Raw genomic sequence first — 71,716 nt, 5'->3', positions numbered from 1 at the left:
TAGTTCGTAGAGGTGCACGACACCTTCGCTGGCAGTGTCGGATGGAGTCCAGGTCAGTTCCGCTGCGACGAGTGGCGCAGCTATCTTGAAACACACATGCTTCAGGATGACACGGGGGGTTGTCCAGGAGGAAATGAAGTGCAGCTCTCTCTGTCCTCATGGTTTCCTTTGAAGTCAAGGTTGCTTTTGCACCCAACCATGCAGAGCAAGTAAAGTGTATTTTTTGTTTCTTTTTAATCCTTAGACGCAGCGATATTGCCCCAGAAATGACAATTCATTAAAACATTACGTCAAAAGAACATATTTCCAAAAAAGGCAGAAACACTAGCATGTGTAAGTTGCGAGGACATTCACTGACTTAACTAAGCGGCTTAATTAAGACAGGTGATTGCCCAGTATGAGAAGTATTGGAAGTCCACTTGTACCTCGAAAAGGTGCAGACTGATTTCCGCATCTAGACTGCAAAGTTACCAATGCTCATTGGTGCCATACCAACAGAAAATATTGAGCGCCAAATGGCCTTCTGGAGCTGGGAGACAGGGGGCATCCCCAGGCTCAATTTTGTTAATGCTTTCAGTTGAATTTCTCATCTTAACAATGACTTTGCCTTTTCCAGGGAGAATAATGCACTACGTGAACACCCTTGGGTACATTCTCAATTCTTCTTTTAAAGCACCTGGCCTTTCTAAAAGTGCCCTCCTTCTCATTTTTTTTTCTGGTCAGCACGTCATGATCTAACTTGCCATTCCACTCAACAACAGGCATTCTGTGCCTTTCGGCGTTTTGAAATTGTGAGGTGGATAGGACTGAATCGAGGAGCGAGAAAGGCACAGGAGATAAATGAACAAGACAACTGCCGGAGAGATACTGCCAGCAATGCCCGCTTGGGAAAGGAGACTTAACTGCATGTAAAGAAAAAGAGGCGTGGCAGTGCGGCTGCTGACTGGTGTCGTCTAACATGCTTTTGTGCAGGGGTTTCTGATGGGTATCGGATTAATGCTGGTGTTTTCAGGGCGCACCAGCGTGCACAGGCCCAGTTCAAAATTAATTTGGCATGGAGTCTGGCATAAACTAAGGCCTGTGTTTTCAAGAACTCCAAACAGAACAATTAGTTTACGAGAAGGTCGCATTCTCCAGTCAGTGTCTCAGCAGTACCAATACTCGATTTTACACAATAATTCATTTTGCTCCCCACCACTTCCTTTCTCTTACTGCCCAGCTGCACCCTCTGAGCACTGCACTCTGTGCGGACCACACCTCACGCACCCCTTTCATGAGCCACGTCCTTTAGTATATCATATAATTGATGTTATGACGGATCTTAAATATTTCCTTCAAAGTTGTTCTGTTCATGCTAGCTGTTCTCTCACTGCTAAATTTTCTTTTACTGTAGCTAAAGAAAAACATTTTTTTGTACTAGAATGTGCTGTGCTGTTGTTGCACATTTAAAAAACCTTTTTATGGGTAGAACATTTGTGTATGTAAAACACTAATTGTTGTTTTTGTTTCAATAACAGTGAACCACTGTGAGTGCCAAGGCCTCTTTGGGTGATGCTGCAGTCTCACAACAGGCAGGAAAGCAGTCAAAAGGTGTGTTTCTTCTCATTATACCGAAAAAAATATTGGAGGTTTTATGGTATTCTTAGATGGTCTTCAGCACTTTTGCACCAGTATTTATTCCTTGGGAGTGAAAAATAAACATAACTATGAGTGTAACTTAATGAGTTTGAGAATTTATTACAAATGCAGTCTTCCTGATTCATTGAGTTTTGGCAGCCCACTGACCACAAGTCACTCCTGCTGAGAGGTAGTATGATGGTGATGTGGGCAGCCTTTCGAGCTCCACATTCTGTCTTCAAGGCTAGCTCTCTGGGCAGTCAATGTAGTGTCTACTACACTGTGCAGCTGTCTCATTGATATTTATTTTACATATTTATTTTCATTTGACAAGATTGTCAATCATATACATGCACCTTCATCATCATTATCATCAGCCTGACTACACTCACCGCAGGGCGAAGGCCTGTCCCATATTCCTCCATTTAACCCGGTCCTGTGCTAGCTGCATCCACTTGACCCCTACGAACTTCTTAACCTCATCCACCCACCTAATTTTCTGCTGCCCCTGCTAACCTTTCCTTCCCCTGGAATCCAGTTTGTTATGCTAAGCGTCCATTGGTTATCCTCTCCTCACACTACATGTCCTGCCCATGCTCATTTCTTCTGGGCACTTTGCTATTTGCTCAATGACTAATTTCTTATTTTCGCCTCTATCATCTGGCACATATACATCAGCATGCAGTACTAAGCTACTGCATTGTGTGAAAGCACAAGACACAGATGTAAAGCCCTTTTTTAAATTACTCGGCTTAGGGATGGCAGCTCTGATGCCGCTCTGTTCCAAGGGTCAACTTGATGGGTTGATTGCGATCTCACCCTCCCATTCCAGATGAGCTACTCTAGGTTGCAGAAGTGCTTGGCTGCTATAATTTGTTCAAAAGTAGCAGTTTATGATTCTCATCATTTGTTGACTTAGTTTTGCTGTTAAACATTTCTCATATTTCTCAAGTAAGAAGCCAGCAACAGGAACACTAGCTACTGAAATGCAGTCAGCAAAGTATGTGCCTGTAGGCAGGAAAAAACTCCCAAAACCTCTCGTCTATCCTTTGCACCACTGAGTTGCGGAGCATTGCACCGCTCAAAGCTAGGTTTTATGAATGCCAATGTTGTATTGACTGGTGTGGAACTAAATGTCTCTATTGAACACCATTGAGTTTTATACACTTTTGATAGAAACATGCAGAGTCCAAGTTGACTGAATTTCTGAGTTAACATGATGAGTATAAATGTGAGCTCACTACCTTACCTTAAGGAAGTGTGGTGCAACAAACACAAACACTATGAATGAAACACAACACAGGCATACACTACCAACTGTAATACAAAACAGAATGCAAACTTCGTCTTTAACGCCAAAGCACAACTTCCTTCTCTACACACAAGTCCTTCACATTCGCACACCTAAGCAGATATGTCTGGCCAACAGTAAATGTTTGCAACCCTCACATCCCAGGTATCGTCCAAGCAGCGATTACAAGACCAAATCCATCACTCACATCATCCAAACAGAACGCATAACTTCCACCACTGAGACACAAACTAAAAAAAAACAACACACATCTGGAGCTGCCACAAATTGCGTTCACTCACAATGCATCTAAAAGGCAAATCCAGTTTGAGTCTTAACAGGGAAAAAATGCATCAAGGCAACCCTTGCAATCACTGATCACCTTGGCCGATCTGGTCAGCTGCAGTTCATTACATACTGCGATGGCTTTTGATCTACTAGCTTTGTTCTATACAAGTATACAATTCTTAATTGCCTGGGTCACCTTCTGTTAGTATTGGCTAGCCGGAACAACTGCAAAGCCCCCAGGGTTGTGTGGTGCATGAGGGGAATATTGGATGGGCTGGATTGTACCCCAAGGACTTCTCGGAAGATGGATCTAGTACTGCAAGAACATACTCTAAATAAAGTTTTTAGATAACCTTCGTCTCCTTCAAACAGAAAAAGGGGGCTTCAAAGTGGTTCTGGCTGGCCTATATGAAGAGAAGGCGACCGTGAAGAATTTTAGGAAGAATTAAGAATTTTCTGCTTGTGCAGAAGAAAGCTAGTAGAGCAAATGTCATCATGTTATGTAAAGAACTGCAGCTGAGCAGATTGGCCAAAGCGATCAGCGACTGCAAGAAGGGTTGCCTTGATGTGTTTTTTTCTTTTAAGACTCGTGAACTGAACTCTCCTTTTAGATGTATTGTGAGTGAACGTGATTCATGGCAGTTGCAGATGTGTGGTGATCTTTTAGTGTGTGTCTAAGTGGCATAAATTGTAACTGTCGTGCGCAGACAATGTGAGGGGTGAACTTTTTTTTTATTTCGCAAACTTTTATTTCAAAAATTATGTAAAGCATTTTCTATAGTATGCCTTATGGCACGTTTGGGAAATAAAAAAAAGTCCACCCCTCACCTTGGATGGGAGGGTTACTAACATCTATTGTTGGCCAGATATATCTGCGTAATTACGAAAGAAGAGTTGTTTTAGTGTGATGCACTTGGGTGTGAAAGTGAAAGCTGGTGTTTCGTTTTGTGTTATAATTGGTAGTGTGTGCTTGTGTAGTGTTTCTCTTTTCGTGTTTGTCGTCATTGCACTGCTGTTCTGGGTATCATGCACCATTTCGTCCCACATGCTGTTCAAGGAAGTGCATTTTGCTTATAACAAATGGTGCAGTTTTCTTCCTAAGTGAACATTAGAGTAGTACAGCGCATGCGAAATGTGTTCTATCTTGTAAACAGATGGCTCTCTAATTCTACAGGGGTCTGCAGAGCTAGATGCCATTTTGCTCACACTTTTGGTACTATATAGCCAAGCGTCAGCCAGTGACATTAGTGGAGCTGCGGTGGCACTGGTGACAGCAGTGACTTTTAGGGGGTAGGCAAAAACCCTAGCCGTCTGTTTTGTTTTCAAGCATAGTTCTGGATATTCCTGCAAGCTGTGGGGCGGTCAGTTACACCACGAGGCACAAGAAAGAAAATGGCACCTGTTTTCACATGTTTCTTACTGTCTGATAAAGATGAGTGCAAAGGGCAGCGTGAGCACTACAAGTAGACCCTTCAGCGACAAATTGCCTTTGCAGCTAACGTGCATTGCACATCTGCACTGCAACTTGATCAGGTAGTTCACTACCCTTAATTGTCGCACCTACTTTTTGGCCGCACAGCGAAGAGCGCAGTAGCAAACAGCTGCAGTTTGTGGACGTTTTATTTTATATACTGTCCATTCATAAGAAGTTTAATCAAAACTCCTTGACAACCCATTCACCTGCAGTGCCCATGTGTTCGTACAGAAAAGGACACAAAAGCTGCTGCGAAGGTAACTGTAGTTATCTTAAGCGGTCACTCCAGGCCGATATTGCCAAAACAGGAGCTGTCTTCAGATGTAGCTTTTCTGTTTTCACGTTCACGAGTTTCAATGAGTGACTTCATAACCAGTTCTATAAAGCGAGTGAACATCATTAGTATCCCGGCAAAGTTATGCAGTGTTATTTCTCAGATCTGTAAATTTTCTTTTCAAAGTCATCAGGAACCTGCAGAACGAATTAAATATTCACGTAAAACCTAGCTCTGATCGAACAGTATATTTAAGTATGGTACATATGGTATATGGAGTTTAATGCCCCAAAGTGGATTCGGCTATGAGGGATGCAAAATAAGCAGTTATAAGATGACTTAAATTTTAATAAAAATGTTCCAAGTATAATAAAAAAATAGCAGATTGCTCAAATTTTGCTAAACGCTCATAGAGAACATTGCAGTTGTGCTCATGCACCTCTCCTATACAGCGAAAAGAACAAAATAAGAGCACTCCTAAAAGCCTTCATGTGCATATTAACCTGTGAATGACATTGATGCATCTATACGAGGAAACAGGCGTGACACTTTTTTTATCGACCAAGATGAAAGCTTGGCAGCGCACTATAAGAGAATGTTACAAAGAACTATACGATGAATTTCTGTCTCTTAAGTTCAGGTACATAGGGCTAGAAATATGATTCCTAGTTCCCTATAGTTGCCGGTAATAATTGTTCTTTAGAGTGAATTGGTGCTTGGAGCAGCGTAAAGTCTATAAAAAAGAGTCGTCATATGAAAAGCACACTTCAAGTCATTCATATCATTGTCCTCCTTTCATGCACTAGCAATTGACCCAGAAGTTTAACAGTGTTGCCCTTTTCTTATACATTAGGCTTTTTCGTATTCATTTTACTTAATCAGTTACTACAGCCACCCATGTACTGTAGCCACGCACTGTTGAAGTCATGGCGAAGATGCCAATGCAGCTCTTTGCCGGGTAATTCCAGCAGTAATCGGCTTCAGAAGTGCTGAACTAACACCAATGGCAAAGTACTACAATTCCAGTTCCCGGCAAATTCCCACACTGCGTAGAACCCACTTGTGACACCACTGTCTGGCATCTAATATGGACATGCCCAGGAACTTCGCATATACGCAAGATCATTTTACAAAAAGCTGGACTTTCACCGACTAATGACTCTCATTTCCACTTATGGATAACAAACAACATTTATGCCTGCAGTTTATGTGACTTCTTGAACATGGCCGCACTACACACATTCCTGTGACTCTACCACCACCTTTTATGCCGTGTGGCAAACTCAGCGCCATAAATAAAATAAAATAAAAAGTGCTGAACTACTTTTTAGGCATAATCCAAACAATTTCTAAGCACAAGCGGCGGTCGGCGCTTTGGTACTGAGCGACGCTTTTCTAATTGGTCTACTCATGAAACTACCTTTGTGAATCCTAATCTGCCATAGTAAAATAATGATATGGTTAACTTTTGCGAAGCAAAAATCGCAGAGCTAGTACAAGCAGGGCGGTTGAGCCCAATTTGCACCGGCGGCAGCTGGCTTGGCTTGAGTTGAAACTTGCTTGTCGCGGTTATCGCTCTTAGCAGCAATTTGCCACTGGTCAGCGATTCTCAAGAGTGATTCAATTTTGGTAATCGAACCAGTATTCCAGACACCAGCAAATTTTTCTCGCTTCATTTCTGACATTGGCACTAGCGATACGCTGTTTTGTTCGCGTACGGTTTACGGGAGGAGGCTCAACCGCAATGATGTTTAAGGTGGTCGAGGAGGTGCTGCCCTTGTGTGGTGCTTGACCACGCTGTTGGCGCCTCGTCGGTACGACACTCCGGGAACCATTTATAAATAGGATATTTGTAAATGCAGCTTCAATCTGCCAATCACTGCTCGCTTCAGCTATTTTACTTAATGAACAATAGCTGCTGTAACCGAGAACGGCAGTGAGCTGTGTAACAGCAGCGAACTGCGATTGGCGGTTAACCATGGTTAAGTTCGGTAACCGTGATTAAGCTAGCCGAGTAACTAGGGTATAAGAGAAAGTTATGGTGAGCAGCTTCAGAGAGTAGGAAATGGTAAGCTGTGAATAGAAAAGAATTTGGTTGGGAGATACGGTTAGTATGCTTGAAGCAGGGCAGATGGCTGCAGGTAAAGCAGGGGGAGGCAGAAAGTTAGGTGGGCGGATGAGATTAAGAAGTTCGCAGGGGTCAAGTGGATGCAGCTAGCACAGAACCGGGTTAAGTGGAGAAATATGGGAGAGGCCTTCGCCCTGCAGTGGGTATAATCAGGCTGATGATGATGATGATGATGATGATGATGATGATGATGAAAGCAAAACAGTGATAATTGAAAATCAGTGGGGCAGTACTTAGTCCTACAGTGGAAGTAACTAGCCTTATGATGTCGATAATTGATGCAGACTTGCCTTGGAATCCATATTGCACTAGTTTCTGTAGTATATAGTACAAACAGTGCCACAATTTCTAATTGCATTAAATTCTTTGTTGTCCAAATGGTTACAATTCCCCATCCCCTTACAGTAATTGTGTAAATAGTCGAGTTGTATCGGTCATTGATGCTGCATGCATTGTTCTTGCTTTCACTTCGTTCCTATACTACTTTGCAGGTTGTATCTGCACTGTAGTATTATTGATGAGTATTTGTAGCTTTGTGCCAAGTCAGATTGTAATTTCGATATTTAACCACACTGATATTACTTATTACCTAATTTTGCAGATTCCTTGTGGCACTACCTCAAGGTGAAGGCCTGGCCAGCCGATGAGCTGCAGAAGCGCCACAAAACAATGGCAAGGTACCTGGCGAGAAGTGCTGTGACCTGCGGCGGTAAATATCTTCTCATGGTCATGTTTGATTCTTCTGTCCAGTTTAGGCAGAATTAAGTGGTTATAATTTGTTCAGCATCACAGTAGCAGGTAATGATCGTCCTCATGGGTGTGGCGATTGTCTTCCCCGTCGAGCTCTTCTGATATGTTGCCAGTGAGAGGAGAGCAAAACGAACATCACCTGTTGCAATGCAGTCAGCAAACAAGCCAGCAGGCAGGAAAAAACTAACGCCTCTCATCCATCTCGTGCACCACTGATCTGCCGAGCATTGCATAGCTTAAATCTAGGAGTTACGAAAGCCTGAGATTTGTAATAATTGGTGCACAAATAAGTGTCTCCAAATAAAAAGCATTGGACATCATTGGAGCTGTGCACTTTTGCTAGCACTAAAATGACTAAATTGCCAAGTTAACAAGATCAGGATAGGTGAGAGTTGCCTATTTGTTATCAAGGAAGCATATTGTGCTTATAAAAATGGGGTGCTTTTCTTCATAATTGGTCATTCGAGCTATGCAGTGCATGCGAAATGTGTTGTCGCAGTCAACAGATGTCTCCCGAATTCTGAAGTGGTCTGCACAGCTAGGTGACATTTTGTTGACACGTTGCATACTTATGAGCTCTGCAATGCTTACGTATATTTCTTATGGGCATGCAGTCTCACAGTCTTTCTCTTCTTCAGCTAGGGCATGCTGAACTCGCACAAGCAGAAGAAAAAGGAACGTCATCAGCCGGGAGTATTGTGCTAATAAATTGTTTTGCCCCAAGTAAGGTGTTTTTGATGTGCATGGCCATACTTAAGAATGCATGGAATGCAGAGCTAGACTGGTGCTCCGCAGCTGCATGTTAATTTATCAATAGCAAATACTTGACGAGGCAGACTACAGAAATGCACCTCACTACACAAATACTACACACCAGGAGACAGACTACAGAAGGACAACACTACAAAAGACCAGCTACAGACATGCGACACACTACAAAAACAGACTACAGACATGCGACGCACTACATAAGACAGACTACAGAATTGCAACGCACTACACAATGCAGACTACAGAAATACTACACAAGACAAACAACACAATTACGACATGCCGAAAATACGACAAACTACAGACTACAGGAATTTTTTCTGTAGTATTTCTGTAGTACGTTTTGACTGGGATTGTTCTGTCCGAAAAAATATTTCGGCCAATAAGTTATTTAGATAATTAATTACAGGCAAACACGCAAAATCGTGTCTGCAGTGTCTGCAGCAGCTGTAAGTAATTGTGAAGTGGTAGAAATTAATGAATGGTTTCAATCGATAGACGGGGAAATAGGTTATTTAGATAATTAATTACAAAAAAAATTTAAACGTTCACTGCAGCATGCAGAAGAAGTGGCAGAAGTTATAGAGGGGTGTCAATCAATAAAGGGTGACATAATGTTGCGTCCGAAAATGATATAGGCCAATAAGTTATTAGGTAAATAATTAAAATGAAAAATGTAAAAATAAAGGCGAAAAATGGTCTCATTAGGCAATGGCGCGGTGCCACATTTGGATGTATCAAATACTAAAATCGGTACATCAGTAAATTAGGGTGACGTCAAGAATGCGACGTCACGTACCCAGATGTAGAGCCGGAAAAGGGCATTGGAAGGGATTGGCGCGCAGTGATGTGCTTTGCGCACTTCCCAGTCTAGAAGAGGCCAAGACACCCTTAGAGTCACTAAAACGTGGGTCAGCGCCTCGGCTTGATGGCCTGCCTGTAGAATTTTATTTGTTTCTGGGGATTTGTCGGCCCAGTACTGACCAATGTTCGTTGTTGTTTTGAAAATTCAGATTTTCCTGCCAGTTTTCGGAGAGGGCGAATAATTTTGATCCCAAAACGGGATCCTGGGTCATCTCGCCCAGAAGAGTGGAGGCCGATCACGCTTCTTAACGTGAACTACAGCTCTCGCAGCCATTAAGGTTCGACACTTGAGGGATGTGATGGCCTTCCGCATTGGCTGCCATCAGGTGTGCTCTGTTCCTGGCAGGGAAATACATATATGCTGTGGTATACAACTCGCGACATTATTGATTACTTAGCAAATCGTATCCTTGTTTTTTTTAGCTTAATTAACGGCATCTATGATGGAATTCACAGTACACTGGGCGATGGATGGGTAGGAAAGTAGCCCTCTCACTGTGACGCGCGATGTCCAAGGTTGTCCCCTTTCGCCTCTTTTGTTTGCTATCTGCTTAGAGCCTTATTTGAGGGCTATCATTACAGACCAGAGTATCCGGGATCTCCCTCTCCCAGGTTGTCACACCCTGCGAGTAGTAACTACTTACGCGGTTGACATTACGTTGTATCTGTGTGATGAACCGAGCCTTCAGCACTGCTTTCTTTTTAACGGATACGGGGCAAGGAGTCTGGGGCCGCTCTAAATTTTGGCAATAGTAAATATAATAATTGGCAGGCCAGAAGCATGCCTCAATAGTGCCCTAAAAATTACACGCAGTGACGTAATCCGCATTTTTGGTATTGATTATTAGGCAGATGAAATAGCATCTTCGGTATGAAGTTTTGTCTTAACCAAGGAGCGCAGCAAGGTGGCTAAGGCTAGTGCTTTCGAATTGCGCTACCTTGTCCACACTGTTCTATGCGGCCGAATATGGCACCTCGCACAAGCAACGTATCCTCCTCTCAAAGTTTTATGCTCCCTTCTTTCTCTTGTGAGCTGCTGATATTTTTGGGCAGGTTGCACGGAACTGGTATGACGTGCGGCACTCGGCCAGCCGCGTTCGAAGGGTAGGGTTTGCCTTCCCTTTTTAGGCTGTCTGCAGCCAGCTGCTGCTCTGCACTACATTTTTCGTTTGCTGCAAGGAGATGAGTGCCCAGCGCAGGTGCTCGCCTACTATATTACAGGCACAAGTGTTCGGGAGCTTGTCCCTGATATACCTTTTAACAGGGGTCCACAGGCTTTCCGGATGCCGGTTTTTTATTCGTGTATTGTGCCATTGCAGCGCCACGCCCGCCATGTCTGCCCGGATTTAGACATCTCAGCGAATAGAGTCTACCAATAACCCTGTAACATTCGTCTACCAGTCTCACCATTCGTCTTCATTCAAGTCTACCAATCACCGTGTAACATTCGTCCATTATGCAATACTGAAAATGATCGAAGTGAATGCAAAGTATCGTCTTTTAGCAAAAGGCCTTTACGCTAATATCGACTTAAGGAGTGATTCGCATTGGGTCCCGCTCGAAACCAGCGCGCTTTAGCTGCTTGACGTTTCTGTCATTATGTATCCATGTGGCCTAAAGCCTAGCCACACTAGTCCTGGTATAGCAACACTATGGTTATAATGGTCGAGGCTGTGGCCCAAAGCAACGGGCGTGTGAAGATTTCAAACTCCGCATTCTCATGGCTCCATTATAACTTCAGAGGCTCCCACACTTGTCATCATTCGCATAATGAGCGCCATGATCACTACCAATATCATCATCGTAGTTATCACGGCTAGTTCACTTGTCTGAAGTCAGAGAACTTGTCTGTTATTTCTCAACGATGCGCGGTTGTACAATAAGGATCATAGTTCTGCTTGACTTTAATCACTCATGTTCGCAGAGGTTCAAACAAAACCCTTATGGAGCTTCATGTGCTCATCGAGCCGATATCAAATGTAAGGAGGGAGGTACAAGGGGGAGTCATAAAAGCAAAGATTCACAGCGCTAACTAAGAGACACTCACGAATAAGCACGCAAGACAAGCGCTATTTCCTGTGTGCCTATTGTGAGTGTCTATTTGTTAGCGCCGTGAATCTTTCCTTTTCTGAGAAAGGCATCAACTAGCCCAGCAATTAGTTTTACAAGGTGGAGTGCTCATGGTCGAATAACGGATGACCGAACCTGGTTAGGATCGAGATTTGTGCCCCCAGCAGGCAGCTGCTACCGTCCCGTTGCATTTCCGAACCAGAAGGCGTGCGTAGCGTACGTTGTTAGGGGAAGGCTTGCAGGGCCCGGGAGCAGTAGATTGGCAATTCTGGTAGGTCTCGAACGTGCGCTGTACGTGACAGCTGCAAATAACTAAGTCGTTCACTACTTACGGAGGCCAGACGTATGCAGTCGACTAGCGGGAAGCGTACGAGGACATGAGCCTTCTTTTGCAGTATCTCGGTGGTGGCAAGAGGCGTACGCTCAATCGTTTTTCTGGTTTGCCCTTGATTCACGGCTGCGGTATTGGCTGAAAAAACGCGCCCGCGACACGGTTCAACGAAGATGACCTCGTTGGAGACACCATTGAGGATAGCTGTGAATAAAGGCGCAGCAGCTTCTCAGAATAATTTGTTCTATAATGATAGCTCAGGCGAGCGCGAGAGTATTTTTGTCTCGTGGCAATGGTCGCATTGCTTCGAGCAGAGCTAATCGATGCTGGTTGATAAGGGCGACAATTTTCTTGCGCAGCGAAGGCAGTAATGAGTGGATGAGTTCTTTGCACGAGCATCGCGTGCACTATTCTTTTTTGGGGGGTAATGGTTTCAAGGTCTTCCCGGAACCGATCATTGCTAGGTTGCATCTTTACATGTGATGGCTTCCTCGGTGAGCGAATCCAGGCTCGGCACCCAGCTAACTTCAAGGCACAGCCATATATGGTAGAAATAAAGTTCGTTGTGTTCAGTGCTCACTGATAAAAGAAAATGCGCTGGTGCTTTTGAAGGCCGCCAGATGCAATGGCAGGATAAAATCATGAAAAGTCAATTCAACACTGACAAGTGGTCAATACTGCGCCTTACCTTTCCTGTGAAACATTTAATAATAATATCAATAGTGTTATTTAAATGTACGCTGCTAGGATATGATACCACTATACGTTGGTTGTCCAACCTGGAAACTCTGTGTTTTATAGGAAATGGCTTTGAATGTATTTATTAGGAAGCTGATTTTATTGAAAACAAAACAGCGCGAATTGCGAGAGTCTAGTGTTTTTAGGCAGGTATTCGTCTTCCCTGCGTTTTGTCTCGTGTTTAGTGCTGTTTCTTTTTTAACATAACGAGCAAGTTGTTCCTTCCGGCATTCGGCACACATTCGCCAGTACTTAGTCGCGGAGGTTCCAGCCCCCGTTTCTCAGGCCTGCGTGCCAGGAGCGGGGAGTAAGGGACTTCCTAAATCGGTGGAAAATAAAGTTTCAATCAATCAATCAATCAATAAATCAATCATTCAATCATTCAATCAATCAATCAGCTCCTGCACATGCCCTTCAAACTGGTACCTAGGAGGCCAACTCTTCGATCAGGATTGAGATGTTGCCTATCTAAGGTCGTCAGTAGGATTACGCTAAATCTTATTGCAACGGTACATTTTGCGTTATCCAGGGTCGTCAACCTGGATTTGAATGGCTTTTCTATGAGAGTTGTACGAACTTCGTTGTGCAGGAAGTACATTCAGCGGTAGAGACGTGAACAACTACTATCTTCTTTAGAACACAGCGCCACCTATACAGATAGCATAGAGGCGAGCTGGTACTGCATTTTGATAAGAGGTAACTACGCACTTACACAGCGAGATAGAAAAAAATAGCGTTGATTATGGCTATTAGCGTGCAACTTGAATATTAAACAGTAAACTGTGGTTTGGAAACGATCAACGTTTCGGATAAAGGTGATATATTCGAGTGTTTTGTTTTTAATTACATCCCACTAAACGTCACGCTATAGAATGATGGCGTCATCAAGTAAAGCGGAGAAAAGCATAGAATGCAGCATTAAGCCAGATTTAATAGGAAGCCATGCTTCAGACAAGTGCTTTACTGTCGAAGAATGTTGGCTAAGGTGGTCCTGCGGTTATGGACGAGACGAAATTGTCACTTAGACTCGTTCATAAGCGATCACATGATATTATTATATCCGAATGGACAAGTTACTACTGAAAGAGAGAGGTTACTAACGACCACAGTACTCAAAAATATCAGTAGCAGGATTCAGCAAAACAAACGAATAAACAAACAAACAAATATGCACACAAACAGCGCTTTTGAAGCCTGACTAAATAAAAGAATTGCCTTCAGCGCCCTTAAGATATAGATCGTGAAAAATGCTATAACTTGCTGTATTACATCCCTATTAAAGCTACATGCGCTGTGCAAATAAACTACTGATACGGACATAATCTGCGCAGCGTATTCTGTTTTTATTTTTGGGCAGGGAATTAGGAGCGGACTGACGGGGTCAGCACTGGTGATGGCGATAGCGCCGCTACGTAGCAATTCACCATGTTCCTAAATTACATGTCCACCGGATAATGCATCAGGTGCTATTTAAAGAAGAAATAATTATTTAAAAATTGCAGCGCACGTAAGCAAGCGGGTTGCGCGTAGAGCTCATCCTGGGTTCACTTTAAGTATGCTATTCGAAAAAGGTGACCATACATGGTTTCAAGGCAGAGTTTATGACTCAGAACAAATTGTTTTGGGAATTGCAATGCATAGATTGACATAGCCATCGATAATCACATTACAAATGTGGCCACTGACTTTGATTTCTTCACTATTCGTTCATCGATAGCCAGTGTCATGGTGGTGGGAACTAACTTTTGCCATCGCTGTAGGTGGGCTTCTACTAAGAGAGATAAAGCAGCTGCGACGCTAAGAATAAATGTAAATTTAGAAAGTGAGCGATTATCTGCTATCGCTTATTACGGGTGCAGAAAGGAAAACAGAACCACCAAAGAAATGGTAGCGATAAAGCGCGTGTGTAGGGTTAATGCGCGTCCTGGAGTCTTCGCGGCGTTATAGATGGATGCAGCAGCGAGCACTCTTTCATTTCCGGTTTTCGCGGGGAAAGGGTAAAATGGAGCTGCAAGAATTAGCGTTTGTAAAAGTGGAAAACCCGAGACAAATGCATAATATTTAAAATATCTTGGGTAAATCTTACCGGTAGATTGTTGTCCCCCCTCGAGTGAGAGCAGAATTCGATCGAGGTGAAGAGATAAAGGCAGGATCTAGACGGACACTTCGGTTGTCCATCTGCATAGCTGCACCCTCAGCTTCCCGAAAGGAGAAAGGAAGTCTCCGTGCTGGGAGCTAGTTGCAGCTTGGTCCACTGTGAGGGTAACCTGCTGTGGAGAGCACAAAGAAAAGAGCCAATTAAGACAAGCGGATGCGGCAGGAAGTCTGAAGGTACAGCGTTTGTCATAAGTCCAGGATGTCTAGTTCTGAGCCGTGTAGTTGCGCTGGTTTAGCATTAGTGGGTGTCAATCTCATTGGAGAGGGCAGGACAAAGAGTCTTCTAGTTTTCTTTCCACCAAGAGGTTCGGTATACTGGAAATACATTACAAGCCGCACGAGGTAGCCCAGAAGCTGACTCCCTGGGCTTTACACTATGCACAAAAACTACACACGGGAAATGGCTCAGGCATATGGGGCTGAAATACTTTGCCGAGAAACCGATCGCCCACGAAAGTTGTTCTTTATCATATCCTCTTCCTTGTCATATTCCTCTTTTAATCGAAGTTCGTCTGGAAACGAAGTGTCTAATAACTAAATTATTTTCAAACTAAAGAGGCAGCGTCGAAAATCTTTGTTGCTGCTTTCACCCTAAGGAACCTCATCGCCCATTGCTGCTTGCTATCGCCTTAAATAAAAGTTAAAAATTCTCGTCCAATCCACGACTTTGTGATTTTTCACAAATAGGTTTTAACTTTTCAATGTGAAAGATTACTCAGCTCAGAGGGGATCGGGCTGAGTGTCATCTCTTCTCGCAACAAAGTAAACGACACAGCAGAATATGCACGGAACCAATTGCAGACGTGGCGTAAAAGCAAAACATTCTAAATGCAGATGTCGGCTGTAAGGCCAAAAATTTTGGTAACGCTCTTAGAAAGGCCTACCCTTCTCTTAGAAATTAGGCATATGACGATAGGCAATACTTGGCCATAGCCTGCATTTAGGTTGGTTTTCAGTGTACTCCCTTTTCCGCTAATACCCCCAATTCCCAACCCCTTGAGCGATGGGAGACCTTGTTATCCATCCTCGCCCTATCGATTCAGCTCGCACTGATGGACAGGGGCCAGAAGCTGCTGGGAACATATGGATCCCGCAACTAGGGAACCACCCCGTCTGGTGCCTGCATGCACCACCGAATTATTTCGGGCCTAATAAATGCTAATTTCTCCACCTCCTCAGTGTGCTGGGTCAAACACCAGCGCGTGCCATAAGATAGATCCTGGCTGTTAACATGAACTCATGCAGCAGTGAGTACTGGTGCAAACAAAGAACACGACAGCCATTCAACGCTGAACCTCGAGCAGGATGGGTCAAGCGTGCTTCTGAAGAGCACGCATTTGTTAGGCCGCCGAAAATCTCTCGCCTTGAGGGACAAATTAGGGCAAATATTGATGTTATATGCGGTGTGTTTCATTGGCTTTAACGTGCCAAAGAGATTTCGATCGTGAACGGGCTCTAGAACTTTCGACCGGCTGTGGCTCTTGAACGTGCACGGTAGAACGAGAGAGAGAAAATGGCTACACGGTATGAAAGAGGCACTGAACAAGTGTAGAGGGGGATCCTCAGCTCGCAAGTCGAGCCAACGTTTCGACAAGTGGGCTTGTCTTCATTTGGGCAGTGCGGTCATCACTAACAGGGGTTTAAATACACTTTTGCTTTCTAAGAAGAAAAGCTAGGGAGGGGGGAGGGAGGAGGGTTGGGGAGAAGAAAGTAGGTCAAGGAGTTTAAAAAATTGTTTCTTCGGTATGTATTTCGCAGCCTGGAAAAAGTGATCCGTGGCCTGAAAAAAGAAAATAAAAAACGGCAGCCTCAGGAAAAAACTACAGTGCGGGGGGAACTAACCCTTTGCGTTGACCTGCAAAACGAGGGCGCGGCTGTCGGGATCGAATCGAAATACCTCGGCTCGAGCGAGAGGAGACGCGCTCAGCGTGAAAGCGGACGCGTTTTTCATGGGCTCCGCAAACATACAAACATTGTCCTTTATGACCGGATCCATTCATCTCAATCATCGCAAACTAGTATCGTAACTCCCCGCTTCTAGTCACTAACTCGATGATAAGCTGCCTGAGATAATAAATCACAGTACTAAACAAAGCTTTAACTAATTTTTTAAGAGCGTCGGCCTAGCATACGCGGCCCAACTTCCCTCATCACAGAGTGCTGTACCCATTGCGATTCACCTTCAAATACTTCTGCAGCGTTTGGAATTGAAGCACCGGAAATTACATGCATTATTCTCAACTTGTGAAGGAACAAATTGGTTGAACTTTCCGAAAGGTATATACATCCATAAATGAGAAAAATATTGATATCTTGGTACCTCCTATATGCAGACTTTTTAAATCATTGCACGCATTGCATTACTTAGCCTTCCGCATTGAACAGTGCTGATGTTGTCTCGGTGCATAAAGATGGAGCTTGATCAGAACAACTCAGCTACTGGCGCTTTTCTGTCCTGAACGTTATAACAAGATCTATGTGAAAACAATTGGTCTAATTACATTTGGAAATACTTAGACAGACGTTAGACAGACGTATTCAGTCTAAAGCGACCATAGATTTAGGCAACACTATTCAACATAACCTGCAGTGCTGACTGCCCCAGTTATCCAATGCCCGTAAATAAACTGGCTCTGTCGTATTTGTTACAATAAATAGAGCATTTGGGACTGTAGATCACGCTATTCTGCTAAACACAATGGACTTCTAGGCGAAGTATAAACTTACTTTCAAGTTATAACAATACATTTCTTTACAACATACACAGAGCGGTGTTCCAGAAGGATCCCATTTTATTTTTACTGCACCTAAAGGACTAGCCACTGGTACTAACCAACTCTGAAATCTTATTTGTTCTGATGACGCAGTACTCCTAGTTAAAAAGGCGAACCATAAGAATTTAGCAAACAAATGGTGAATAAAATGCTATTTGGTTTCTTGCCATAAGGTAACCATTCATTCTTGCAAAACCAAGTACACAGTGTTTTTAACTGAGAACATCCTAGTTAACATTAACGCAAACGTGTTGGAAAGAACAAATCTGTTCAGAGATTTTTGGCGCCGCACTCGATGAAATCCTGTACTGGAATCATGAAATTAGCGATGTGTTTCCAATGATGGCTTCAGGTTGGTATTCTTTATTGCAAGCACGCGTTTGTTTTCATGGACACTTACTGCGCACCCTTTAGCTTCCCTTATTAACAGTAAGTTAGCTAAGTGCGTGGAATCATCAGGTTTGATATCGAACCCTTATGTATGTGTGTATCTCTAAGAATGAATAGAAATAAATAATTGAGTAATTGAAGGAACATCTTAACTCTCTTCGACTGGCACAAGAACAGGCTACACGAATACTGACACAACGTTGTATAATGAACCACGTAGGCCATTCTTTCAGCTGTTACATGTTCCGCTGTTTGACTTCTTTTGCACAATAAGATAACGGTATGTGTTTAACAATGTTTTAAAATATAACCATCATCTTTGTTTCGTCCTCGTTCTTGACCCACAAGGAACCTCGCCTACGGCAATTTTAATTTGCTTCGAGTTATAACGTCTACATGGCAGGTTTCAACTACTTTACCTACAGAGATAAAACAATCACATCACACTCGTAAAACATTGATCTTAGTTCATGAAAATAATTTGACCGACGTGCAGGTAATTTTGGTTTTCTGTGTTCTGTGTTGCTTGGGGTGTATTTGTTGTGTGCTAACTAACAGTAACCGACACCCTAAAGTATTTCATGTTTACACGGTGTTGTGTTCTCTTTCAGCGCTATTACTGTACTTTAAGTTTCAGCAAAAACTATGTTTTTGCCTATATGCTTTTTTGAATTTTAACCCCCACAGTCGCCTCCGGTAAAGGGTTCAAACCGTATTTGAGCATTTGTACGGTAGAGGTGAAAATATTGCCTCGAGAGGAGTTGGTGGCACATCGTTTGAATAGAGCACTCAGTTTGCTTTGCTCAAGGGGATTGAGCAGTATGCTGAGACTAGCGCTAAATATGGTAATCCCTTTGTAACAGGCTATCAACGAAAGGAATCTGTGCCTGGAACCTAGTCCATCGTCTCATATGCGCATCCAAGGCCTTCCCACAGGAGACACGGAAGGGGCTTAGTGATTTAGTGTACTGTTCGAGAAGCTTCATGATTTCGTCACTTCTGCATAACGAACTCTTCGGGTTCGTTTCTGGACACTGCGTCGAAAAATAGCCAGCCTTCTGGCACGTTCAGCAGACGCGAGATTGCCTGGCCTCGAACCTCTTTTTGCGTTCGGCTACCACAATTTCTTTATGTTCGGCCGGACTGCTTTCACTCGCATCCTTACCACGTTTAGTCTCTTTGGCTCTAACGGGGGTGAACTTGGGCCTCTCAAATTTCGAGCCGAATTCCCCCTTTTGACCGTCCTAAGCTCCACGCGCCCGACGCGTCACAAACTCTTCAGTTATAACTCGGCGGCTCTATCCACGCCATTTCTCTTTCACCTCTAGACGACCCCCGTAGACGACTCCAAGCTGGTAGGAGCTGCCAACTTGGGTCTCTCCTTTCACATGGGACGCTTATGTTAGAATCAGCCTGCCATGACCTTGGCATTTTGTTACCTCTCTAGGCCACTAAGGCAGAATCATACGGCTTGGCTAAAGCAGGGCTTTATGCGTGGGCTTGGGAAGAAGAAGAAGAATTAGAAGAATGCTCGGTCTCCCGCAGCTATTGCTTTCGCTCAATATTCGGTTCAGCAGCGTTGAACTTTTGTAATTTTTCGTCTTTGAGCCACTCATACATGTTTGACATAAAGTTGTAGGGAAACTCTGTATACGACTCACTTTTGCTTTTCTTATACCCCCGAAACTTCCGACGGAATGCATCTGCTGACAGCCCGTACGTTTTTAGCAGACTCGATTTCACTTTGTCGTAATCCTCTGCTTCCTCTATTGTCAAGCGAGAGATTACGTCTGCCGCCTCACCGGGTAACAAAGTGAGCAAGCGCTGTGGCCACGTTTCCCGTGATAACCCTTGCTTCTCGCACGTTCGCTCGAAGTTAACCAGGAACAAGAAATGTCCTCTCCAAGTTTAAACAGCCGCATCAGGTCACTCATTTTGAACGATTCCTGTTCTCCTGTACCATGAGCCCGACTTTCAATACGAGCGCTTTCAGACGTTTCGCTTCCAAAGCTAATTGACGATCCTCTGTCTCTTTTCGTTCCTTACGTTCAAGTTCTCTCTCTCTTGAAATTGCCGTTCCTCTATGATCTCAAGGCATTATAAAAGCTCGTGATCTTTAGCCTCCAATGCAAGAATGGCCTTTAGCACTTCTGGTTTTCTGAATTCGGCTGACAAATTCACACCCAACTCCTTCGCAAGCTCCAGCAATTTCGGTTTGCGCAACGACTTCAAATCCAAACCCATGGCTGTTCCGATTGCTGCCTTCTCTACTACCTACTATTGCCTTGCTGCAATTAACCCATTAACAATGACAATACAATTACAAGCTCCGCTTTCTACCTAACAAAAGCCTGGCAAAACTCAGTAGAAGAAAGTCTCGCACTCACTAAACCTCGCAGCCAAGAATACAGTGCAGTCGTTCCGTCGCAGGCAACCAACCACACACGGGCTCGTTGCACTGCTCCCGGCTTTCCGCTGAGCTGCTTCTTGCACGGGTTACACCGGGGGCATCTCAGCTCTTCCCACCAGATATTGCACCTAGGTCAGGGCTGTTTCATCTCACCGACCACGGTCACAGCTTGGTCGTCCCACCACTGATCACCAGTTCTTGGACAATGGTCTGGCTTGACTCGTCCCACCGTTTCCTACCAATTGTTAGATGCGGGGCTCGTGTGGCTCATCCCACCGCTGACGCCTATTGTTACGCGCGGGTCGCGGCCCCTCGGCAGCGTTGGCCTGGCGGCTTCGTGGCTCGGTGGACGGCAACAGTAGTCCCAGCAAAGACGAGGCGTCTAAGAAAACAAACGTTTAGTACAACGTCATGAAGGAACGGGTAGAGAAGCTTGCCCTGAGGAAAAACTGACACTCTCATACAGCTGGTGTCTGGCGTCTCTGCGGCGTCTCAAGTAGTCTCTCTGTTGTTGTTGTGTCTGTAGGATGAAAGAAAAAAAAATGCATGGGCCTGCTACTGGCTCTGTCGCTGAGCCACCTCCGCTGCCTCATGCGGACAGAAGAAAAAAGAAGAGGGAGAGAAAGACGCGCGCCGCAACAACAGCCGTCGTCCACCACCGAAGCAGTGGCGGGTGCAATGACAGCCTACAACAGATAAACTTCGGGGCCTGACTAGCCCGCGCCGCAAGCGGCGTTGATCTACCGTCCCCAGCTCCGTAGGGCCAGCAACTTCCACCCTGCCCTCTCTCTCAACGGAGTCTGCCGCTGCTTTAATACGTTTGTCACCCGCCGGGGTGGTGCAGTGGCAAGACGCTCGACCACTCTGCCGGAGTACCCGCGTTCGAACCCGACCTCGGCGTCTGCGTTTCGATGGAGGTGAAATGAAGAGGCGTCTGTGTGCTGTGTGATGTGAGCGCTCGTTAAAGAACTCCAGGTGGTCTAAACTACTCCGTAGTCCTCCACTACGGCTCCTCTTTCTCTCTTTCCACTTTCACTCCCATCTTCCTCCCTTCCCTTACGGCGCGGTTGAGGTGTCCACAGAAAACAAGTGGCACAGTTACCGCGCCTTTCCCTTGCTATAAAATTTCAATTGAGAGGGAAAGGGAGAAACCCCGTGCCTGGACAAAACGAGAAGACTAAATCGTCGGTGGCCCGACAGAAATCTCCTCCACATCCAGCAGACGGGCGAGGGCGACGCACTCTCTCTCGAGCGCCCGGCTTGGCTAGCGTTTGCACACACACGCACGCACACACAGTAGGCATGTGTGACTTCGGCGTGCCGAGACATGCCCGCGGGAGGAAGCGTTGGCAGCCGACCGGACGGCGCCGAAATGGCCGAAACTCTCGCTGGTTTGCCTGATGCTGCGCTGCGGCCGCGTCGGTTGTCGCATATGGCGGTGGCGAATCGTAACAGACGCCTCCGTGTACCCGCAATCCAGACACGCGGTGGCTATCATCACCACCGCCACGCACCAGAAACGTAACAGCATCAGTATCCAGAATATCAACCCGGTAATCGCAGAGGCGGCGGCAATCGCCTTGGCCATCGCTCACGCGGACTCTGCACTCCGGAGCACTACAATTCTTACCGACTCACAAGAAGCCTGCCGCCTTTTCCTCGCTGAACGCATTTTGTCCCGCTTTACACACATTCTACCATAAGCAATAACAACAAGTAATCCTCCTAAGCACTGAATCATCTAGGCTCCGGAGCACGCAGGGTTTGAGAGAAACGAAGCAGAAAGGTTAGCTTGAGGACACAACCCAGAGACCGGGTCCCTCTCATGCTCGCCCCTAACTCCCACGTATGACGAAAGGCTCACTATATTGCGATTGCAGCGCAGAAAGTTTATCCCAACACACCGCCTACTTAACGTCGAGGAGGCTAGAGACTGGCGTCGCCTCCAGACCAACACGTACACTATCCTACAACGCCTACACCTCACGTTCCCGACCGAGTATTTAGAATCGTGTCCGTGGTGTGACGTCACCCCTGCTGCTTACCACGTCACCGCAGGATGTAAGGGATACATACCCCCGCACATCACAACACACATCTCTGAGGACCAGTGGGAGAACTATCTGCTCAACTCCGACCTAGCGGTTCAGCGAGGACTGATTCGCTAGGCCGGCGCCACGGCAACTTTCTTTGGCATCCTGTACAGAGGAAGCTTGACAAAACTTGAAGTTGGGCTAGATGGTGCATTGTAATTTGACTGAAGATAAAGCGGACGGGAAGACACACACAAGAGAAGTCTTCTTCTGTGTCTTCGGTGTCTTCTGTGTCTTCTTCTCTTGTGTGTGTCTTCCCGTGCGCTTTATCTTCAGTCAGATTTACAGAGGAAGCCACCCATGATAAAACTGCCCATTGCCTTTTCTGCACCCCAATAAAATTTTTTCAATCAATCAACCAATGTTTCTTAAGAGCAGAATAACGAAAGCCTACCTTTTCATCTTCTATCATTTGCCTCTTATCAGCGTTCGTTGCAGTGCTACATATAATTACAAGTGGTTTACAGAAAAGGGAAGGCGCAGTATCTGTCACACTTCCTCCGGCAAGTATGGGTTTCGACGGCCCAGCATCGCTCCTGTCGCGTGACGTTCCTTGGCGCGCGTTCGAGTGGGATTCCAGATGGCAGGAATGCTAGACAAGAACACATCTCGCCGAATATGCCAGGTCCTGCGCACGGGATGTCTCTCCATGAACCTAGAAAAAAATTTGGAGGACGCTTAAGCTTCGCCTTCAAGAGTGGAACGCGATAGCGTTATTGCACCTCGTCGAGAAAACTTACTAAACGCAAGGGTATTGGGGCATCCTCGCACCGGTACCCGCGCGGCCCGAAGGGGAGAAGCGGGTGAGCAAAGATAGTGATCTAAAGAAAGGAAAGACGCTTGATTCTACAACCTGTGAGGGTGCACGGCGAAACGTCAGGGGCGAGTGGCGCGCCACGTGTCGGGGCAGCGCCGCACATTGCGAGGAGGGGTTCTTCTGTGTTTGCCGCAAGATGGCTCTGCATGTGCGCAGAGCGCAGAAGAAATGTAGCGGAAACGTACTTCGCTACTCGTGTAACTGCGACTTCTGTAAGTAACATGCTCATAATTACCGATATACACTGCAGTATAACGTTCTACGGCATGTTTCTAAGGCAACACCGCATTCACTAGAAGCCCTTTTGTACCGCTTTCAAGCATCGATCTCGTGGCTGAGTGGTAGCGTCTCCGTCTCACACTCCGGAGACCCTGGTTCGATTCCCACCCAGCCCATCTTGGAACATGCTCTTTATTTATGAAGTGCATGTTTATTTATGAAGTGCATGCCGGGATTTATCGCTCTCTGGACGCCGACGACAACGGCTTTTCTGCGACACGAGCTCCTTAACGCTGCCGCGTTAAAATTAGAGGGTCTCTTAGATGCCTCTTAAAAGGCCAATAGCGAAAGCCTACCCTTTCTCTTCTATCATTTGCCTCTCATCGTTTGTCTCTTACGGGCGTTCGTTGTAGTGCTACATATAATGATAGTTAGTTTACAGGGAAGGAAAGGTGCTGTATCTGTCAAACCTGTCTCCGAAAAGTGTGGGTTTTGACGGTACAGCATCGCTCCTATCGCGTGGCGTTCCTTGAAGCGCTTTGAAGTGTGATATTGCTGGTAGTAGTACCACATGGCAGGAACACCAGACACAAACACATCTCCGGATTATGACAGGTCTCGCGCATAGTATTTCGTTCCACGAGCCTTGAAAAAATAAGAGGGCCTCTGAGATGTGTCAATAACAGAATGGCGAAAGCATTGCTACAGTTTACAGGAAAGGGAAGGCGCAGTATCTGCCACACTTTCTCCTGGCTTCTGTAGCGTGGCGTTCCATGGCGCGCGTTAAACTGCGAGATTGCAAATGGCAGGAGCGCTAGACAAGAACCCATCTCGCGGAGTATGACAGGTCTCGAGCACCAGATTTTGTTCCTGCATCTTAGAAAGGCTTTCGTTTAAAAAAAAGGCTATAAACATCTATCAATATAACAAAAATTTGGAGGACGTTTAAGCTTCGCCTTCAAGAATGGTGCCGACGACGACACCGACTTTAATGCGACACGGGGTCCTTAACGCTACCGCGTTCATTAAGGGAGCCGTTGAGGCCACCAAGCCTTGTCAGATGAAAGGAGGGATGCGCTAGGTGCGATCCTCCTGTGAGGGTACAGACCTCAGCCTGTGACAATCATCCTCCTACTGCTACAGTGGTGCCCCAGACAAGGCCTCCCGCACCATATTGTTTGGTTTCTTTTTATGCGAAGCACATTAACGTAGGTTTCGGGCCTTCACGCGACGCCCGGCGGTGGCCACCATTGACCCTGAAGTGGGGTCACGTGACATGACATCACGTGATGACGTCACACCGGCTGCAGATGGGGCCTCATATCGCGCCGTCGGTTGCCTTCCGGCGGTGGCCACCATTGACCTTGAAGTGAGATCACATGATGTGACGTCACGTGATGACGTCACACCGGCTGCAGATGGGGCCTCATATCGCGCCGTGGAGCGTCGCCCGGCGGAGGCCTCCACGCTTCGGTTCGCGCCATCGCTCGCGACGCGGCGGCGGCGCCACCATCGCTGCATCACGTGATATGTGACGTCACGCCAGGGATGAAGCGGCGCGCGCCCGCGGTCGCGTCAGTCTCTGTGCCCGCAACCGCGCCAGCGTCTTTGCGCCGGGCGTGTATGCGTAAGTTACGTGCAAACCAAGAGTCTGCAAAGAATAAAGTACGACGATTAACCTAAAACCACGTCTCCGTTACTTAGCCCCATCCACACTGAGGCAGCTGCTTAACATGCTTCGCATCCACTGGGCGTAACCTTGATAAGCCTCAAATTTTTTTTTTTTCGGGAAGCGGGGTTTTTGCCATTAGCCCCTTAGCTGGCAAAACGCCCATTGAGGCCACTTGTAATATGGCCCCAGTAATAGAGTTAGAAGATAGAGGTGCGATGCTCTCGTACTCACTTTCTTTTATACACATATTATGCCGAAAAGCATGCGCAAAAATAGAAATCAATAAAAAAATGTTTACTGAATTTCAACGCTGCGTTTTGAACTGTGAAGTACTTTTTACTTTTTCTTATAGTGTTGTTACCAATGCACTTAATTTCTTTCTTAATACTACGATTTACACAAAATTCTTTGTTTAGGGCGTTCTATATTTATATTAACCCCTGTGCGTACGTTCCGTCTTTCTGTACGTAGCGAATATTCTGTTATGCATGACGTAATATTTATTTTGGCATCACGGAACTCAACGTAGTGTTTCTCTGCGCGACTGCAGCACACTCTCCTTCTCTTGCGGCGCATGTCGGGCGCGGTGCCGACGTGGGCGGCTTGACTGACTTCGCAATACGGGCTGCGCGTGCTTTTTCTCCACACGCTGCTCGCACTCGCCCAACGCAACCTAGACTGGCTCACGGCCGGGGGGCTGCCTGCGTGACGTAGGCCGGACGGGGCCGCCGTCCGGCGCATGTGACGGGAGCGCTTCAGTATAGCTTCAGCACAATCCGTATGAGAGCGCTCAGCTGACTTGTTTTTCTTCGGCTACGCGCACAGTATTATGTCTAAATCCAGGTATTAAAACATAGCAGAGAGCCACGTGTTTTCTACACGCATCGGCGTTTTACTCATTCATTTGCCAAAGTTTGCAACTTCCGCTTCTTACTCTTGTTGTCCGGGTCAGACACCTTGTCATTCAAGCGTCGACAGAAATTTTTGAGAATGTTTGTGCTGCACCACAAAACATATTTCAGCACTATCTCACTCGTGTGTCCCTGCTCACAGACGTTGAAGTCTGAAGGCTCCTCATCGCTGAGCAGTTGGAGTGTGAGTTCTGTAGCCACTTGGCGCTGGTTTTGGATCTTTAGAAATTCTGCTCGCTTGGACAACTCTTCCACCACAACGTAATTGTGAGCCACAGCATTCACAGCTGGCATTGCTGGGTAAACCAGCCCTACCCTGTCAATTTCTTTGACAAGACTGTAGTACATGTGATTGTCAGGCGAAACTGCGACAGTCTTGTCAATTGTCAAGAGCTCTTTGCATTTGTCGCATTTCAACCTCTTCAGAGCGATGTGCACCGAGCCACATATGCAATGACTGGTATGGCATCCTTGAGTTTTGACAGCGCCTGTTCGGTCACAACAATGTTGAATTTTCCGCTTGGCACGGCTGCTTGCATTTGAAGCGCTTCCATATTTTGATTTTTGTCGTTGTCGATTGCAGATACCGCGCTCATTTGTGGAAGGGTGCTCTGCAGTCGCAACTTGCACTCACATCCATAGATTTGTCTTACAGACAAATGATATTGCGAACCAGCCAGTCGTCGGTAACATCCAAAGCGGTCTTCTAGAAGGTCGGTCTGGAACTTTCCAAGAAACACGAAGGACATCTTGAGCTCCTGAAAGCACTATCTTGCAATCTCAACAAATGCCTGAGTCGTCTGGATCAAAGCATCATGAGTTTTATCCGACAACGTACAGGCGTCCGCCCTTCTTTCCTTCCATTATTCCAAGAAATCGCACAAAAAGGAAAACCTCGAGTCGAATGGAGAAGGGTAGACGGGTTTTTGATATTCATCCCTTAGTCTCAGTCCTTTGAAAGGCGTTTTGACAACTTTCCACCATTTTACTATTATATCTATGAAACTGGCGGTTTCTTCGTGGTGTTTTAGGTTGTGCTTGGCTCCAGTCACTCGAAGTGCGTTCGGTCGGGAAATACCTGCAAAGCAAGTTAAGCATTTCGCTTCTCAATATCTGTTGGAGAAACAGCTTTCCTGGACAGAGTGTAGCCGTACCGGAGTAACTGCTCACTCTCTAAATTATATGCGTCTTTGATAGTCTTGAAAAACGCATAATGCATGCGCCGCTCCCCCGTTGTGCTTGGTTCAAACTCAGGGAACCAGAAACACTGGTCGTTTTATTGGCGCACGCACTTCAGTAAGTGCACCGGGTCAATGACAAAAAACAATGACAGCTGGGGATCTGATGGGTGTGGACACACGAAATCATTCGCCAGTGATTTTTTTGGTGCGGCTTGGGGGGGTCTTTGCTCCAGACTACTTAAAAGCCATCATCGCGCTTCGATTTACAGCGTTGTGCTCAGTTACAACGCACATGACTTTGTAACCAATTTTTTCCAAGCCGCCAATGATGTCTCCGAAAACCTTGTGCAGAAATTCCCACTAGCCTTGTGCACGGGTACAATGTGTGCTACCTCCTTAAACCTGCACATGAGGCTGTGCACCATAAATACCAATGCACTGTTAGCGGCTTCTGCGTTGTTCAACGCTATGCCAGCGATGTTGCCTCCTTCGTAGCCAAAAAAAAAAGGCTTTAGGTGAATTTCATCCACCATTAAAGTCACATAGAGTTCCTGCTCTTTCAACTCGGATATCTTCTTGGCTATGTAGCGGAGGAATGTGCCGTCTTGCTGCTCTAATTAGAGGTTCACCCGCAGTGATGAACATATTGATGGAATGGTCCTTGGGTGCGGCATGATGATGCTGCCGTGACTTCGCATGTACTTGTATGCATGAGGCGATATTGTAAAAAGTATGCAGCAGTACACCATGGAGTCTGCAGAGTAGCGCCGTCGTTCTTTTTTTGTTGACATTAGCTGCACTTGCTCGGTAAGCAGTTGAATGGTCGGAGAGTTGTTTCCTTGCGCTGCGGATATTTCGCTCAGAAGAGAAGTGACAGTCTCGAAGATGTCCATGTCTGAGCTTTTAGAACTTGAACTCACGGCACTGTCAAAATTCTCGACTCCTTCAAGCAAATCCAGCAGCCGTCAGTTGCTGTTGACCGCCGAAGGAACTAAAACTTTGGATCCGAGCCGCTTCACTGGTGCTTTTACGACGTTTACTGTCCGAGTTAGGTCGATTTTTATAACAACGGAGTATTTAATCCAAGGAGCCTCATAGTTACAAATGTGACCCAAAATGACGTGTTCATTGGACTCGATGACATGCAAAAATGTCAGCTGCTTGCCTCGAACGAAGTTTGTCAAAGCTTTCAAATCGCAAAGCTTGTCTGCTTCGTCCTCATCCTGGGCAGTGATAATTGACTCCGCGAGCGCTTTCTCAAGGGCAGCGGCATCTAAGCGCATTCGCTTGCTCTTTGGGTTCTCTCCTCCTTCTCCTTTTCTGGACAGGTAGCTCCAGTCCCTTCTCTGGACAGGTAGCTTGGGCAATCGGGGAATACCGTCGGTACGGCCTCAGGTCGAAGCCGCAAACTTGAGAGCGATGCGGTCACTGTGCGGCCGGTGGCTTGGTCAACATAGCTTGTTTCTCGGACGATGTCTTCCGCTTTAAAGTGACGTTCGCAGACCTAAACAAAATAAATATAACCTAATAAGTACGGCTACTTGACATCTCGAGCTATGCGTGACGCATTTATCCTTTACGTGCCACAAAGGAGTTGAAAGCAAAGCTTGCAACCCCAAGGGTAAGAGCAACTTGCTGGGAAAAAATAAGTAGCAAAAATGTATCACCCTGAAGTTTGCAGACACGACCAGGTTTTCGCGTGGAATTGCACGTGTCCAGGCTTTTCTTGCTTCTTCAGCTGTAGGGAACGAGGAGACGTGCACTTTTTGGCCTGTCTTGTAATTGCCATTGCACCGCGGCACACAACACTTCCCAGGCATTTCGCAGTTGGTTCTAATTCTGCACAGCCCTGCTGGGCATACATAACACGCGATAAACACCGATGTCAGTCGTCGTTGCCGGTTCAGGCACAGAAACAAAGATTTGAGCAAACGACCACGTTTTTCAGCGCCCACATGCGTGTCCAAACATGTCACTGCAGCCGCCGCGCTGAAGACGAAGGCCCCTAAACGATGACGTATGGTCACGTGGCCCCGGGAGCTCCGCGGACTGGAAGAAATTCCTCTAGGTGGCTTGGTGGAGGCTGCCTAAACCCTAGCTCTTTGTAGATTTCGGCGTGACTGCCCTAAAGCGGTGTTGCTACGAAGCATTGTCGTGCTGTTTGTTTTTGAGAATGACCCAGGAACGATTGTAGCGGACGGGCAAGCAACGTTATAAGGGTTCTGGACTCCATGCATTTGTTGATCGCCTCATATGTTAAATACGCTAAACTCGACTATAATTTAAAGTTTCACCTGCTAAGAAAGCATAGAAACAGCTGGAATTGCAACGCGTTTAACACATTATTGGTCCTGATTACAAGGCATCCAGGTACTAAGTAAGGCGTCGTCTTCAGGCACTCGGACATTGGATAGGCTGGCGCTCGCCTAAGCAGAGATGGATGGAAATTTACAGAACTGAAAAGGGCGATGACAGGGTCATTCGATGCATTGCCAGTTTATACTTATGTAAATAATGTACAGGTCCGTGATTCTACTCGCAATGTTTTAAACTTCGTCTCAGAAGATGTTTGCAGCACTACGAAAGGTACAACTCTCCCGTACAATCAGGTCGGCGTAAACAAATAATACTCCCTCAAATGTCTGAGCCGTTTAGATCTATTATAAATCAACAAGCACAACAATTGAAAACGTAGCTTGGGCTGGTAGATTTAAATAGTGGAGAGTGTTCCAATCACTGAATAAATTACCAGAGAAAGCCCGTGCGGACACAGCTCTGCGGAGGCCTGTTGCGACGTAGTGATGCGTTTCCATTTTACAACATGGCGTCGGTCGACTCGGTTGTGTCTCCTGTGTTCCGCACATCGATAGTGCGCTTTTTTCCCAGGCTGGCGAAGGCTTTAAATGGCTTTGAAGCGCTTCGCGTCTAGAGTGGGGCCAGCTCAAGTACAAATGCGCTCATCAAGAGGACGGCAAAAACTCACTGAGGTGAGCGAGCGTGTTCTCTACCAGAGAACAACGGAGGCGTTGAATGTGGGCCGAGTGCTATCATCGAAGAAGCGTGCTGAAGGAAGAGCTGGCGAGCGGAAGATGAAGCTGGGCGATTTTGATCTGAGCGTGGTGTGGAGTGTGGTGCACAGCTTTTCTAGAGAGGCGGAATTCCAACTATTGCAAACGTGGTTGCACCTTTCTCAAATGACGACTCGCTACCGACAGTGTCCACTGCGGCAATGCAGAGAATGCTTAAGAATCCCGGCTTCCAATACAAGAAGCGATCTCGCAATGTAATGATAATCAATTCGACGCAAATTGCGCAGTGCCGCCGCCGGTACCTGCGTCAGCGGAGCTGCGACGCCATTGTAGACCAATTTTTTTCACCGACTAAACGTTTGTCAACGCCGGCCACACACGAATCCGAGTGTGGGCTGACTTTTTGTGGACTGAATATTTCAAAATATTAGCTGCATAGAACATACATATCCTTCTGCTTGACAGTTAAGTGTAATTCAACAAGGTTGACGAGTGGGCGAGTTGGTAATGGTTCATTTTATTTTATTTCAGAACGAGTCTTCGTTGTCTTCTTTTTTATTCCAACCTTTTCTTGTTCTTTTCTTTCCTGTGTTTCGTCTTTTGGCTGGTTTAAAACGAAGAGTTAAGTGTAAAGCAGCGGAAAAGTCATAAAGTACCACGCTCTCCAAGTTCGTTGGTCTTTGGATGTATAGAACCCCTCCTGATGCCCATGTAAGCAGTGCTGCTAACGGAGCTTTTCTATCATTTGAAGCGAACTGAAACGGTTACTGCGCAAACTAAGACGCTGCTGGTAGCTACAGTGCCTTGTACAAACTTCTTGATTTCCATTTTTCTTAGTATGTATTAATAGCGGTCCAAGAGGGTGCGTTGTGTGGAGCGAAATTTCCGGAATCCATACTGAGCATCAGTAATGATGGCTTCATGTTCAAAGCAGAATTAAAAAGCACCCGATTTAGCATTTCTAGTCCCTTAGAAAATACCGGTAAGATCGAAACCGGGCGATAATTATTTAGCCTCTTTCGATCACTTTTTTTGTATATGAGTTTAACCTTTGCTAATTGCATATTTTTAGGAAAGGTACCAGAGCTGATACATAGGTTAAATATGTAAGCCAATAAGTATAGACAGCACTTCGAAATCCAGCGCTGATTGTGTAAATGATGGGATCAGTTCAGAATCTACATCCGATTTTACTAGCATGCAAATTCCTCGTCCTCTCCCATATTTACGATTAAGGTTACAGACCGTGTATTCAGGTATGTTGCAACAATCATTTTCATTTTCGTATGAAGTTTCAGTTAACATTATCACCCTAAAACTAACATTGAGCTCGCTCATTGTAAAGTCTCTAGGCTGGTGGTTCTGTTTCTAGCAGACTGCATATTAGTATGGAAGTAGTATGAATGCATATAGTATTCAGATATGTGGCGCAACAAACACAAACACATGAGAAGATACACAACACACGCGCACACTACCAACTGTAAAAAGAATCTGAAAACACTTCCTCTTCACCACTCCTCCTCTTCTACACTCAGGCACGTCTCATCTTCTTCTCATCTTCCTCTTCTTTGCCAAGGGGATAATGGCACTCTCTTCCTCGCAGACCATAACATCGTCCAAACATGGCAGTGACCAATCTCATCTTCCTCTTCTTTACCAAGGGGATAGTGGCACTTTCTTCCTCTCAGACCATGTTTAGACGATGTTATGGTCTGCGAGGAAGAGAGTGCCATTATCCCCTTTCTTCTTCTGGTGGAAAATAGCTTTTTTTAATCAATCAATCAATCAATCAATCAATTGACAAATACTGTGCTTTTATTTCCTGTAAACCACCTATTAAAATGCTATCGCAAGTAATAACAATGATAATAATAATAATACTAATAATAACAATTGGTTCACAGGAAAGGAAAGGCGCAGTATTAGTCACACTTGTTCTTCGGACACGTGAACAGCTCCGTGAGGAAAGGGAGGAAGGTGGAAGTGAAAGCGGAAAGACAGAATGGAATGCCGTAGTTGGCTAAGCGGTGATGTGCTACGCGTTAGGACAACTAAGGACCACCTCGGTGGCGGGACCGGAGGGCGTCTCAAACAAAAGCATCAGGACCATATACATCGGCTCAGCGTCGGCTACTTCATGAACATACTTCATGAACACCTACTGCAGAAGAGGAGAAGTACCACAAGAATGGAAACAGTCAAAGTGCCATTGATACAGACCAGGGAAGAAGCTTAACATAGAAATCCGAAGACCCATTTCATTAACCTCATGCGTCGGCAAAATAATGGAACATGTCATTCCCAACATGCTTCAGGGTTATCTAGATAACAACAAAGTCATCCCCTCAACCAGGATAAGATTCAGACCCAACCTCTCGACAAGGATGTCATGATCCAGTTGTCGAGGAATTCTGGACCGTGGATACTGTCATGGATCGAGCGCAATACTGGGGCTTTATCTCTGCAAAGCCTTCGATAACACCTCGCACGAGGTGATATGAGAAAAGCTCTCACATTTTATAATCCCGGGGAGAGTAAGTCTACGGGTACGTCGGTCTTTCCTTCGAACAGGCCCGCCGAGCTCACTCCCGGCGCGATCACATCAGACCCCGTATTTATGGGCGGAAGGGGAACACCACAAAGCTCTGTGATGTAGCCGTTCCTTTTCAACATTGAACTGATAACACTGCTCCCCAGACACGCCGCCATCGAAGGGATACAGCACGCATTTCACGCGGATGACATTACCCGGTGGTTGAACAGGGGAAGTGATGCTCAAATTTAAAGTGTGCTTCAGGAAGAAGTCGCCACCATCGACAGCTATGCTCTAAGATCGGGTCTTTAATGTTCACAATCTAAGTCCGCACTACTTTGTGAGTCCGAGAAGGCCGCAATCGAAAGAACAGACGTCCGCCTCCTGCAGAAAGGGTAGAACTCAAAGGACTACCAATCAAAGAAGTAGACACCATCTGAATCCTAGGCACGTTCATTCAGTGTAACCATAGAAACTTAGCAACATTAGATGAACTGACCACAACAGTCACCCAAACAGCCAGACTAATGAAGCGAACAGCCAACAAGGGGAGTGGCAAGAAAGAACGCTAAACCTGTCGACGTATTCAGGCTTTCGTGATCACCAGGCTAGTCTACACCCTGCCCTATCTGCGCCGTTACCAAGACGAAAAGCAAAAGGTTGAGTGTCTTATCCGGCAAATTACAAGACAGCAGTAGGACTACAAAGGAACACCTCAACCGATAGGATTCTCGCACTCTTAATGTACAACATACTTGATGAGCCCAAGGAAGCGCATTTATTATCGCAGTACCCCAGACTGGCGCGCACCAATGCCGGGAGGCTTGTCTTGCTAAGGCTAGGCATCAATTCCCTACTCATGACTGACGATCTCAGGCAAATGCCCACAGTAATCAGGGAGGAGCTTATTATCAAGACCCTCCCCAGGTGAAAATTTGTTAGTGGGAATCTACTGGTTTCTAATGGTTTGTACTGGAACCATGAAGAAACCTATTGGTTTTTAGTGGTTTCTACTGGAACCATTAGGAACCCTACTGGTCTTCTTTTGAAACCATTAAGAAACCTGCTGGTTTTCTAATGGTCTTACTGGTTCCAGCAGGGTGCTCATTGGTTTTCTTCTGGGACCAGTAGCTACTGGGACCATTAACTAAGGTAGTGGTACCAGTAGAGAGCTTGCTGGTTTTATCTGGCCTCACTGGTTCCAGCAGGGTGCCTAATGGTTTTCTTCTGGGACCTGTAACTGAGGTACTAGTAGTAACTACTGATTTTGGATAGTTTATTTGGTACCAGTAGATAACTTTCAGGTGCTGTGCACAAAACCCCTAACAATCGAAACCTATTTTTTATTGGGCAGGACTTTGCTGGCCGTTGTTGGGAGCAATTGTTTTCATGCAAGGACGTGTCAATCAACTATGAGCGAACTGAATTGAAAATTAGTGTCAGCCTTTTTTTCAAGTTCAAAGAAATTAAAATTTCAATTACAATATAAGAATTCATTTTATCAATTTGTATTTACAATACAAATAAAAACTCACTTTTTAAAGGTTTTGCTCTTTTCTTCTTTTCTGTGTGCGACAGTTTGACACTGCTGTTATTATTACTGTCACTGCTGCATTGCTGACACTGCTATTATTACTACCGCTATATGGAAAGAAATTGGTCCTTTTCTGTTGTTTTACTCAGCCTGATCTTGCTGCAATCTCGCTTTTCTTTGTTACCGACTCTGTTCATGTGCAATAAGGTGCTGGTTCTTGTCAATTTTTTATACTCTACCATTGAGCGCGATGTCTCGTCAAATGTACTTCTATTTATTTTATTTTATTTTACTTTTTTGCGGACGCTACATTGCTTTGCCTATGCATGTTTACTTTGCATTTTCTTCGGGCACCACCTTGGTGGAAAATAAAGGTATTATTATTACTAGAACTTGCTGCTTTGTAGCAGTGTTGTAGAGGGGAAAGTGCGGCTTCTGGCGTTAAAGGGCTACTGTCCAGAACGACCTTTTAAGCAAAGAAGCCCAGTGCTTCGATCAGGTTTCAGAGATGGTCTGTGCAAAATGCTACAGCAATATGCATGCCGCAAAGAAGCAAAAATACAAATCAAAGCTCTCTCATCCACTCCTCCAGAAAATCAGCTTCCCCGTTCTCTACGCTGGCCCATTGAGTCGCGAGGCTGACGTCAAGCTCCCAATGACATCCACTTGTCTGACTCGCTGACGGGTGAAGGATGGGTGTACACCACTAATTGTGTCTGCCACTCGCTATGCGCTTTTTCCTCACCCGTATTGTTTTCGCGCACGAAGAGTGCTACCATCGCCACCACCTGCTTCACCCGCTCTCCACAAGACACCCCACCTCCCACCAAATGCGGAGGAGGAAGGAGAATTTGGCTTGCAGAGGCTAGATGACTGAGCAGGAGAATCTAAAACCTCTGAGAGGGAACGGAAGGAAGAGGAAACGTAAAATTGCTAGATTGCGGTGGTTGTAACTGCGTTAATTACTCTTCAAGAACTTTTTGTTGCCTTGCGTTCTAGGATCGAAGCCTCACAGTCACCGGGGGACAAAATATTTTCGACCGGAGGGTGGATAGTGGGCCTTTAAATAAAACTCAAGAAATGCACTTGTTGCAAAAGCATATATTTCTGCATAATTGCATGCATGTACATGCTCCATGCCCCCATAATTTCCAGCAACAAAAGTGTGGCAGCCATGTCTACAGAAATGGCTGTCGCTGGACATGTCAACTGCACTTCCACCTTACAAGCACAGCTCTATGACCACAAGTGAATTAACTACTTGTAAATGAACAACTCACTCCAAATAACAATCATGGCATATCCAAGTGGCTTCTAACAACACAGAAATACAATGTTAGATCACAAACAGAAAACACCACATGATTTGCAGAAAATATTACTCACTCGAAAAAAAAAAATTAATATAATCCGCCTTTTGAATGAGTTTTCTGCGCTTGCGCAAAGTCCTAGCTGCGACTGATGTAAACACACTGAACGGCGTTTTTCATTGCCGATCTCATAGCCAGTGCACGGGGCGGCATGGTGACCATCACAGGCTCGGCAAAACGATGCCAACTACACGTGCCGCATACGGTTGCCACTCTTGAGGCGTGCCGGGATGCAAGACGTGGTTTTTCAGGTTCCCTTCGTTGAGCTATGACGAATGATGTGAAGCTTGAATTGGGCTCTCAAGCGTCAATATGTGAATGGGTGACCTTCACAGCCGACTGCTTACTCTCGACTGTGTGAAAAACACTTTGTTACAAGTATGCATGCATCTAAAAGAAATGCGCATGATGACAAGTACCTACTGGAGTTTGCACCGAGCTTATAATCCACCAGTGATGGCCGCAGTGAGGATTTGTTTGGTGCGTGTTTGCTTTAAGTGGGACGGGGCACGACCGCGATACATTTTGTCGTTTTCTTGACGTGCGAAGGGGCTGGGTAGCGCAGATATCACAGGCGGCTATGAGCGCTAGACCGTAATACTTAGCATGTTTTATCGTGCCTGCTGCCTGACTAACAAGAAAAAAAAAGTATGGCATTTGTTCTGATGCATTGCCGTTCGCAAGCCGAGTGGTTGAACCAGTCATGAGTTTGCCTTGTGTTTTTGCTGCTCGCAGCATGACTCACTTCACACTTTTGCATGACGCTCAGCATTTTTCTTTTAACCTTACAGACTTTCCTTCGTTTTGGGGTAAGAAACCGGCTACAGTGCTGAATCATCCAGTGTCAGAAAAAGGCTGCGCAATTCCTGCAGGGTTCTGTTGTGCATTTCGGCTGGGACAATGCCGGGGGTGTGAATAAGTGCCTCTCTGCCAAGCTTCATAGATGAAATACTATAGCTCCAAGCTTCTAGATAATGTGATGAAGCTATGCCCATTGCACCATGCTGGCACCGCGGTGACCGGTGCTCGGTAATAAGACGCCCCGCGCATATGCGCCGCTCATAAGTCACAGGAGACGATTCCACCTAGTGTTGCAGCATCAATAAACCCCAGGCTGCTTTGCCCTTTGAGAACTCCTCTCTGCCTCCACGGTCCTTTCAAATTCCTTTTTGAGAATAACATTAACACTATGTGAATCTGCACGCTGAGAGCAAGTCTCATTGTCATGTGAAACATAGCCCGCGCCATGGCCCATGCTACACGCTCCTACGATACGAAGACAGTATCTGTGTGCGTTATGAGTGGATTTTAAAATGGCTGGAAGATTCCTCCATACTACGTGAACATAATACTGCAATCACCGTCACTACTTTCCGCTCCAAAGATACAAAAGTGGGGAGCTTTTAGTTTCTACCTGCGTTGGCGTGGCCACTTCACATGGTGCGCTTTCGTGTCATCTGCTACACTGCCGTTCAATGTGTTTCTCGCAGCTTTCTTATGATGGTGCCACATCCTCCGCCAAAAGGTGGATTGCTTAGAAACCATGGTGAATTTTCAAAAATGAGGACTCACAGAGAAGTCCATGATACAATTACATCACAGGAAAAAAAGCAACAACAATGCATAAGAAAAGACACTTCATCCTGAAGTAACATTCCAGAGTGGAAACAATGACTTAATAGTGACCCATCTCAACATTCAGCTCTTGTAAGCCACAGTGAGCAGAGGCTAGCAAAAAAATGCAGGATACCAGAACAGTGACATGAAACTTGTAACTCTATAAAAAAAGCTTATAACATGATAATACTTTAAAAATGCAGAATAGGTAAATTATACAGTTCCACAGTGCCAAATTTGCTCTAGCCATGATCAGCAGATACATGACATCATGTAAGAATTTCTAAGAGCACAACATAGAACTAATGCGTGAACTGTGAAGTTCAACTGAAAATACAGCAACCTAAAGACACACTTTTAAAAGCACTCTTAATGTACCGGAGGACTTCAAATTATTTTCTATTACCAGGACTTTTTTTAATACTGCAGAATATATGTCACAATGATGGGCTGAAAGCATCTCCATAATTAAAAATACATTAGTAAAAATAGTCACTGTGGCAATAGTAGTATATGAATAGAACTGGATGTATCGAGCATCGACACATAGGCTGTTAGATCAGACTTTGTTTTACATCAGTCTAACTCGTTTTCTCATTCTACCTATATAATCCATGCTCAGGACCTACAAATTTTTGTTAGCAAAAAATGTACAGCAGCTAGCAATTCCTGACTTATAATGTATCATTTGCAGCAACAAATATGAAGGCAAGAGAAGTGTAAAATATAACTCAATTAGTAAACAGTTGCTATCAATGTCACATTAACTCAGAGATAGCAGTTTCAATACAATTCTCACAAAAAAGATCTTTCCACCCAATTGCATATAATTGCATGGAACAGCACTGGATGAAGTCTCAGCAAGCTGGTATGAATTACCATTCTCCAAATGGATTATATGCTGTGTATTGAATGCGTGGCGAGACAAGTACTTCTTGGAAATAGCAAAAATCCTTGTGGAGTTAGTTACATCTTTGAAAGAAACAATATGCTCTATTTTCAGACAGGTTCCTAAATTTGTCACTACAGCTGTGCAGTCTGTTTTGCTTGGCCTTAAGTATTGCTCGCTGTGGAACAGGAGGCCTGGAGCCAAAATAACTCGGTCGTGCTCCACAACAGGGCCATTTACGATGTTGCCAACTTGGCTTGTTATAAGGTCAAGCAATTGGCCAGTCACGCCTCGGGGCCTACTCAGAAGGGGAGCAGCTTGACTCTTTGATGGACCAGCTTTTGTTAAAAAACGCAAAGTGCGAGGACTTGCTAAGGCCTTCAGGTTTTTATAATTACTGGCCATCATGAGCCGCTCTACAATCTGCAGAGGAACACCTTTAGCTGACGTGACCAACTGCTTAATATGCCCAATGTTCGACTCAAATACAAAACAAGAATGCGCCCAGAGTGGTCCCTGGCGCTCAACACTCTGAGGCATGTGTGTCACCAGATGAACATTGAAAGTCATGTGTTGCTCTCCATAAAGAAACTGGACATCAACAACAAACTTGACTAGGCAGTCAGTGCTTAAAGCTATATCATTTAAGCAGACTGTGTCCTGCAAAAGGAGGGCTATACCCTTTACAAGCAATGAAAAATGGTCGAGATATTTCCTAGGAAGGATACCTTCCAGACAGGGCAAGGCAAAATATAAAAGCCACTGCTGCCACTCTGAGGCTTTCCAATACTTTCTTAAGCCAATGGAACGTGGAAGGCGAGTCACACAACGATGTGGCTTTATTGAGCATAGACGCTCATCTATGGCTTTAAGAGTTTCTGGAGCTCCGATATAATGCTCCTCACCTACATCTGAAAGCCAATTTTCAGTCAACTGTCGTGAGACGCCCAGCAAAATGCAGTGCATATAATCTGGTGTGAAACCCCAGATTACATTAAAATGTGAAAGGTTGATCAATGGTGTCACACCTTTAACACCACGAACTACTTGACCAGTCTTGACAGCCTTGTGCATCTTTTTTTTGGTGTCTTCTGCTGTTATCCCAGGGAAGACTGTATCTACAGGATACTTGATGGTTCCTGTTTTGGCATCGTAAAGAAAAAATGGCAACATAAACTAAAATTTTCAGTTTTAAAAGAATCCAGTCTAGTTAAACTAATTTTTCAAGTACTGATGCACTGTATTAAACACAATGATTACACCAAAAGGCACAAAGACAATACAGGCAAGGTGCACAAGTTAAACTGCGTATTTGAACACTGCAGCCAGTGGCGTCGCTAGGGTTACCCGCACCCCGCACCCGGTGCGGAGGTGCAGCGCGGCAACCCCCCCTTACGGCTACTTCCTCTGTCCTCATTGTTTGCTTTGAAGTCAAATTCGCTCTGCACCCAACCACGTAGTGCGAGTGAATTGGTTTTTTTTTTCAACGCTTAGACGCAAGTCGTGTAAGTTGCGAGGAAATTCACCGACCAAGCGGCTTAAGACAGGTGATTGCCCAGTATGAGGCTGCGCGTTGTAGTTATGTCCCGAGCAAGAGCCTTTCACATGCCACATGCATAGGTGAAAGCCTTTTACTTAGCATTTTCTACATATACCAATTTTCTCCTGTCCTTTTCTCCAAAACGTGCAACTTAACTTCTGCATCCATTCTGCAAAGTTACCAACGCGCATTGATGCTATACTAACAGAAAATACTAAGCGCGAAACAGCCTTTTGGAGCTGGGAAACGATGGGCGTCTCCAGGCTCATTTTTTTTTTAAACGCTTTCAGTTGCGTTTGTCATTTTAACACTCACTTTGCCTTTTTCACAGAGAAAAGGTATGAACCGCATAATACACTATGTGAGCACTCTGGGGACATTCACTCTTAGTTCCACTTTTAAAGCACCTAACCTTGCTGAAGGTGGCCTTCTTCTCATCATTTTTCTTTTTCTTGTCAGCGCATACTGATCAGACTTGCCATTCCACTGAGCAACAGGCATTTCGTGCCTTTCGGCGTTCGCCCTCCACCCCTCCCTCCCTCTCACTGTCCAGCTGCACCCGGTGCAAACCGCACCCCCCTCGTGATGCCACTGACTGCAGCAGCCGTGAGCTTACTTAATGCATGCAATTGAGGTATTGACTATGCACCTTTATTTTAAAATATTATAATGATTCTCCAGATACAATCCATTTTCTATTCCTGAAATGAGGTGTGAAAAAAACAAAAGTTCTAAAGGAAGTGTTTATGAGAACCATGTGAACAAAATCAAATTCCCCTTGGAGCTGCTCATATCAGAGGGCAGATGCTGCATTCCATTGCAGTTACTTCTTTTGAAAAAAAAAAAAACTAACCATTCACAGTTTTCCCAGGGTGCAAACACCATCCACAGCCATAATAACCATTAAACTGTGTCATATGCTGCATGGCCGCACGTGCAGGTGCATCAGCACAGCAGCTGAAGCAGTACACCTGCAATATAAACAAGCACAACATTTACTGTCTTACTAAAAATTACAACATGAGCAAAGGACAAATCAAAACATTTTGACTACTATAAGCACGCAAGGTGGTGTTAACCTAAACAATTGTAATTTTATTGCTAGCCTTGCCGTGTACCTCTGGCAACAGTACTCAGGTTCCTTTCAACACAATACCTCTTGACACCATACATACCGGCTGGAGAAAAACCGAGTGCCATGTAAAGGGCACTATGAGTAGTAATGAACTGCGCCCTAAATAAAAGCCTAATGCAGTGATGATGGTGACATTGCACAAAATGGTAGCTGTCCCTCTCATTACTATCAGATTAGTACCCATCTTGCCTCAGACTTCAGGGGAGAAGTGTACTAAATCAAGCATGTTAAAAGGAGAAGAAAGCACAAAATCAGTGGCAGTGTTTCACGTTAAGGGTCTCTGTCAGGGCCTCAATGCCCTAATTAAGTCACCTTAGTTTTAACACCTGACACTCCTTTATTTAAGCCGTGCGCATCAGCAGAGTTTAAAAGAGCCACAATAGTAGACTAATAACTCTACAATGCAAGACATCCATTGACAGTTAAGCTGTGCAAAATTCTGCCGAAATGTTTATAAAATAAATTTCTCATAAACGATTTTCATAAACGGATACAATGTTTCCTCATTGTGGCTTAATATAGCCTTTCTCTCCCTTTAAAACCTTTTCATCAGCAAAAAAAAAAAGGATTTACCTTGGACTGTATGGTTTCATTCTTCACTGTCCACGTGATGCCATTAGTCGACAAATCATCCATTTGTTCAACAAATGTCTTCAGCAGAAGTGTCATGTCTGGGTGTTTTTGTCCATACCAAAATGCAGACACAAGCACATTTTTTTGCCTGATGTGTGCTGGCAGCTCATTCACAGTCATCTGGATTGGCCACACAGAAAATTTTGAGGATTTGAAAACCGGACTTCCATCTGTATTTATAGTAAGGGTGATGTCATTTCTGGAAGACAATTCCTGCCTGAGCTCTCTGTATAGGGAGCCATCTGTGATGTCTGACATCCGATGCTTTTCAACGAAGAGGCTATCGTGAATCGAACCAAGTCTTCCGTAGAGTGCGTCGGCAGTATCACTTTCCGAAAGTAAAGAAGAAAGTAGGTGTGCAGTAGGCAGCGTCAAGAAGAAGTGTCCATCCTGTAGCATCTTCTGACCGTTGTACTGATGCCCACACACAGAGCACACTCCTCGTACCGCATTTCGTTCAGCAAGATCGCCAGTCGTCTCCGCGAGATGCTTCATGCAGTGCCCACAATAGAAATGAAAACGGGCGCTCTGAAGTTCAGCCCCGACACTCTTTTTGAAACGGTATTTAGTTGCTGGAATGTCATGCCGGGCGAGCACATACATTATTAACCTTTGTAGGGCTTCCACTCCCTTCCACGGAAGATCGAACTCCAAGACAAAGTTTACTGTGAGTGCAAGCAAATCTTCAGCAGAAAAGTTACTGTCTTCCTGCGGCTCGTCAGCTGACGTTGATGTTGAAGCCGCTGCATCCATCGATTCGGTACACAAATGGCCTTCTCGAGAAGTCTCAACATCCTCCTGAACAAGCTGCACCTGTGCCGGCACCAGCACGTCACTACTTGACGCCGATCTCGAAGCGGCCGCATCCGCAAGCCCAGTGTAAACATCGCTGTCGGCTCCGTGGTCGGTCGAGGTGGCCTGTTGTGTCGGCGATGCCTGCGTCCGCCAGGTTGAACGATGAAGATAATATCTGGTTGAATCAGGGATGGAAGAGGTGCTTCCTGGGTTCAAGTATTTCTTTCTAGGGCCCATAGTCTCTTCAGTAAATTTGCATGCGAATCGCGATGTTGCACGTCGAAAAGGTCGTGCATACAGACTACTCTCCGAGCATGGAAGGCAGATAGAAAAAACAATAACAAAATGGCCGCCACCCTGCTTTTTGGTCTTGGATCAGTATCTTGGATTAGGTTGGATGGATGTGTACTGTTCACTGTGTCACTATGTGGAACACAAAAGCTTTTTTTTTTTTTCATGCACGCAATAAAAGTTAATAAACTAACTTCTCATTTTTAGTTATAAAACGTTATGGCGATTTTAAAAATACCGATTGCTATTTACGTATTACTCTTTTTTTTCTGAAATTAGCATCCCTCGGTGTAGTACGGCTCAGTACCAATCCAATCCAATGTCATAGACCATGCTTGTTATGGTGGTTCGTTCTTCTTTGTAACGTGTTTTTTGCTGTGTCTAGGTGTTTTTTTTTACTTAGTTTTCTGAAATACCCTGCCAGGCAGCAATGTTCGCTGTTGTGCGATTTCTTTGTGATCACGATAACCGCCTTCATGTCATCCCTGCGAGTGATATTGAAGATTTCGCTCCAGAAAATGAGAACGACTTCAATAACCGGACCGTGTATAATGCACATTGGCGTGACCCGGTCGATGGCGTCAACAGCGGCTGTTACAGCGCCCAAGTTCTGATGCTGGCTGGTATGTGGCGATGGCCTAGTCGTTTGTGTGCAGTATGCAGTGGTGCCTATTTCATAATTTTTTTTTTCTTTCTTTCAGAGAGCGAAAACGGCGCTCATGAGAGGATGCGCGCCAAGCGAGTGGCTATCCCAAAAATAGTGCCGGACACGACAGATGAGGATGAAGAGGCAGCTGTCGAAGCAAAGAAAAAAAAGGCTGAAAAAAGGGTTAGCAGAAAATACTTTAAATAGTTATATTCTTTCATGAAATGGCAAATTTGGATCTCTCGCTCCCTTATGTTCCACTTCTTTCAGAAACAGAAGAATGACGCGGCTGCTTCAAAAAAAATTATGTATGAAGAAATTTTGAAAAAGAACCTAGAAGAAGCGCACAGAAAAGGCAAAGCACACAAATCTGGTGCACACGTAAGTGTGGCATATTAGTACATTTTAGAAAATCCCCTGTGCGATGTCAGTGTACGTTAAAGAACCCCAGGGTGTCGAAATTTCCGGAGTCCTCTACTGCGGTGTCTCTCATAGCCTGAGTCGCTTTGGGACGTTAAACCCCACAAACCAAACCAAACCAGTTAACCAACATATCATGCATCCTTTTGCAGTCCAAGAGAACTCGACGCCAGTCTGCTGGGTCATCAGACACAGATGATGACCTGTGCTCAAAAAGTGAGCTCCAGGAAATGAAGCGGCAGAAGGACTTCTGGAGGTCCCGTGCGCAAGAGCTCCAAGCAGACAACTCCTTTTTAAAGCAGCACATTCAGAGCTTGCAAAAGTGCCTCGAGAGCAAAATTTTTGACGGTAAGGTTGCGTGCTGATCTACTCTTATGTTTCTGTTGATTCTGCATGTAAAATTAGTTTAAAAGTGAGACCTCATGTGCTTTTTGTCTGCTCTTCATTATTATTACATGAAGTTGAACGAGCACAAGACCTTCATACTGGCAGTAAAGGCACGATTGCAGGTTTGTTTTCCCTTTGCATATTATAAGATGTTTTCGAAACCATACATGGGTTGCACAATATGTTGCAGTTCTCATGATGTAGCGGTACTCTCCATAACGCAGTATGAAGCTGGCAATAATAAGCGGCTAATGATAAATGGAAGCCTTGTGCACCTGGACTGCTTCAACTGGCATCGCACATTTGGGACGCTATATGGGAATGGTCAGATTAGTGCAGCCAAATTAATCAGACGTAAGGTATCACATATTGTACCTGTGCACAAGCTGCATAGACGTCAAAACAGCTGCCATGGTTGAGTTCAAAAAGCACTGAAAGCCTGGTGTTTAGCTAATCCACTTGTCGCATACTGCTTCGGTTGTAATTATAGAAGGTAGCCTCAGTACTCAAAGGTGAGACCTGTGATGTGCAATCTATGTGTAAGGAACATTCAAATTTGAGGCGTTATTCTTGAAATGCTCTTTTTGTTACAGCACCTTCTGCAATAGCTGCCGCAGAAAGCCCAATGGAAGGTAAGTACTTAAGTGAATTTTGTAATATTCCACATTGCCAAAACCATTTCGAAGCTTTACTATTATTTTATATATTTCACTTCAGAAGCTATGGAGGTACAAAACATGCCTTGGAGTCAAGTTCCTCACTGTAAGTAACATTTCCTTTTGCACTGCCAAATCATGATTTTAATATTCTCAAATGTTCTGCAGCACCATCTGCTGAACCTAGGCAAAGGGAGGAATGGCAATGCAGGCCAGAAAGCCAGCATGTACTTACAGCTCCAGGTAAGCAACAGGTTCATATAGGACTAAATATATTAAAGTTACCTGCATATAGCATGAGAAGGAGTCTTACTTAGTTTCTTCCCTCATGTAGTTCCAAGTGGAGACTTCATTTTCATGGAAGACGGTTCTGTGAGTATAATATTCTGAACAGTTATATAAACTTTTTTTAGCTGTTTTCATGCTTGACGTTCTTTTGTTTTCAGCAGGGTTCTCCCCAGAAAATTTTGGGAAATAGATATTTAAGGACTGATGGGAAGGAGGGAGTGGCTATGTAAACGGCCTCATTGCATTTTGAGAACACTTCATCGCATGGTGTGTAACCCGTGTGGTGAAGCATCCTCAAAACCAAAATGCAACGGTTCCACATAACTTCGCATACTTAAAGACCAAAGAAAGCACATGAATGTAAGAGAGAAAATGGTGTGATGCCATCCTGGAATAAAACTAAAAGGCCAGTGACGTGTGCTACAGTCTCTCAAATGGCATGACTGGTCATATCAGTCACAAATGTTGTTCTAGAGTATAGCAAATGTGAAGCCCAAGAGGCGGGCAGTGGTGAGCGCATGGTTGGAGAGGTTGCCGGTCAGCTTCAGAGATGGGTGGCAAAACCGTTGTCAGCCACCCTGGGGAGAACCCTGGTTTTCAGGTATATATTTAACCCACATTAGTTAATGCAGCTTTCCGCAATAATTTCACAAGTCTGCAGGCTGCAGTAGAATGATTATAATTTTTTTTGTTCTTAGGGGTAACACTGTTCAAGGCAATTAAAGCTAGGAGCCAATAGTCTACTAGTCCAAAGTAAACAAGGGGACATTTTTTTTTTCTTTCGTAGTTGATATTGACCAGAATTAGTAGTGATTTTAGAGATAGATAATGAATGCAAAGCAGAAGGAAAACAATGTGCACTGTTTTTCCTTATATTCTTTCTCCTTAAAATCATCACAGGACTAATTCTGAACCATTTGTTTACCTTGGACTCGTAGACTTTTGGCTCCTTTAATTTTATCATAACGACTTCAATTTTCTGCTTGCTGTTTAAGCCAGTTGCAGAGCAGTAGATGGGCAGATCATGATTGTTATCCATTTTATGCAGAGTAATATCAAGGAGCACATACTACTCAAGTGCTGCTTGCACTGGCACAGACATGGCACTGTGGTGTGAGGCCACCACTTGGGGTACATGTAGCAGATGAACGTTCACTTCTGTTTTGCTTAGAGTGAAACTGTTCATCTTAAATATTTGCTTGTTGAAAGTAGCTGCTTTCACGTAATCTAGCTTGTGTTCAGTTGCGTGCTACGATTTTTCTTGTGTGACTTCAAGTAAACTATGACTAAAATTTTTGTTCTTTTTTTCAGTTTCACCTAACCAAAGGTATTATAATAAATGGAAGTGCAGCGAAAAAGATTTTGCAGAACAAAAAGCCCACATTGGTGGTCAAAGACACTGCCCAAGCCATATGGGGCACTGATGTTTTAATGGAAAGAAGTGTTACGGGCACTGCTTATTCAAGGAAAAAAGCTTCAGGGGAGAAGCCCAAGCCCCCATTGACACCAGAGAAACTCCAGGTTGTGTCAGGTAAAGCTGGCAAAATGCTAATATAGCTCCATTGGATAATCATATGTTAGTGGAGCAGACCTATGCTAGCTTATTAGCAAAGGCATGTCTAGTTCTTCCCTATACCTCTGCGTCAGCTAACATTTAAATGTGGTGCATTTCAAGATATATTTTTGCTCTAGTAGATGCATGGGCATTGTCAAGGGGGTGCAGGAGCACTTGCCCCCCACCACAAAGCCACACCAGCCCTTGCCCTCACTTTCATCGCAAGCCACCTTCACTTGTGCTTCCTTATTTTCCTACTGAGATCAGTAACAAACTTTCTGGAATGTTTGTTTCGACCCCAATGAGAAAAAAAAAACATGAAGGGGGATTGTTTCTTGAACCCCCTCTCCTCCCAACAGAATCCTGCCGAGGCCCATGGGTGCATGTGAAGCTTGACTGCAAAAAATGGCATGCATGACCGCTGGATTTGGGGACCTTTTTTGTAAATTTGGCCAGCTGCAGACGTGTTCAGTAGTACAGGTTTTCTATTGTTGAACAGGCACAACAGTGCTAGTTCAACTGATATGGCATCTGTGTTTTGTAATACTAAAAATTGAATTCTCTCCTTGTAGCAACACTCAAGCACTGGGGTGCCCTGAAGGCAGTGGATGTTGCCAGCACTGAGAACGGGTTGACCCGCATTCTTTCCGAGAAGATTCAGGATATCCTGAAAGCGAAGCTACGCAAGCCTGCAAATACATGTGTAGTACAGTCGGCCAACTGATTAAGTGGTAGTCAGCCTGGACCTGGCTCCTAGAGTAGGAAAATAAACCATGTAATTTATTTCACCTGTTTTCTAGAATTTTGTGTGACTATTTGCCGGACCCATCAGCAACTGGTTCCAGTAGCCAATGGTTCCAGTAGCCAATGGTTCCAGTAGCCAATGGTTCCAGTGGGCACTGGGAATCTGGCAATAAACCACTACCACTGGAACCATTAGAATACCAGTAGAAATTTTTCACCTGGGTCAGAACCGAACTGGCCATTACGGGCTATAAGGCCGAAGCCCACAAAAACGAACAAGGAAGAGGCATCGCTTTACTGATTGGAAAGAAGATCCCGTGTATTCGACATGAGATCCGCCGCACAGCCTGCTATCTAGAACACCTCACGATCGAGATCATACCGAACGACCACGTAGAGAACAAGCAAAGCATCTTCCTCACCAATCTATACAGCAGCCCTAAGGATACGACGCAAGGGTTTAGAGGCATTCTGGCCAATATTGCGCACATCGCCAAAGATAGTCCGCCGATTGTAGGTGGAGAATTTCCCGCCTCACACCAGGCTTAAAAGCTATCATCCCGCCACTCGAAGGACAATACAACTGGTATGAGTTCCGGCTCACTCGGGCAATCCCAGGAACGAGAAGTTTCACGTATACACCCGAGGTTCCGCAGGCCGTGTAGTGAGTACCTCGATTCCCGTGGGCGCGAGGGAGGGCTTGCTCTCGTTCCATGATATAACTCACCATTAATAGCCTGGCAAGGCGCATTTTTTTCCCCCACATAATTCATTAAGTAAGGCCTAGGACATACCCTGGCGCCAGCTACAAACCCTGCCCCACGGTGTATTTGTAATATTCATAAAACAGGTTGACAACAATTGCAAAGAGTGTGACGTCGACGCTACTTTAGACCACATTACATGGGGGTCCGCGATCTATCCGCGACCCGCCAGTTTGCTGCGAGCTCAATCTCAAGTGGATTATGAGGCCTTGCTGCGCTGCTCAGATCCGGACATCCAGGCTCGGGTCACTGCGTGGGCCGAAGATATCGCCGACAGGACACAACTGGTGGCCACATCGCGCGGCCAACAATGCAACAAAACCCTCCCCTCTAATAACCGACGAAAATAAATGTTTTTTCCAACTATGGCTCCAGAGCAATTTCAGCCACCTGGGGATGTTTAACGTACACTGCATCGCACAGCACACTGACGACACTTCGTTTCGCATCCATCGAAACGCAGCCACCGGCGGTCAGGATCGAACCCGGGTACTCCGGCACAGTAGTCAGGCGTCTTAAACAACTGCACTACCGCGGCGGGGCGGGATGTTTTAGCAATCTTTGTCTACCGTCTAATGTATTTATTTTTTATAATAATTCAAACGTAACAACTTACGAGCTTGCATTTCAACGGATATCGGCGATGGCCCTATTTTTTGTACTGTGCAGGTCAAAAACAAACTCGGTAAGAAGTTTGCTTTAATACATGCAGATTTCAAAACAACAAAAATGTCAAGAACAAGTGCTTTTAAATAAATTTGTGATTTTAACCCCGCTCCCCCTTAGGGGTAATCTTAAGCATCCTCAAAATGTTTTGTAAGTTGAGCTGCGGTGGCTTAGTGGTCAGGGCGCGTGATTGTTGCGCCAGCAAAAAGGACGTCAGCCCGGCCGGGCTGGCCGACTTCTTATGGAGGAAAGGCGTATGCCGCTGGTGTAAATGCTACATGATCGCACGTCACTCGTGATGCGCCCAATATTACCTGCAGCACTTCACTGCAGCGTCATCTATCCATACTTCAAGCATGGGAGGTATAAGTTAACAAGTGCTGCGGTGGCGCAGTGTTTAGGGCGCTCGACTGTTGTACCTTGGGATGCGGGCATAGGCTATTCAATGGAGGCGAATAGCAGGTGTCCGTTTTCTGTGCGACGACAGTACTAATAATTAACCCCAAGTGGCCGAAATTTCCGGTGCCCTCCACTATGGCGTGTATCTTGTTTCTCATATCTAGTGTTTCTTTGGGACATAAAACCTTATAATCCAAGCCGATACTAATTTTAAATTGTGTAGGAAAAAAAGTTCTACGGGGCATTTTAAATCTCTAAACTGCGATGACGCGAAAGTTTCTATTGCGCAGTAGTCCGAAGCCCTCCACTACGGCCCCTCTTTCTCACTACTTGAACTCCCACCTTCCTCCTTTTCCTTACGGCTCGGTTCAAATTATAGTTCAAATGTCCGTGGAGAATAGAGGCTTTACAAAAGTTAGCGCCATCTAGTGAAAGAGACAGAAACTGTGCGCGGCGGCCATATTTTGCTCAGTCCGCCCGCCATGGAGGAAGACCCGCCCGCGCCTCCCATCGAGTACGCTGTCAACGTGCGCCTTTGTGGAACCGGTGCTTGCACCGCAAGGTGCATTGGAGTGATCACGAGCGATTGTTTCATTTTTTAACATCACAGCAGTCGCTGCTAGCACCAAGCTCTAATCGGAATGACGCCAGCATGTTGCTGCGTAAAGCTCAGAGTAAAAATCGGGTACTTGGTGTTGCTCATTAATAAACCTAGAGTGTGTAATTGGTCAAATATTGAACTAATTAGAAAAGTACAACATGGTAAAGGGAAATTCAGTCAGAACTCGTGACTCGCAGTCATAATGCGAGGTAGCATGACTACGTTTTTTGCATAGTAGCATATACTGCAAGTGTGGAGTTTGCAAAACTATTACCTTTATTCATGACTGGTAGTCATAATCATAATTCATGACTTTTAGTCACATGCAACTTAGCATATGACTCTAACGAATTGTGCAATCTCAATGCACTCATATGCATGACTGATGACTCGTATTAAGGCGAAAGCCTATAATAGCTCATACTGTCGTCGACAAAAGTGGTCCGCGCGAGCGGCGCACTTGATTGGTCGACAGAGAAGCGACGTCACAAGCCGCGAAATTGTAAGCGACAAACCAGAAGTCTCATCTTGTCTAGCATTCCTGCAATGTGCAACTCCACACTTGAACGCGCGCCAAGGAACACCACGTAACAGGAGCGATGGTGTAACGTCCAAACGCACACTTGGAGAAAGTGTTGTAGATACTACGCCTTTCCTTTTTTGTAAACCAATTATAGTAATATAGCGCTGCAACGAACACCGATAAAAGAAGTCTCATCTTGTCTAGCGTTCCTGCCACCTTCAATCCCACATTTGAACACGCGCCAACGACAGGAGCGACGGTGTACCGTCCAAAAGCACACTTGGAGAAAGTGTGACAGATACTGCACCTTTCCTTTCCAGTAAACCAACTATAATTATATGTAGCACTGCAATGAACGCCGATAAAAAGGCAAACAGTGGAGGCAAATGATAGGAGAGGAAGAGTAGGCTTTCGTCATTCTCTTAATAAGACATGTAAGAGACCCTCTAATAATATTTTTTGTTAATGACTATTAGCTGAATGACGCTCATAAACAAAGGCCCGTAATGACTGTGCTGCAACTGTGCTCAATAATAGATATCGCATGAATGGATATCCATGATGAATGGGTATCAAAACCGCACCTCCACCAAATGTGACATTATTGATATTAGTGCGTAAGCCAATGTTACTCGCACAAAACAAGTGCACCCGACCCAGATGGCACCCGAACGCCCACACACTTTTTCTTCGTCCCCCACGGGTTCGAACCCGACCTCGGCGGCTGCGTTTCGATAGTGGTGAAATGAAGAGCCGTCCGTGTGCTGTGCGATGTCAGCGCCCGTTAAAGATCCCCAGGGGGTCGAAATTACTCCGTAGCCCTCCACTACGACTCCTCTTTCTCTCAACTTGTACTCCCACCTTCCTCCCTTTCCTTACGGCGTGGTGGAGGTGTCCACAGAAAACAAGTGATAGTTACAACGCCTTTCCCTTCCTATAAATCAATCAATCTTCTTCGTCCATCTAGTCTGTAACAATATGAATGATGCAGCCTAAAGTGTAATCGCTGTTCGCAATAAACTAATTAACGGCTATTAAGTAAGACCAGCAACTTCGTACTGGAATCGTACTCGACATAAGCCATCCCGTGATATGATTTACCATTGGAGCCTGAATTTCAATTGTTGCTCACAATTAAATAATTAACGGCTATTAATTAGCGCTGGTTACTAGAGTATTGAAATCATACTCGATATAAGGTATTACGTGATATACGACTTCGCGTTGTAGCCTAAAGATAAAATTTTTATGATAAATAACTAATTAACCAATGTTAATTAGGACCTCTAGTTACTATACTGGATTTGTCTTCAACATAGGCTGTCTCGTGATATAAGACTTGACCTTGTAGTGTAAAGTTCAAGTGTTAATCAGAAATTACTTATTGACAACTGTTAACAATGTCTGGCAATTAGTGTATTGCAATCATACTTGATATAAGCTACTATTTGATATATGACTTGACATTGTAGCTTAAAGTTCAATTCTTAATGCCAAGTAACTAAGTAATGGTTATTAACTAAAACCGGCAATTAGTACAGTGCAATCGTACTTGGTATAAGCTATCCACTGATATGTAAGTTGATGCTATAGCTATTTTTATTCACAGGTAAACAATGGCGAAGAATTAAGATTTGAAAAACGTCAAGCACAATATCACTCGACCTAACGATCAATCCTCCAATCTCGGTCGTGTTCAGCAGCAGGACGCCCTTAAAAAGCTGCTTTGTTGATATTCTTCAAGCAGGCAGGGCATACGCTGGGGTCCAAGATGGCGGCCCGTCAAGTTTCGTAGCCACCACAGCCGCCGTTAGGCAACCTTAGATCCAGCTGTCACCACTCTAAAAGACTGACAATGTAGGTTTTCTAGAAGCGCTATATGAAAAGCACCGCACGGACGCCTGGGTCGGACGCAAGACGAGATCTGAGCCCGTATTGCAAGTTTGCGTCGTTATCGAAATGTCGCTATCTCACTTGACCTCAAGTCATCTGACTGGTCGAAATGCCGGAACCGAGTGTTGCCACTATGGAATCGGAAGGGGTAGCAATATCATCTTTCGGCGTTTCCACCAATCAGATGACTCGAGGTCAGGGAGATAGCGAACCTCTCGATAACGATGCAAACTCGGAATACGGGCCCAGATTCGTGTATGCGTGAACCATCTGGTGGTGTCATGAACAGCTGTGGCGTCATGACCGGATGTGACGTGGACGTCAGGAACGGTTATTAGACATGGTCGGATGTGATGTAATGACGCAATCCTGTCATGGTCACCGTGTGAAGACGCCATACTCATAGTAATCTCTGCCATTGGCCATAACTAGTTAGCTATGACTAATGACTATTTTGTACTAGTTAGTGACCAGCTAGTTATCAGTTGGTACTGGTTAGCGGCTAGTTAGTCATTAGCCCTAGCAATTACTAGTCGTAGTTAGGGTGCTGCATTGTCGTTGTTGTGGCTGTAGGAAGAGAGAAAATAAAATGCACGGGCCTGCCGCTGGCTCTGTAGCTGAGCCACTGATTGATTGATTTATAGGAAGGAAAAGGCGCAGACCGTCTCACTTGTTTTCTGTGGACACCTCAACTGCGCCGTAAGGGAAGGGGGGAAGGGGGAGTGAAAGTGGAAAGAGAGAAAGAGGAGCCGTAGTGGAAGACTACGGAGTAATTTCGACCACTTGGGGATCTTTAACGTGCTCAACATCGCACAGCACACGGACGTCTCTTCGTTTCGCCTCCATCGAAACGCAGCCGCCGTGGTCGGGTTCGAACCCGGGTACTCCAGCACAGTAGTCGGGCGTCTTACCACTGCACCACCCGGCGGGGCAGCTGAGCCACCTCCGCTGCCTCGTGCAGACAGGAGAGAAAATGGAGAAGAAAAGAAAGAGGGAAAGAAAGGCGCGCCGCAACAACAGCCGATGTCAGCCACCGAAGCGGTGGCGGGTGCAATGACGGCCTACAACAGATAAAAAAAGTCGGTGGCAGGCTAGCCCTCGCCGCAAGCGGTGGTGACCTACCTGTCCCAGCCCCATCAGGGGTCGTGCCCGAACGGACAGGGTCATAGTCGCGAGTATGAGCAATTAAAGGCTTTCAATTTTAAACGCAAAGAAACATTGCCTTCACCATTCTTGCTGTGAGCTTTGTCTCTATAACAACAGGCCTTCCAGGAAACGCAACGATATGAGCGGCTCTTACTGTCATATCTCAGATCTACTACCTGCAGACGAGACGCGTTTGATTCTCCTGCACAGATAGATAGATGCATTTATTGAAAGGAAAAGGCAGAGAGGTTGGCCGGAATAATTGAAATCTTGCCTGCTCCTCTGCATTGGGGAAGGAGAGAATAAAGAAGGTCATGATGGGTGACGATGTGGGTGAAGGCATATGAAATACTTATACAGACACAGTAGCTTGTTTTACAAGCGCGAATCAAGCGCGAATCTCCTGTACAGAAATAAGTGTTCGATTGGGTAGACTGGAGGCACTTGGTAGGTACCTCTCAGATTCCAACGTTTGTTGATGTTGTAAATTTTAAGAGACTGTTAATGTTTCTCTCAGTCGTTTCAGGTGTGAAGGGACAGGTGCTATTGATCAGGCATCCCTGCATGTTTCACGTTAGGGGTTCCCCGTGACTTTGTCGCCATGGCACCCCCAACGTCATGGAGTCCATCGAAAACTTTGGTCTTCGATATAGTGGTCCCTGTGGAGACCAGTCCCAACACCGTAGTGTACGCGGCGGCCTGATCTACCTGAAGTATACTGTGTGCGACATATGGGCGCCCAGGCATTTCAAGTGACAGTGAAGACAATGGCTTCCATCACTAATCGTCGACGCCAGCTGCCTTGTCATCGGTAGCGAGCGTATACCAATCGTTCCAGTAGGTGCACAAGTGACCACCTTGGTCTGCTTGTTTCTGCCGTCCTACGGTTCAAACGAAATGCTTGTCCAGGTCCTCAGCAAACATAGCAAAGTCCCCCCGTCACTGCTGGCCAGAATGGCTCCCTTGAGAGTGGCCCGACTGTCACACGGTATGTTCGAATGGAGATGTCTGCCACATCACCAGTACCAAACTACCTATGCGTCGTTGGTCATCGCGTTACCTTCGACTGCCAGGGCAAGAAACATGCTTGCCGGAGGTGTGGCTCCTCGGGCCACTTTCGGCCGCAGTGCTCAACGCCTTTTTGTGGTCGCTGTGGTGTCCATAGCCACCAAGGCGAAGGTTGTGCCCTATGAAAATTAAAAAAAAATAATTTTATCATTTTTTAACCGCAACAATAAAATAAGCTACCAAGATCATTCCTGGGGAGTGTTCTGCTTTAGGTTGCAATATGTAGTTTTTTTTCTTAATAGCAGCAAAACCAGCCGTGAACAGAGCCACGAGGTGATAGCAAGACAGTGGTAACACTAATCAATTATCTTCAACGTAATCATTTCCTGCCTTCAGTGAGTGTATGTTACCTTTAGGTTGCGTTCAGAGACACCTTTCGGTAACTATGGCCGTTTAACCCGCTGAGAGGCAGGCAGTGAGGAGTTGTGGGGACCCTACCGTTGAGGAGACGGAATTACGCTCGCTCGAGGTCGGAGAGTTGCCAAGTGGCTGGCCGAGCATTTGATCATGAGTGCTGCAGAAGGGGGCCCGTCATGGTTCATTTATATAGAGAGCGTGGTGAAGTAAATTTTTCGGTGCACACTTCGTAGGATAACCAGGAAATCATCTTAAAATTCTAAGCTTCCGTTCTGAATGTTTTATATTGCATTCAGTCATCGTTTATTCTGATGCAATATATTTTGATATGTATACGCAAGATTAATTTTTACTCCACGGCGAAACGGTTCTGCAGCACAGATAACGGTCGTTTGTGTGTGCTTCTACGGGCAGTATTGGAGTCATACAATTGGATATGTGCTTACTTTTAGTCCAGCCTCTCTGCTGCGTGTCCGCCTGCACTGAACGTGCATCGAGAAACTATAGCAACCAGCTACGTATTGTCTAACTCTTGTTTACCTGCTACAATCTGAGAATAATGAGAATGTTGATACTGGATAGCAAAGAAGCTGCTTGAATGTAGTTTTTCAAATAATGATTATTATATATAGAATAAATCAGTGGTCCTCGGACTGGGTTCCGCGGCCTCCTCTCAGGGGCTCCGAGTGCTCCTACTTGACTTCACTCTCTTCTTCGGTGCTCCTGTACCACTTTTTCACTCTTTGCAGCAACAGCATTCCAGCTGGGTACAGTGTATAACTCGTTGAAGCTGAATATTAACTTTTTCTATTCTAACTCAATCCTCAGTTTTGCGCAGTCAGCGCAGACGCCTCCGCAGCATAAACTTTGGCATCGTGGCCACACGTTGCGCCCCAAACTGATTGTCAAACGCCAGAAAGCAAGAATAGTCACAAAATAAATAAACAAGGCAGAAACGCAGCAGGGTTACAGGTACAAGGAACATCGAGCGGTTCTGGCCAGTGACCTCTTTTTCAAGTACTTTACCCCAATAAGAACGAGCATCAAGCCGCGGAAAATCTGCCTATTGAAACACTAGTGCCTCCTGAATGCGAGGGTGCTCTACCGCAAGGCCATCGTGGGGATATAAAAGGACAGGATGAGGGGAGGGGCCCTTGGCGCACATTGATGGCTGCTGGAGTCTTTGAGGCAAGAACGTTTGAGAGCCCCTTGCATTAAATATTCAAGGGTAGCTTTGCTACCCATATTCAGATGTAATAGTCTTTGTTTTATGTTCCTGCTTCGAATTGGTTTGTTCCTTCGGAATAATGTTGCCCTTGGTTTAATTCACATCGCTGTTTCTTCTTAAGTCTTTTACGAGAGGAATGACTGTTACTGAATAACTACCATGGGCTCCACAATTATATGTCTCTGCGACAGATATAAGGTAAATGCGCCCTGTAACGAAGATCGTCCAGAAGACTGTAAACTTGTGATCTTGCGATCCGTGAAGACATGAGTTTTTGTGTAGCCCGTGAGCAGCTCAATGCGCATGGCTGTAGTTTTAGTTTGTATATTTATATATATTATATTTATACATGAATACAAATACTAAAAGCGGTACTTTTCGAAAACTGATTTCAACTGCATGAATATCACTCGCACATAAACGTTCTGGGGGACACTTCCGCTTTAACGGTATGACGCGATAGCGTTAGCTATAACCCAAATATAAAGCCCTGCTTTAGCCAACCGTATACACGTGCCTGCGTGGCCCGCGGTAACGGGAATGCAAGGGTCCTGGCAGGTTGACTCTCATATCACCCTCCCTTGCGAAAGAAGCGCCCCGAGTTGGAGACGATTGAAAGCCATCTCAGGCAGTCCGATTAGTGCTCGGTCATGTCAGCCGCCAACATGATGCTCGTGATTTGACGCTTAAAACGCTAACGCCGGCCCCCATTCCATGGAAATACTTCCTAAGTAGGTTCTTAAAGCCCTTAGTACCGACGCCGGACTTTCGGCGAACGGGGCCTTTAACGCTGTTGCGTTGAAAACAGTCATATCGAGTTTTTAATCACCGTGTTATGCAATACTGAAAATGACCCAAGTGAATGCAATGTATCATCTCTTAGCAAAAGGCCTTTACGCTAAAGTCGATTCACATTGGGTCCCGCTCGAAACCAACGCGCTTTAGCTGCTTGTCGTTTCTGTCATTATGTATCCATGTGGCCTAAAACCTAGCCATGCAAGTCCTGGTATAGCAACACTATGGTCGAGGCTGTGGCCCAAAGCAACGGGCGTGTGAAGATGGGGAAGTTACTGCCGCTAGTCTTCTTCGATCCTATGTATTTATAGGTTCTTCCCTGGGTCGCCTGGGGGAAGCATGACCCCCTTCCGTCATATTCAATGGAAATGAGCACTTTCTAGGTGGGTCCTAGTAAACCACCAGTAACTCTGTAGCTTTAACCATTATGGTAAAACTTCCTCATGAGGCTCATTTTCCCATTTTCAACACTCCGCTCCCAGCAGTGATAGTCAACGGCTGTTGTGCATCCGGCGTTTTTATAGCACTTTCAGGTGTGCACAGCTGCCAGTTCTGGCGGCGTGAAAGGGCCCAGGGTATTAACGATTTACGTTAGCAGGCAGCTGGGAAGTGAGCAGGTGGCCATGATAGACGCCTACAAAGTTGGGCAAATATGTGTCACGTGGGTAAAAAGAGCGGTTTTGAAGAGAAAAACAACAAAAATTGAAGTAAACAGGTCACAAATACCCATGGACGCATTTATGCTCGGAAAAGCATTGCCTGCTCTTGCGTTGGCTGTGGAACGTTCACCGGAGCCTTTCGTATTTGAGTGCCAATTGTCACTCGCCTTTATGAATTGCGCCCTCGGCCTGTATTGTGGTTAGGCCTTCCAGCAGTGCAGTGCATAGATGTACTGAACAAGTGAGCGGGCGATTTCTTTTGAGGACATTCTGTATATGTCGCACATGCATTCACCTTGATGTTATATCGCAGCTGAGAGGGCGCATTTTTTTTTTCGCAGCCAACTGCAAGGTTTGAACTTGGAATATTCCTGCTTGTAATTTTTATTGGGGTATGTTCCAACAGGCACCATTCAAACAGCAACCTGTCTCTTCTACATTGTATTTATCGCATGAAAGAGGTATGTGATAAATTACCGCTTGCTTCCTTGGGCAGGCTTGCTTGCGCTCCCAGCCACTCGTCTAGCATGGGCTGTGCACCAGAATTACTGCTCAATGATCAGAAGTCTGCAAATGGTTTGCTAGCACGGAAGCTTGCACCCGTGTCATAGCCGAATTTTAAAATCTTGCAATCGGTGATTTTTTTTTTTGCGTTCGGAAACGTATTCAGCCAGAAATGTATTATGCGATACATCCCTCGAAAGACAACATGAAAACTTCTCCTGCCACATCTAAATCTTTCCGCAACAAACATGTCCCTCGTGACTATATTTTTTCTAAGGGCGAGAATTCTTTACCGCGAACACTACTTGAAAAGTTGCGGAAACGTCGAAGGAAATGTAAATGCCACCAACTTTTGGCAAAGCACTTGGCAAATCGTATAGTCAGCTAGCGTGCAAACGGAAATTATTGAGGTAGTTCGTATTGCGAAAGAAGGGGAGAATTTTGCCAGTGGCGCATCCAGCGACTCGACAAAAATGTGATTAAGTACCTAGAATCAGTTAACACAGCGCTTATTTTATGTTCTTATTTCAGGCTTCCTTCTTTTCCAGATCTCTTGTCCGTTCATCTCATTTTGCACCGGCTTTATGATATCATTTACCTTTCTTTTACAGTACATATTTCCAACTCTTTCGAATAAAACATTCAGTCCTGAGAAGCGTTTGTGTCGCGTCTCTGCCTTCTTCAAGCGTCCTCTAGCTTCCTTGCTACCTTTCAGAGAAGGCAGGAAGAATCTCCACCAACCGGCCATTTTTCGAAGGAAACGAAAAGCATGGCGCCCATGTACTGTGCGACGTCAGTGTATGTTAGAGAATTACGAGGTAGTCAGAATTTTCAAAGCCTTCAACTACGGTAGCCCTCATAGCCTCAGCCAATTTGTGATGTTGAACCCTTGAAACCAAACGAAATCAAATCTCCATGCTTTGAAAATAGGCTGTGAAGGCACTGTTACAATTGTACTTGTCAGGACAATACCGAAAACGTCAATTAATATATCTAAGACTTCATGCGCCGCCAATATAGCACGTGAAATGGTGCATATTGAGTGTCAACATTAAGCCATTTACGATGTATTTCCTTCTTCGCTTATACATTGATTGATCAGTTGTTATTTGTGAGCCAAATGTTTCAGTAACGTTTATGCTTAAAGGGAGGATATTGCGTGTAGCAGAAGTCATTCGTGCCTTACGCAACTAATATGTGCAAGAAGAAGCAGTAAGGATATTTACGTTCGTTAAGACGTTGGAGCAGTGAAAGGCAACGTGATCGATTCCACAAACATTTTCGTCTTGCGTCGACTTGCCATCGTTAGTTGTGCGACGTAGGGAAAATCTCTGTTCGCCGTGTAGAACATGTCACATACAGTCAAAAAGTTTCTGTGGGCAAAACTACGGCAGAATTATTATTGTAATAAATATTATTGTAGTAAGAAGCACACTTAAACGGTTGCAATGCGACGGGGAATGGAGCGCGTGTGTGGAGTTGTGCCTGTATCGAGAAGTAGTCCAGTAATGGGAGATTTGCGGGCATAGTAGTTGTGAAAATTACGTTTCACTAAATTGACGCATTCGAACTATGCGACAGTTATGCAAGAGAGGAGAGGTGTGATGTGATAGTAGTCTGGGGACTCGATGCTGGACCATCTTGTTCCCGGGCACTGCGATGACTTCGGGAGGATTATGCAGGTCACAACAGGATCAACTGCAAAGAAACCGCAGGCACGAACGCGCTTAAAATTGGGGTAGAAAAACAGAGTCAGCCAAGCGGCATGCATGGTGATCCGCAGAGTTGGGGGTCACAAGCAGGCGACAACCTGGTTTCCATATCCGGTTAGTTATGAGGAAGTACCAGCCAAAGCAATGTTTCTTGTATGCAGTGATAAAACAGTTTTTTCTTTCATGCCGAACATCACTTCTCGGCGAAGTGTGCGGTCACAAAATAACACCCATGAGGACTGGGAGGCGACCCTACTCGCCTGCTCCCACCTGAAAGCCCAGAGGGCGTTGGTCAAACGAGCAATGGCGGCAGCGGAAGCCACTGGGGTCCCGCAGTAGGGCCTCCACCTACTGTTTGTGAAGGAAAAGACACTAAGCCTGACCTTAGAACGAACACCATGTAACTCTCGCTTTTAATAAACATTGTTACCACCACTGGTCATTTGGTGGGATGTACCGTCTGTTGCAGAAGTTTGCGGCCCAACGCGCCGGGCAGAGGAGCAGTATCGCTCCCGAGAGGCGGCGCTGCGCCTGCCGGCGCTGCCTGGTGACGCAGCTATAAAGAGTGAGGAGGCTTGTTCTCTTCCCCTCATCCCGCGGCTGAGAGCAAAGATGTGCGATATCAACTGCGGGATGAGGAGAAGAGAACAAGCCTCCTCACTCTTTATAGCTACGTCACCAGGCAGCGCCGGCGGGCGCAGCGCCGCCTCTCGGGAGCGATACTGCTCCTCTGCCCGGCGCGTTGGGCCGCAAACTTCTGCAACAGACGGTACCATGTAGGCAGCCTTAGGAGCGACGTCGTGAAGAGGCACGATGCGGTAAGCAATATCACTTAGTCGATGCGCGGCGTAAACTATTCTTACTGTTTTATGGATTAGGTAAACCACGGCTTGGTTCCTAGAATATCATGTTTCATTGCGTTTATTTATTTATTTTATACTTTCAATGGCGTCAGGAATCGCAATAGGGAGGGCATTCGAAAGTACAGATACAAAATATAGCAATGATAATTAATCAACGCACATATCAAAATGTGACACCATATTATACATCAGAAAATATGTATAACAGCTAAACCAGAATGAGGAGCGTGTGATCAGAATTAGGCGCACAATTGGATACGGAACAAATTTGTAATGAGAGAACCCAATAATTGCTGAGATGCAAGTAGTTGATTTTCCACTAGTGTGCTAATAGCTCTTAATGATGGACTACTACCAATGAATGTGTTCAAGGTGTTCCATTCGCGTATAGCACTGGGAAAATATGAATATTTGAAGGTCAGTACGTGAGAAAAGTCGATTATTGTATGTATGTGATTATTACGTGTTTTTCGCCTGTGTGACTTTGATATGTATGTTAAAGTGTCGACATTTAATGTGTTTTAGATACGTTAGTACATGGTGTTAAGGCCCGATAGTCTTTGCTGTTGTGATGGTTTAGCAGTAGTACCCGAGTATGAGTTGGTCTGTTGGTCTGTCTGTCAGCCTGCGTTTTGTTAAATATTGCCACCTAGCGTTGCCAGGTGGCGCATGACTGAGCGAAGGACGACGAAGTGTCGCTTGTGGGTTTTGCGTCTGTGCTGCTCACCGCTGTTGTATCGGAGCTATTCTTGATATTCTTGATATCCTCAATCACCTTGTACGTGACATTCTGGTGGAGGTGCTGGGTAAGATCACCTATGCAAGAGTCTCCATCTGAAAGACGTCGCGCCAGCCCTGTGCCATTGGACACCCCCGTGCATCGCTGCAGTCGACGGCTCCAGGGACTGCCTCCGGAGTTTCAGCCATCACCCGCCGCCATGACATCTAGTGCTCCTGCTCAGCAGGTAACGGGCGTCGCACCGGCCTGTAACTACACCTTGCAGGCCCCTCGGGTACCGAAGTCTTTTCACGGGGACCTCTTTGAGGATGTGGAGGACTGGTTCCTTCAGTTTGAGCGTGTCGCTGCATTCAACCAGTGGGACGATGCTGCCAAACTAAGGAACGTCTACTTCAGCCTTGAGGATGGCGCCCGGATCTGGTTCGAGAACCGAGAGCAAATGTTAACGTCGTGGCGGGAATTCCGTCGTCAACTGCTCGAGGCCTACACTAGCGCGGATCGTCGCGAGCATGCAGAACGTGCCATTCACTCCCGCATCCAGATGCCCAATGAGAGTGTCCAAGCGTACGTCGAGGACATGATGCGCCTTTTCAGGCGAGCGGATCCCGCCATGTCCGAGGACAAAAAGGTCAGGCACTTGATGCAGGGTTTGAAAGAGCAACTGTTCGCAGGCCTTGTGCGCAACCCACCGTCGACTGTAAATGGATTCCTTGCGGAGGCCACCACAATGGAAAGGGTGCTCCAACAACGTGCCGCGGCTTATAACCGACCCCTCCATACTGGCACAACTGCGGAGTCATTTGCATCTTCCGAGCGGCATCCTGATGCTTTGCGTGAACTGATTCGCAGTGTCGTGCGCGAAGAACTGAGAAAGTTCTGGAACCCCATGCAGCAATCGCCAGCTTCCATTTCTGCTATAGTGCAAGAGGAGGTACGACAGGCGCTCAAGAGCCCTCTTTCGCCTATAGTTACGAGCCCACCATTGCTGTCGGGGACCGAAAACCGTCCCACATATGCTGAAGTTCTGCAGAGTCAGGCTTCCCCTTCACCACCACCCATTCCCGCGCCACCTACAGTTTCGCTGCCCTCAGTGCAACCAGTGCAGTACTTCGACGAACGTCCCCTGCCCCGACGCAAAGCCGACATTTGGCGCACGCCTGACCGCCGTCCACTCTGCTTCCACTGCGGTGAACCAGGCCATCTTTACCGGGATTGTCCTTATCGACGCCTCGGTCTTCACGGCTTCCGCATCGACGCGCCTCCTCCCCGGTTTGGTCAACGACCCCGAGTTATTGAAGAGTATCTGGCGGAACAGCGTTCATCTCGTTCGCAGCGTCAGTCCCGCTCCCCTTCACCAAGGCGCTCATTGACGTCCACCCAAGGTTCCTCGCGAGAGGGACAAGGCCGCTCGTCTAGCCCTGGTCGGGAAAACTGAAAACAGCGACCTTCGGGGGCGAGGCCGCTGGTAGTCGCTGCGTTGAAGACCTCCCGTCGTCGCCGCTTCGATCCGACCGCGAGCTGCTGGTACCGTCCCCTAGGGAAGCCAAAAGCGTTTCTCTGGACATTCCTGTTATTTTAGACGGTCGTACTCCAGTGAATGCATTAGTGGACACCGGTGCGGATTATTCGATTTTGAGTGGTCGCATGGCGACTGTTTTGAGGAAGGTGCTCACTGCTTGGCCAGGTGTGTACCTTCGAACCGCCGGCGGTCATATAGTTACCCAAAGGGAATGTGCACGGCTCGTATTCAGATTGACAGATATACGTTCGTCGTTAGTTGCGTCGTTTTGAGTGACTGTTCCCGTGACCTTATCCTCGGCATTGACTTTCTGCGAGAATACGGAGCAGTTATCGACCTGCGAAATAGACGCGTCACATTTTCGATGGGACAATATGCCGAACGAGATAGTAGCAGTCCTTGCAATGCCGCACTTCGCGTTTCCGCCGAGAGCGTCTCGCTGCCGCCGCGAAGCAGTGTTCTTGTGGAAGTTACCTGTGACGATTTCCGTGCCGGCGATGCTGTAGCGGAAGCGAACCATTCACTCCTGCTTGCTCAAGGCATCTGCGCTGCTCGAAGTTTATTGTCGCTTCACAATGGCCGGGCTGCACTCCTTGTCACAAATTTTTCTAATGAGCACCGGCACTTGTTTCCGGGAACTGCTATCGCTTTCGCTGACCCTGTTACGCACGATCCGGTCTGTTTTACATCCACGGCAGTCGGAACTAATGAGCCATCTTTTGACAACATCGACATTAACTGCCACTTGTCGAAGGAGAAACGGCGGGCCTTAGAGCTACTGTTGCTGGACTTCAAGCACTGTTTTGCTTCTTCCTCGAAGGTTCGTCAAACGCCCATCACACAACATCGCATCATTACTTATGAAGACGCTCGCCCTATACGACAGCAGCCTTATCGTGTGTCTGCCAAAGAACGAGAAGTGATCCAGATGCAGGTTCAGGAGATGCTGGATGATGGTGTTGTACAGCCTTCACAAAGTCCGTGGTCTTCACCAGTAGTCCTGGTCAAGAAGAAAGACGGCACTCTTCGATTTTGCGTCGACTATCGGAAATTGAATAATGTGACAAAGAAAGATGTATACCCGTTGCCGCGCATCGATGACTCACTGGACAGATTGCGACGTGCGAAGTATTTTTCATCTATTGATTTGAAAAGCGGCTATTGGCAAATCGAAGTAGACGAAAGAGACCGAGAAAAAACCGCATTTGTCACTCCAGATGGCCTATATGAATTCAAAGTACTCCCATTTGGATTGTGCTCTGCCCCAGCTACATTCCAAAGGATGATGGACACCGTCCTCTCTGGACTCAAGTGGCAGATCTGTCTTGTGTACTTGGACGACGTAGTTGTTTTTTCCGAAACATTTGACCAACACATCGAACGCCTTCGAGCTGTACTGGAAGCGCTCCGTTCTGCTGATCTCACGCTGAAGCCCGAGAAATGCCACTTCGGGTATACAGAACTCAAGTTCCTTGGGCATGTTGTGAGCGCCGATGGGGTGCGCCCGGATCCCGAAAAGACTGCTGCCGTCGCACGGTTTCCCGTTCCAGCTAACAAGAGGGCTGTTCAGCGCTTTCTCGGCCTGTGCGCATATTATCGGCGGTTCATTGCGGACTTCTCTCAAATTGCGGAACCTCTAACGCGCCTCACAAGGAAGGACACCGCCTTTGTGTGGAACTCTGAGCAGCAGACGGCCTTCTCTTTGCTTCGCGAGCGCCTTCAAACATCCCCTGTTCTGGCGCACTTCGATGAAGCGGCTGACACAGAGGTGCACACTGACGCCAGTAGTATCGGTCTTGGTGCAGTCCTTGTTCAGCATCAAGACGGGATTGAGCGAGTAATAGCCTATGCTAGCCGCACACTCTCTCGCGCCGAAACGAACTACTCTACCTCGGAAAAGGAATGCCTGGCGGTCGTGTGGGCCACTATGAAGTTTCGCCCCTATCTTTACGGCCGACCATTTAAAGTCGTCACTGACCATCATTGTTTGTGCTGGCTGGCAAATCTGCGAGACCCATCGGGACGACTTGCACGCTGGAGTTTACGACTTCAGGAATTTGACATAACTATTGTTTATAAGTCAGGCCGCAAACACGAAGACGCTGACGCGCTGTCACGAGCCCCCGTTGACACTGACGATGCTGCAGCCGATGGCGACAGCGGCTTTCTAGGAGCTCTCAGCGCATCTGAGCTCAGGGATCGACAAAGAGCTGATCCAGACATCCTTCCATTCATCGATTATCTGGAAGGGCGTGATACGCCGCTCCCTCGACGCCTATCTCGGCACATTGGTTCATTCTGTATGCAGCAAGGCGTCTTGTATAAAAGAAACTCCCAAGGCCAAGAAAGAGCTTACCTTCTGGTAGTACCATGCGAGCTCCGTGCGGATATTCTACTTGCTTGTCACGACGAACCGACGTCTGGTCATTTGGGTTACTCACGGACGCTTGCTCGCGTCCGCAACATGTATTACTGGCCAGGACTCTCCGCAACTGTGAAACGCTATGTAAGAAGCTGTCGCGAATGCCAGCGCCGTAAAACACCGCCTCTGAAGCCTGCCGGATTTCTCAAGCCCGTTAGAGCACCACGTATTCCGTTCGACCAAATCGGCATGGACCTCCTTGGCCCTTTCCCTTTGTCGCAGGCGGGAAACAAATGGATAGTAGTCGCTACTGACTACCTGACCCGATACGCTGAGACAAAGGCAATCCCTCATGCCACAGCTTCTGAAGTAGCCGAGTTTTTCATGCATAACATAGTCTTGCGGCATGGCGCCCCTTCGTATGTCATTACCGACAGAGGCACAGCTTTCACTTCGCAGCTCATCGACCACATATTTGAGTTGAGTTACACGACGCATCGCAAGACCACAGCGTACCATCCGCAGAGCAATGGTCTCACCGAAAGGTTAAATAAGACGATTGCGGACATGTTGTCAATGTACGTCGATGTGCAGCACAAGACCTGGGACGAGGTGCTGCCGTACGTCACATTTGCGTATAATACAGCCCAACAGGAAACAACGCGCTTCACACCATTTCGACTTGTGTACGGGCGTGAAGTTCAGAGCATGCTCGATTCCATGCTTCCGTGCCCAGATGATGACCAGCTTCCGCCAGGTGCCCAGCAGTATGCCATCCGCGCTGAGGAAGCCCGCCAGCTTGCCCGTGTGCACATCGGGCGGCAGCAGACCTCTGACGCGCACCGCTACAACCTACGGCACCGCCAGATTCACTACAAACCTGGGGACCAAGTCTGGGTGTGGACACCAGTTCGCCGTCCAGGCTTGTCAGAGAAACTCCTTTCCCGCTACTTCGGGCCGTACAAAGTGTTGCGTCGTGTGAGTGATCTCAGTTATGAAGTTATTCCAGACGGCGCCGCACTTTCAAAACGCCGAAAGCCCAGCTCGGACATTGTGCACATTGTGCGGCTGAAGCCGTACTACCAACGATAACGCACGGCCACCTCCTGTGACGACTCTCTTACTTTCACACCTTTCTCACCGCCCGTCTTCACTTTTTTTTTCATTTTTTTTTTCGGAAGGGGGAGTAATGCCACCTAGCGTTGCCAGGTGGCGCATGACTGAGCGAAGGACGACGAAGTGTCGCTTGTGGGTTTTGCGTCTGTGCTGCTCACCGCTGTTGTATCGGAGCTATTCTTGATATTCTTGATATCCTCAATCACCTTGTACGTGACAATATACATTTGACCACGTTCCTCTGCACTGCGTCTATTTTTTAATAAGCTTTTTAGTGAAAGGAAACAGAAAAACATTGGCATGTCGTAAAACTGGCCTTACAAATGTTTTATACGCAAATAATCTTGTCTCCGATGGTGCTAGTTTGAGGCGCCTGTTAATGAAAAATAACTGTTTTAAGTTGGTTGGTGTGACGTTTTTAACATGAGGATTGGTCAGTCTTTTCCTAAATATTCGTATTCGGAGACCGATGCTCACATCGGTGTTGTTTAATGTCTACCTAAAAAATGACCGATGTTTCTTTGTGGTAATGGATGAAGTAACTGATTATTTAGAAATAATAGTCTGTTAAAGAGTTATTTAAACCTATATGTTCATTGCCAGAACTAATTTCCTAGTAAAGTGCACAGTCATCGCCAACAAGTTTAATATTGTGAGAAATAGTCGTAGGTAAGTCGCTTAAGAAATTAAAAATACCTTGGCTAGAACAGTTTCTTGTGGCACACCAGATGTTACACTGGCTGTTTCGGACTTCGCGTTGTTAATTTCGACTAATTGAGTACGGTAAGTCAGATAGTCAACAATGCAATCTTCAATGGGACCAACTCCAAAGGTCGCAGTAAATTTTTTTATTTTTTTTTTATTTGCAAGCACTGTTAGCCCTTGCGGGCTGTTACAGGGTGGGCAATGTACATTAAAGCAGTACAACAAATTTCCAACTCTTTCTCAAAAGTTTCTAAAGAACAAGTTTTTTCAAATACGCTTCGGTCAAGGTTGTTCCATTCAATGATTGTTTTAGGCAGAAACAAAAATTTAAATACATCAACTCTTGGCACATACGACATCACTGCAAAGGAATGATTAGTGCGAGATGACAGTCTCCCGGGCGGCCGCAAGTACAAGCCGGAATCCAAATTGAGTTTATTTTTATAAAGTTGATAAAGGAACTTGAGCCTAGCAATTTTTCTACGAATAGACAAGGTTTGTAGCTCAGCAAGTGAAATAAGTTCGGTTGCGGACTGTGTTCTTCGATAGCGAGAAAACACGAAGCTCACTGCTAATCTCTGAATCCGTTCAAGCTTATCTATGAGATATTTCTGGTTTGGATCCCAAATTATGCTCGCGTATTCCAGACTTGGCCTTACCAATGATTTATAAGCTTTTAGTTTTACAGCCGGTGGCGCATCTCTTAACTTTCGCCGTAGGAATCCAAGCTTTCGTTGGGCTGCTCCACAAATATTCTGTACATGATCACTCCAGTTCAAATCATGAGAAATCGTAACACCTAAATATTTTAATCTATTGGAACGTTTTATTTCAATGTTATTAATTGTATACGGAAACACTAACGGGGTTTTCTTGTTCGACACAATCATATTAATTGACTTTTCAAAATTGATTTCCATGTCCCACTTAACACACCATTCATACACAACTTTTAAAGAGTCATTCAAAAGGACTTGGTCTTGTAGGCTTTTTATGCGGCAGAATAATATGATGTCATCAGCAAATAATCGAGCTTCAACGAGAGGGTGTATGTCCTTTACAATGTCATTTATGTACAACAAAAATAATATGGGACCAAGAACGGACCCCTGCGGAACACCGGATGACACTGGTGATGTTGATGAGTAAACATTATCAATAAACACAAACTGCTTTCTGTTCAACAAGTAAGCCTGAATCCAACTGATAATTTGCACTTCGATACCGAACTCTTGCAGCTTGTGCAAAAGTTTCGTATGACACACTTTGTCAAATGCCTTCGACAGGTCCACTGTAATCACATCAATTTGTTCTCTCGAGTTTATGGCTGTCGCAAAAGCATGAGTAATTTCAAAAAGCTGTGTTATTGTCGATAGACGACTCCGGAAGCCATGCTGCTTGCTGTAAAAAAGTCTATTATTTTCAATGTATTCTACAAGATATTTACATATTATATGCTCAAACATTTTGCATGCACAACATGTGATAGATATGGGACGATAATTGGAAACAACAAATTTGTCGTCAGATTTGAAAACTGGAACAACTCTTGCTAACAGCCAGTCACTCGGTACAGTGCAGTCACGTAACGATGCTACGAATATCTTTTCTAAAAAATAGGAAACCCATTCACAGTAACGCTTCAAAAATTCATTAGGAATCTTATCAGGACCAGGTGATTTCTTAGAATCCAGCTTTAAGAGCAAGGAGACTATACCTTCCCGTGATATGACAATACCATCACTGTAATGCCGGTCTGACGCTTTTATCAAAGGTTCGTCTCTTTTTGGAGTAAATACAGATACAAAGAAGCTATTAAAGGCTTCAGCGATTGACTTCGGTTCACAGCTTAAATTGCCATTTATTAGTACTCCATTTATGCCTTGGTTGGAGCCAGAGAGATATCTCCAAAATTTCTGCGGCGCGATCTGTATGTGCTCCGCCAGCGTGGTAGAAAGGAAATGCGATTTGGCTTTCTTCAATTCCCTTCGCACTTGCGCACTGAGAGCTGCAACTACACTGTCACGTCTGGGTTTCTTTTTGCGAGCACGTTGTAGACGGCGTTTTAAGTGAATAATACTTCTCCTGATCCACGGATTTTGTTTTCGTAACCGTTTTCTTTTTAGTGGAATAAACTGCTTCAAACAATGCCTCACTGTTGAGATGAAATATTGCCACATGCTCTCGACACTATCATCTTGTGGCATTACATCAAAAGCAGATTCCAAGTAGTCAATAACTGAAGTGTCATCAGCCGCGTTGAAATTGTAATTGTTTACCATCTTGTTTTTAGAGGCGCATTTCTTGTTAATATTAATAGTAGCAAGTACAATTTTATGGTCTGAAATTCCATCGTAAATATCTATTTTATAATCAAAAGCTTCTCCTGACAAAAATATTAGATCCAACAACGAATGACAGTTTCCTTGAGTTCGGGTGGGTTTCTGGACGGTCTGAATGAGGCCGTACTTAGTCATAATCTCTAACATGGTATCACAATGAGACCGGTCGATAGCCCCTGGAATACGTGCATCCCAATCTACACCAGGTAAATTAAAGTCCCCTACAAGTATGATTCTGATTCTATCATTGGTTATTATGCTCATCAATCTTTTGGAGGTATTCGACAGGGCTTGCTGGAGGCCTATAAATGACCCCGATTACTAGTGTCATATAACTAGTTTACACCAAACTAATGAAGGGTTCACATTGATATTTGTAGCGCCACACCTCCTCCTCTGTTTGATCTATCCTTGCGGAGGACATTGTATGAAAAACCTCTTCACTCCTAATATCGCCGTGCAGCCATGTCACAGCAACAACGTGAGGATTCTGATTTATTTAAAATGCTTCGCGCGTTTACGTTTATTAATCTTAGTTCATGCTTTTTCTTGTGTCATTCCTGAGGACTAGGTGGGTTCCCGTTGGTAGCCGACAGCTTCATACGAGAGTTTGTTTCCAAGTCCCAGATGTACGCAGTGTTGTTGATAATCAGTTTATCGTGCACAAGCTTCACTTTCGCCCCCTCGCGCTTATCACTCTCAGCTGATTCCCAAAGAAGTTTCCTTTTCCGCAGAGTTGCCTGTGAATAATCGTCAGAAATACTTACGCCGGTATCTTTCAGTTTGCCGCAATTCTTAAAAATGGCTACTTTTTCACTGAAATCATATAGTCGCATGATAACTGGCCTGTTGTGTCCAGTCTTTCTTCGCCCGAGTCTGTGTATCCTTTCCACTGACGTCACAGAGATTCCAAGCTTATCGGAAAAAATTTAATTTATCACTTTGGTTTCAATGTCTGCTTTAGTTTCTTTAGGATCTTCTAAGACACCAAATACAATAACATTATTGCGTCTGGATCTGTCTTCCATATCATTTAATTTTTGTTGCTGCTGCTGCACAGTGCGCTCAAGGTCACAAACGGCACTTTCAAGTTTTAGCAGTTTAGCGCACTGGTCTGTGAATAATTCTAGTTTGTCTTCAATATCAGCCAGACGAGTTTCAATCTGAGCTTGTTTGTCTAAAATGAGTTGAAGCAATTCCTGATTTGTTGGTCCCGGATTAGTTTCAATATCACCACACGCCATAAGCATAATACGACACCACATGATAAGCAAGCATTCACGCAACTTCATTGGGAGCGGCAGCACAATCAGGCAAAGACAATTTGAACGAAAAGTTCGCGTATAAGAATAGTAACCAACCTGCAAAGCAAGCCAAGCATGCTCAGGCCACATGGTCACTGCGGTGCTGCCGCCCCCACTGAAGGCCGTCGGTTGCAGGGAAGGCTTTATATGCTCGCTGCCGGAAGATGCCGTTCCGCCTGTCGGAATTTTCCACTTGTTCACGATGACGTCACTTGCTTCAGGAAATGTTGGTGCAGTCAGGGCTGGACATCCGTTGCTTGATATCGTGCAGTTGATGATTAGCGGCAGAACCTGCAAAGCAAGCCAAGCATGCTCAGACCACATGGTCACTGCGGTGCTGCCGCCCCCACTAAGTTTATAGTGTGATACGGGCTCTAAAGCTTTAATAAAAGTCTACGAAAATGAGATCCATTTGTTTCTGTCGGTGCATAGCGAAAGGTATGTCATGCGTAAGTTCAATTAGCTGTGTGACCATAGAAACTTCGTTACGAAAGCCGTGCTGAAAAGGTGTTCAGTGCAGGATGTTTTATGCTTTAAGATAATAAACTCGAGAAGCATGCATACTGCGCTCGTTAGTGAAATTATTTCTAAAGTTTGCAGGATTTCATTTACTTCTTACTTTGTGTACTAATGTAACTTTACCTGTTTTTATTCTTTAGGAAGGGTGTGCGATGACAAGGACTGGTTAAATGGTATTACTAAACATTTTGCTATCCATTGGGAGTACCTGTGCAAGGAAATGTTTAAGATGCTATCAGGCCCTAATCGTTTCTTTGTATCCAAGTTTATTAAGAGGCTTAGGCACCTGCTCCTGTTACAGTAAGGGGTTCTAGATAAAGTTTTGCGCAAAAAGTAGCATGAGGCGCATTTCTGTTATCTGTAGTGACAACAGAAGGAAATAGTTAATTAGCATGATTGCAATATTTTGGTTTTCCTCTGGAGAAGCTTGGTTTTCATTTCGTGATTCAGGGTTTATGTGACGCCAGAACTTTTTTGGAGCATCTTTTATGAAACGGGCCACTGCATTGGCACCCCATCAACATAACGAAATGTATATACTCTTATGAATAATGCCACGCCTTCGGCTAGTGTCGGCCTGTCCTTACGTGCTACTCAGTAGTTTGGGAGAATTACTTCAAAGACTAATATTTTTTGTTAGCCAAGGT

The 71,716-nt window shown here is 45.5% G+C and overlaps 3 protein-coding genes and 2 pseudogenes across 3 annotated transcripts; 1 reads left to right on the top strand and 4 right to left on the bottom strand.

The window, feature by feature from the left end:
• Positions 1 to 26,024: 26,024 nt before the first annotated feature.
• Positions 26,025 to 27,258, bottom strand: LOC146187556 (uncharacterized; annotated as a pseudogene).
• Positions 27,259 to 27,454: 196 nt separating this feature from the next.
• Positions 27,455 to 29,040, bottom strand: LOC146187555 (uncharacterized; annotated as a pseudogene).
• Positions 29,041 to 37,940: 8,900 nt separating this feature from the next.
• Positions 37,941 to 39,553, bottom strand: LOC146187554 (uncharacterized). Its single transcript, XM_084607744.1, has one exon. It carries the CDS (start codon positions 39,366 to 39,368, stop codon positions 38,070 to 38,072), a length of 1,299 nt encoding a protein of 432 aa, XP_084463870.1. The 5' UTR covers positions 39,369 to 39,553; the 3' UTR covers positions 37,941 to 38,069.
• Positions 39,554 to 40,503: 950 nt separating this feature from the next.
• On the bottom strand, positions 40,504 to 42,461 carry LOC146187553 (uncharacterized). Its single transcript, XM_084607745.1, has 2 exons — positions 41,444 to 42,461; positions 40,504 to 40,706 (listed from the first exon to the last, which is right to left on the bottom strand). The coding sequence occupies exons 1-2, from the start codon at positions 42,254 to 42,256 to the stop codon at positions 40,584 to 40,586; spliced, it is 936 nt and encodes a 311-aa protein (XP_084463871.1). The 5' UTR covers positions 42,257 to 42,461; the 3' UTR covers positions 40,504 to 40,583.
• A 474-nt stretch (positions 42,462 to 42,935) lies between these two features.
• On the top strand, positions 42,936 to 47,311 carry LOC146187552 (BEN domain-containing protein 5-like). Its single transcript, XM_084608224.1, has 10 exons — positions 42,936 to 43,212; positions 43,291 to 43,418; positions 43,808 to 43,916; positions 44,009 to 44,164; positions 44,636 to 44,674; positions 44,760 to 44,804; positions 44,867 to 44,941; positions 45,033 to 45,070; positions 46,298 to 46,517; positions 47,114 to 47,311. The coding sequence occupies exons 1-10, from the start codon at positions 43,020 to 43,022 to the stop codon at positions 47,263 to 47,265; spliced, it is 1,155 nt and encodes a 384-aa protein (XP_084464350.1). The 5' UTR covers positions 42,936 to 43,019; the 3' UTR covers positions 47,266 to 47,311.
• The last annotated feature ends 24,405 nt before the right edge of the window (positions 47,312 to 71,716 follow it).

This window comes from Amblyomma maculatum, chromosome 6 (genome assembly GCF_055883805.1).
Source record: "Amblyomma maculatum isolate TAMU_Amacu chromosome 6, ASM5588380v1, whole genome shotgun sequence".
NCBI lineage: Eukaryota > Metazoa > Arthropoda > Arachnida > Ixodida > Ixodidae > Amblyomma > Amblyomma maculatum.
This window is presented reverse-complemented; position numbering and strand designations above follow the sequence as displayed.

Bases quoted from the DNA above. Each gene is read 5' to 3' on its own strand.
- LOC146187554 (XM_084607744.1), bottom strand. From the start codon at position 39,368: ATGTTGCCATTTTTTCTTTACGATGCCAAAACAGGAACCATCAAGTAT.
- LOC146187553 (XM_084607745.1), bottom strand. From the start codon at position 42,256: ATGGATGCAGCGGCTTCAACATCAACGTCAGCTGACGAGCCGCAGGAA. The intron at 40,707-41,443 runs GTAAATCCTTTT...TTTATATTGCAG, and splicing joins ATGAAACCATACAGTCCAAG to GTGTACTGCTTCAGCTGCTG.
- LOC146187552 (XM_084608224.1), top strand. From the start codon at position 43,020: ATGTTCGCTGTTGTGCGATTTCTTTGTGATCACGATAACCGCCTTCAT. The intron at 43,917-44,008 runs GTGCGCAAGAGC...TTTGACGGTAAG, and splicing joins GAAGGACTTCTGGAGGTCCC to GTTGCGTGCTGATCTACTCT. The intron at 44,675-44,759 runs GTAAGTACTTAA...ATTTCACTTCAG, and splicing joins CGCAGAAAGCCCAATGGAAG to AAGCTATGGAGGTACAAAAC.